This window comes from Clytia hemisphaerica, unplaced genomic scaffold, assembly GCF_902728285.1.
Source record: "Clytia hemisphaerica strain Z4C2 unplaced genomic scaffold, Clytia hemisphaerica genome assembly, whole genome shotgun sequence".
NCBI lineage: Eukaryota > Metazoa > Cnidaria > Hydrozoa > Leptothecata > Clytiidae > Clytia > Clytia hemisphaerica.
The window spans coordinates 194,473-266,561 of record NW_027103929.1 but is presented as its reverse complement, the minus strand read 5'-3'; the positions used below and the strand labels follow the sequence as shown (position 1 = coordinate 266,561).

At 34.9% G+C, this 72,089-nt stretch overlaps 2 protein-coding genes across 2 annotated transcripts; both read right to left on the bottom strand.

Annotated features, from left to right (window-relative positions):
- Positions 1-16,373: 16,373 nt before the first annotated feature.
- On the bottom strand, positions 16,374-19,846 carry LOC136809791 (micronuclear linker histone polyprotein-like). The gene is made up of 8 exons (XM_067066347.1): positions 19,519-19,846; positions 18,696-19,028; positions 18,246-18,332; positions 17,944-17,985; positions 17,721-17,795; positions 17,358-17,524; positions 16,748-17,029; positions 16,374-16,502 (listed from the first exon to the last, which is right to left on the bottom strand). The coding sequence occupies exons 1-7, from the start codon at positions 19,844-19,846 to the stop codon at positions 16,961-16,963; spliced, it is 1,101 nt and encodes a 366-aa protein (XP_066922448.1). The 3' UTR covers positions 16,374-16,502; positions 16,748-16,960.
- Positions 19,847-60,130: 40,284 nt separating this feature from the next.
- LOC136809790 (uncharacterized) lies at positions 60,131-68,025 on the bottom strand. The gene is made up of 3 exons (XM_067066346.1): positions 63,590-68,025; positions 60,574-60,582; positions 60,131-60,263 (listed from the first exon to the last, which is right to left on the bottom strand). The coding sequence occupies exons 1-3, from the start codon at positions 68,023-68,025 to the stop codon at positions 60,131-60,133; spliced, it is 4,578 nt and encodes a 1,525-aa protein (XP_066922447.1).
- Between the last annotated feature and the right edge of the window lie 4,064 nt (positions 68,026-72,089).

Sequence of the window (72,089 nt, the reverse complement as noted above, 5' to 3'; positions counted from 1 at the left end):
ATCGATTCTCTGTCTACGTTTTCTTTCTTGGAGGGCGTGGTAAAAACACGTTTAATGTGGATTTTAATTCCCTCTATTAGCCAAATTCTGGAGCCGCTCGCTGCGCTGCAGTTGATGTGCGTGTCGGGACAAAAATCGAGGCGGAAGCCATTTTGTTTACATTTTTGGCTGGGGAAGCACTGCAAAACAGTGCTTTTTGAGTAGATTTGGTGATTCTTGGGAAGAAAGAAGAAGAATACTACTTGGAACCAACATCAAATGTATTGGAATAGACTTCTATCATACATTGGAATAAAAGACAATACTTTTTGAACATAATGAATGTGTGAAACTTGCTTTTTTGTTTACAAACTTCACTCAAAAGTGGTTTCGTCGATTTCGCTGCTTTCGAAAGCTGTTGATGGAGACTACTAACTTGCAGAAGTAACTTTATATTGGTGCAAACAATGACTATAATAGCTTCACAAACATTCCCTATCATGGAATTCAGCTGAGAAAGATTTTTTTCGATCGCATTGAACAGTTTTGATATGAGAGAGATATCCAAGATATATGCTCATTCAAACATGGTTTCACCCATCCCTTTAGATAACAAAAATTTCATGATTCGTTTTATTCATCTCAAAAATGGCTGAAGAGACACTAACGGTCAGATCGGATTCATCACTGACTGCGCTGAGGGATAAACTTTACTTTAACTCTCAAAATTTTGTCGTTGAATCTTCCCAGCAGTCGTCAAAGACGAGTTATAATGTTATAAACGTGACTGATTTTGGGGTATGTTTTACGTGCAGGTTTTGATTGGATCCAGGACAAGAAAAGGATAAGCGTAACCCAATTTCGCAATTTCGTCAATTTTATTTTTAAAGTCTCAAAAATCGCAAAGTTTCCCAGGTCTTGAGCCGGTAATTCAGGTCTTGGGCCGCTAAATCAGGGCTTGGGCTGCTAAAACAGGGCTTGTGCTACTAAATCAGGGCTTGGGCCGCTTACGGAAAAAAATTTGCGGCGGGAACTAGGTTTGCTGGAAGACGGGCTGGCCCGCTCGATGTTTGGTAATCAGAAATTTGGAGGGCAAAACCGTAGAAACTAATCAGAAAATTTGGCAATTTAGCTCTTTTTCGTAACTCATTGGCGACTGAAATAAATTTTTTTCTGTTCGCATACCCGTACCATATATTTGCCTAGTCCCCTCCGTGTGTCGGTGTGTCTAGGTTATTCGAATTTGAAGTACGTTGTAAATATTTCACGTACTCTTAAAGTAACCTGTTTTGAATATTTCTCATATTGCACTGTCGATTCCCAATTCTATGTAATTCTTGTTAAATCTATCCAAAAGTTTGAGCTTATCAGCCTTTTTTTATATATAAGATCTAAGAAATAAACCGTACTTGGCGGCTGATCATGTGAGGTGACATCGTTACGTACAAAGTTGTGTAGGAGCGGGCGTCTGGGCATAGGCACAAAGTAAAGCTGCTTTTGGAAAGTGTGCAACTCACTCCTACCCAGGATGAAAACCTTGTGTTCTCTTGTTGTTTTAGTCTGCCAAACAGAGGTGCTTTATGATGTTTTCACAAGGAAAAACCTTAAGATTGCAGCCCAGTCCGCTACCTACGTTCCTACCCTCGATAATACAATTACTTGAGATAACAATAATATTATAATACAACGTTTAACCTAAATCGTATAAACATTTCGATAAACTTCTGCGAGAAAACATGGGTTTAGCTTTCTTTTTCTTTCGTATATAACGGAAGCTGCTCATAAAATTAAATTGTAAAATGACAACGGAAGAAGAATCCTTTTGAATACGATGAGTTGAGATCATCTTTGAAGTGCAATAGTCCTTGAGTGTTTTTAAGCGTGCAATATATCATAGGATAAATCCTTCCTGAAAGTGTTACAGCGTGTGATCAACAAGGAAAATGAAATAAAACGGGTTCATTCTAAAGGTGTCAAAACTTGACGCAGCACATCAATGGAAAGAACAGGCGATAGATTTGATATGGGTAGCCTGATATTTCTTGGTTGTGGCGATTCTCCGAATGTCCTCCGAAGGTTAGTTGACTTCAGCGTGAACTTCCAACATCATGGAAACAGACGAGACATGAAAGGAAAATATAAGATTATTAGGAAATGCTTAAGTATACACGATAACCAGATGAGCCGAGATGGTACCATCTTGGAACAGCGTGGCATTTATGCCACTGAGACTTTGCTCATGCGCACTGCACTGCCAGAATCCTAAAAGAAACTTTGTTTCCCGTATCTTCGAATCGGGAAACTCGTTATCAACATATAACCCCCAATAAATACACATATTTATTTCTGGGGCAAATTGGTATTTGGCGGCTGATCATGTTAGGCCAGCGAGACTAAAAAAGAGTAAAGTAGGTCTCTTAAGTTTGAATTAAGCAGTTACTGATAAATAAAAGAAACATGATTCACATGGAACCAAAAAATGAATACTTCAAACGGTAAGCCTGACGACGTGTGATTTCTATTCTGTTTTCAAGGTATTAGCTTTCTGTCTTACCCGTTAAGTGGATGAAGATATTTCTTTTCACAATCTAAAATCTTTGCCAGTAATATTTTAAAATCTTTCTCGTCATAAGTGCTTCCAACCGTAGAATTCTGTTTGTACCCGCAACGATCAGCCATGATTCAACTAAAAGCAAAAATTTGTATATTACACCCCTGTCTCAGTGCCCCGGTAGAACTTTTTCCCTCAGTGGGGATGAAAATTTCTATCAAAATGCCAATGGGGATAGAAAATCTATTGTTTCCAGCTCGAAAATTTCAGTGGGGATGGTTTTGGAGTGCAATTTTTTACATACAGTTTTCAATGGGGATAAAATCATAGAGCAATTTCGCAGTGGGGTTGAAATTGTAGGGTATTTTTCCCACCGGGGACGATTTTTTGGCCTATTTTTCCACCGGGGTGGGGGGTCCACCAGGTCTGTGACACAGGGGTGTTATATTCATCTTGATGTTTTGTACATTCATTATGATATTAGTAATACACAAACCAGATGGCAAATAATTATACACCCCTGTGTGACAGACCCGGTGGACACACTGGAAAGCTTAATAAAAGTTTCGTCCCCTTTAGCATAAAAGCCTTACAAATTCCAGCCGCACTTTCACTTTCATTTCGTCCCCATTCAAAATTCAATATCAGAAATTGCAAAAACCATTCCAACTGAATATTTAGTTTTGGACAGTTTATTTCTGTCCCATTTAGATTTCCGTAACAGACAAATATATAGACCGGAATCCCGTCTATCGCTTCACTGCGGAAATCTCGAAAAAAGTCGAATTCCTTGTTCAGCATTTTCTCTTTTGGATGTTGCAGGAAAAAAGAAAAAGGTTAGACAGTGTTTCCTGGCTAACAAATATAACGATCTCCGAGGGGTAAAGTCAAGTCAATTCACGTGTCCATTTTTTGAAATGTCAAAAATAATAAAAGGATGGAAAAAAATTTCGAAGAAAACGTAAGTGTTTACGTAAAAAGCCAAGATTAAGCTTTTTCACGTGCACGTAAAATTTTTCGTAAAGGCATTACGTCAATTAAACGTACATCTTCTTTGACAACGAGGAAAAACTCTACCAGAGGTGTTTTGTAATACTTTCAGTAGAATTTTACGTGTATGTGAAAAAAGCTGAAGCATGTAAAAAAATCAGGTGACCCTATTCTCAATCGATTTACCCCTCGTACGACGTAGACCGCGTTTCTTGGTGTTAAAAATCAACATTTGGTACTTATACCTAATCGCAAACAGCTATTCCATCAACCAACGAAAAACGTCTTTAAATAATTCGATTATAATGTTCAACACATTCTAACACACCCAAAAATTGATCTAGATATGACATTTTCTGCATTTTTTCAATCAGTACATTATCATTAGTTTGCAATGATATTTTCCATAGACAATTACTGTTACATCACAACAAGACTCCCTAGAGAGTTCCGCTAACATTAGTAGTCTTGCTATCATTGTTGAAATCATAACATAGTTTGTCGATTCTCTTGGGGTAACAAGGTTGTATTTTATAATTGCTTCTTCGCTAAAGCTACGAACACATTCTAATTTTGTGTTCTGTTTCCTAAAAATTTAAATATATTAATATCACAGATATCTAAGCCCGAAGGGCTAGATTTGCAACTTTAAGCTTTCTCCAGCAAAAAAAAGTGAAGCAAAAATTTGACTTTTTAAATTTCGTGCCGATGGATAGGATCTAGCATTTTAATTGTTTTCGGAGCGCGAGATCAAAAAACGTAGACGGCAAACGCTATTTCACATCTCTCAAACCGGTGAAATTGCATATTTTAGTCACGTGACTCTGGTAGGAAATCCTTCCAAAGATGAGCTTCACTTTTTGATTAAAGCCGCAAATCTAGCCCTTCGGGCTTTACAGATATCTGTGATTAATATGCACAATTTCTTTGATTATGTCATTTTTGCTTTTAATGAATTATAAACTGTGAAATTATTCCAATCAGCCAGCAATTCCTCACGGACTTCTTATTTTATTATTGACGTATACGCACAATCTAATTACAGAGTAAAATGTCACGTGATTCTTCATTTTGAGCGCTCGCGTTAGTATAGTAAGCTTTACTTTTTCTTATCTGTGAAATAAGGGGAAATCTTTTGAACAATATCTTGAGATTTATTAACTCGAGAAAAAAATCCAGCATAGAGAAGGTGTATTTTTAAATGCTTTATCTAATGAAACAGTTTTAAAATCAATCTTATGTTGGGATTTTTGCGCAGTCACTCGTAACTATGCCTGTGCACCTCGTTGCTATGGGTTTGCTATGAAATTAGGTGAAATCGAAAGTGAAAACACGAAAGCGTAGCTTTAATTCGCGTTTTCTGTAATACAAAAAAAAGCGATACTTGACCGTACTGCTGGGTGCTTTCCAAACCCGTCTTTGAAAGTCACCCACTGCAGTCTAACCGCAAGGGCAAACCACAAGGGCTTGATTAACTGGCTTACACCAGTATCAAAACGCTGATTTTTTGCTTGTGGTCCCCTCAAAAGCAATGCAACGACTTCAAAAGTGTTTTTCTTAACTTCCATCCCCTTTCAGACACATTGAAGAGTCATTTTGCTCTATTTCTCATCATTTTTCACTGAAATTTCATTTGCCTACAACCTTTTGTCCGGCATTGTACACCCCCCCGTAAATCNAAACCCATCAGCTGTTCAAAGTCTTTCAAAGTCTTTCAAAGTCTTTCAAAGTGTCAAAACGCTGATTTTTTGCTTTTGGTTCCCTCAAAAGCAATTCAAAAGCAATGTAACGACTTCAAAAGTGTTTTTCTTAACTTCCATCCCCTTTCTGACACATTGAAGAGTCATTTTGCTCTATTTCTCATAATTTTTCACTGAAATTTCATTTGTTTTTACAACCTTTTGTCCCGCATTGAGTTTTTGGCTTGGAACAACCGAAAGCACGACATCTGCCCTTTTGGACTTACAGAAGTGACGACATCTTAGTTATAATGGTGCAATTAGCGTGCCCTATTACATAAATACACAAAAAAAAGTATTAAATTTTCGAGGGGTGGAGGATTGAATCTCACAATCACCGTCGAAGCTCGGCTTAAAGTCACCGGTCGCATGGACCATCGACACGATGTCGGCACGATACTCACATGGAGCTTAGACCCTTCAAAACCTGCACTGCAGGACAGACCAAGGTTTTGCATGCTTCACAGACTATGGGTACCAAAACCGTAGATTTGGAAAAGTTGTAGAGTTCTTTTTTGTTTTGATATGATGAACCACCAACAGCAAGACTTGAAAATCAACTTTGCATCAAACGAATGCAAAGAAGCGTAAGAAGTTACAGAGTACCCCCCTGCTGGTTGCCCTGGCACCACATGTTTTAAAGGAAGTGGTGGGTGAAACTGTATAAAGTCAAATTTCAAAATATGGCTCGTAAGTTTAACGGTCGGGTGCCTTACGTGCACAGTCTTTCTTCTTTCGAGTCACTCAACAGAGACGAAATTGGTAGATAGAGTCGTGAGCCCAGTTGTTATCAATTAAGCAAATGAACAAATTCAAACCAACAAATAAATTGATGACAAATTTTTGCTTTCTTTATTTTAGGGCAAAAATTTCAAGCGTCAGTAACCTGACATCCTATGGGCGAAACAATTCCTTAGGCGTCAGCAACACATGAGGGGCGTGTTGGAGACTCCACCCGTAAGACTTACCAAGAGTGCAATAGATCTGAGATGGTGGACAATAACCAGAGACGTTATAACGTTTGGCAATCTTTTCCGTCGTGATTCCTTTCTTAGCTCATTTGGAAAATGTTTTCGAATAAATTTTAGATTTACTGCCCGCGACTTATATAACTCGTTTTAAGTCAAACCAAATGGCGTTATGGGCGAAGACTTGTTTTTTTTTTCACTTGTTATTTTTTCTACTGTTTTTGTATCATTGTAGATTTGTGTTTCAATCGTAGACAGACAATTGATCAATTTGGTCTAATTATTTGACCGACCACCGGCAGATACTTTTTGCGTATTAATAAAATGATGGGACAGTGGAAAGGAAGTCCGGTAGATATGTAGACAATCCCTTAGCAAATTTTTGATCAAAACCTCATTTCACCAGCACTGGCAAAACTTAAAAACCATGGTATTTAGAGCAAGTTAATCAATTGATATGGGAGTCTTTGATAATTGGACCGACCTCCTGGTATTTGTTGTAACTGATACAAGAACGTTTAAAACATCCTCTGCACTTAATTCAATGCTTTCTATGTAGGGCTAGCAGATCCCACTGCCTTCATCAGAAACAAATAATCTTAGTGTCCAAGACAAATTGTTTCATTTTTTAGCGTTATTAACAAACTTGGTTCATGCTAATGAAACTCAAAAGTATCAACCCCAGCGATTGGCTATCAATAAGATCTTTTCTATACTTCTGCCCCGTAAAATTTTCGGTAAAATTTCCAAAAATGATACATATCAAATAATGGATTTTTGATAATAAACCTGACAACATAAAAGTTTGAATACGCAGTACTTTTTTCTAGTAAAAAATCTTCTTCTTCTATGTACATTATAACTTGTAAAGACTATGTAAGGTGCAAACTCCATGTATAACCTACAGTATACGGATTATACAACGACTTAAGAATTGAAGGTTCCTGCTAGTTCCATTATAACAGAGGAACTAGGTCAGAATTTAATAAGTGATACATAACACCCTCCCTTTATTCTGCCTGTTAATAAAAGCTTTGCATACTAGAGTAAATGTATAATTTTTTGTAAAACAAGGGGAAAATGAGGTACTTTAGGCGTACAACTTTCGCGAGCAGAAATTTTGCGAGGACGAAAAATCGTGAAATCACGACTTTACTTTCCGCGAATTTAACGGAAAATTTTTCGTGAGCATAACTTGGCGAATCAAGACGTATATTGAAACTTCACATGAAAAAATGGCTTGAAGGGACAAATACTTTTTGGATTGGCTTGAAACATTTGTCCTTTGACTTATCAACCTTTTAGCAGGCTAAAATCTGTCATAAAAGGTACATTTTATTCAGAAGAAGAATTCCTAGAAGTTTTACAGATTTTCTATTTCGTCAAAAAAATTTCGCGAGCATAAACTTTCGCGAAATGCCCTTCCTAGAATTTTTAAAGACATTTACTTTAGCGAAAAGGGCCAAATTTCGCGAAAATCGTGAACGTTTCTGCTCGCGAAAGTTTGTACGCCTAAAGGACGAGCCAGTTTATTCAAAGAATTAATGATGGAGAAAGCAAATCCTGATGTTAAGCTTAAGCAAATTATATGATTACAAATATCTAGTTTTTGGGTTTTTGGGAGTAAGAGTAGTCTTCGAAAAGCCGGTCTCTCTGGCAAAATATCGACCGAGTTCGTGACGTATTGGAACGAGCGAAGCGAGGTCCAATACGAGCGAACGAGGTCGATATTTTGCAAGAGAGACAGGCTTCTGAGGTTAATAATCCATTTATAGCCCTGCAAAAATAAAGTAATAAAAGTAATTGACATTTTAATGATGTCAATTTCCTAACTGGTCAATATGGAGAAATATTGACCGGCAACGTGACATTAATCATCCAATCAGTTATCTTAAAAATGATTGACAGTTGTATTGCAGGGCTATAATAATCAGTATTGAAGATTCTAGCCTTTTAATATAGTAGGGGGAATTTTGTTCGATTTTTTGGAATCGCTCGAATGTTTTGTTAGAAGCACTTGTTATACATTTTTGGAAAGCTAAGGGGTAGGGGAATCAAAATTGCAATGTTTCCAATTANACATTTTTGGAAAGCTAAGGGGTAGGGGAATCGAAATTACTATGTTTCCTATTTTTTTTCGGACACTTTGGTGTGATTTTCGGACAAATATGACGGTCTCAGGCAAAATTCATAGGGTTAAAAATTGATGAAAATTTTAGCTCGAGAAAATGGAGATCTGTTGTATATTTTTGGGAAGCTCTCAAAAAATTAAGATTAGAGATATATTGCAAGTATAGGTGATTTCTGTACCTAACTCGAGATATTAACCCTTGAAAACCGTGTTTTTCAGCCAGAAACAGCTATTTTGTCCAGTTTTTGCGCTTTTTGAAGCTCAATATCTCGAGTAAGGTACTGAAATCAAAAAATTTCACGTGTACGCAAATTTTGGGTTCCCTAAATTAAGCCTGAAATTCCCCTGGAATCCATTAGGCAGAAATTCGTTCAAAAACATAACTTTTTGGTCAAAAAGGATCAACGGAGGAGATCAACTTTTGATTTTTTTCATCATTTTACATAATGGAGAATAACTTTTAGAGATACGAAGGCATTCAGTTTCCAAAATTAAGGGAATAGTTTGTAAAAGTCGAATTTTGGTTAAAAACGGCTAAAATCGATTTTTGTCAAAAAACACCAAAGAAGGAGAGCAAAAAGCCAAATAATTGTTTTTTGACAGCAGTTTTCGGTTTTTTGTCATGGTAAAATATAGTTCTTCCGTCAAAACCATTAAAAGGGTCATTTGAACCGAATTTCAGTTGCCAGCAGACTTGGTTTAGCAGTATATTTTTGTAAAAACGCTGATTTTTGCAAAAAACCTCCAAGAAGGAGTCATTTGAACCGAAGGAGTGCAAAAAATGTTTTTTTCAAAAATTTTGATTTTTTTGCTAAAAGGCAATTCTATTGGTAGCAATTTTCAAAAAAAATTAAATTCTAAAAACCTTTGCTTTGCTGACAGTCAGCATTTTTCTAAAACAGGTAAAATCGAAAAAACACCACGGAGGAGTGCAAACTCCAGCCTCGTTTTCAAAATCGTCCAGGATAGACTTTTTAAGACCTAGGTTTCCATAATCAGCATAAAATTTCCGTTCCAACGGTATATAACAACCCCATTCTTTTTTAGGGTTAAGCAAAAACGCTTCTAACTCGAGATATTGAATTCTGCTCCCCGACTATGACCAAAAATGCTAGAATTTTGACCATTTTTTGCACGAAAGGGATCGAAAATTTGGGGGAAAATGCACTCTAAGGGTATGATTTTCACTGATTTTTGCTGCACTGTAAGGGTGCAATTTTAAAAGCCAATTTTTGGCCCGCACATACCGTCAGTCCGCAAACCCAGTGCCCCCCCCCGGGATTATAACCCAGGAACATCTTGAAAACTAAGCAAGCTTTAGGGATAACTTGGACCCCCCAATATGGACCCCCCTAATATGGACCCCTAAAAAATACCACATGTTTAATTAACTGTGCTATTCATTGTTACTAAAAAAGGTAGCACATGGTAACAGGGAGTAACGAGGTGACAGGTGAAAATTTTAAGAATACACTCTTTTTATAAGAATAACGTTTATAAGCCTACTTAGGCTCAAATTCGGTAAAAAAAGCATAACGCTAAGTATCTAAACATATATATATAAAGCTGAAAATGAGATTTTGCTTTGTCAAGAAAATGACAGGTAGACTACTGCCTTTCGCGTGGAAGAAACACGTGTATCTCCTTCAAAACTTTTAAAGTTATGTAATGCTCTGTTCATATAAAAATAATAAAATAATAATAAAAGTACTACTATTTTCATATCTCTAAAACAGCTCTCTTGGAGCATTTAATGTTTTCATTGCATGACAATCTATATCTATTTGCACCGCCAGCATCCTATTGAGCATGAGAAAACATCTTGTTGTAAATTGGTGTATACACCTCATATTTTGTGATAATACCATTATTTACATAATTTAAGTGCCATTACATAAAATAACCTTGAAAATGCTTTCCCGCTAGTTTTGAGTCCATATTGGGTCCACAATGGGGTCCATATGGACATTCTGCTGTACATTTATCTTATTGGCGTTATTCTTTTGTTGCTGGCGTAATAAGGGCTGCGTAAAAATTAAAAACATTGAGCTGTGGCGTAAAATTCGCGAAAGTAAATGTCGTGATTTCACGATTTTTCAACCTCGCGAAAGTTTCTGCTCGCGAAAGTTTGTACGCCTAAAGTAATAAGGGCCGGCGTAAAAGGGGCCGATAAGGTGACTGTCTTTACAACCTTGGGGGGGGGGGAGCAGAATTAAATCAATTTTTAAAACCTAGTGGGACTAGGGTGACCAAAACTTTTGTACCCTTCATCCTCCATCCCCCAGAGTTGGGGTTGAGAGGTTTGTGAAGAGGAGCTATAAAGGAAAAAATTGATAAATTTTTGATTTAGACGGTGCTGGTTTCTTCTTCAAAAAAATATCAAAGGAAAGAATTCACGTCAATGTAAAAAGTAAAGAAAGCGGCTCCAGTCATAAACAAACATTATCAAAATTTGACATTTCTCAGGTGAGATTATCATGATTTTTCTTTGGAGAATTCGATAACTCATAGTATAAGAAAGCCGCGGCTGGAATATGTACTGCATTGTCTTTTTCAGCTGATTGCTGTTCTATCTCTGTCTTAGTTTTTGAAACTTTTCACTTATCTTCCTTCAAAAAAAAGTCTTTTTATCGCTAGAGCTTTGAATCTGTACCCAATAGAATACTTGAGCTAATTTTAGGGGTATTTTTTAAAATCGATAGACTAATTTCAATCAACAAAATTTGAGGCTTCTATATGTTGAATTGGCTAAAAATTTCTAATTTTGCTTTTTAGATACAAAAACTTGTCCCTAGACCCCCAAAATGAAATTATTTGCAACATGAAAATAACATATAAAGAATTTCACTAAAGGATCAAGTATGCAAAATTTCAAACAATCCAACCATTTTTGAAGTCTCTGGCCTGCCCCAAAGTTTTAGCCTGGTTTTGGCGAAATATTGTGACCACTGCCTTAAAAATGAAAATTTTCAAAAAATGAAAAGTAACCCCCCGATATTCACCCAAGGAACAAGTGTGCCAAATTTCAGCCAAATCCGACCATTTTTGAAGTCTCAAGTCTGCCCCAAAGTTTTCGGACAGACAGACTGATCAATAAATAGTCTTCAAATGCGACATAGATAGAGCAACAGAAATTCAGATGTTATCATTCCAGCTGCGGTTCTTATACTATGGCTAACTTAAGAAAGGAACTACAGGGTTGGCAATTTTTTGGGTTTTCCCAACCAATCTTTTTACAGTAAGGTATTTGTTATCCTTTATATTTCTATGCGTTTTTGTCTCATTTTTAGATTAAAGCACACGAAGTTTGTACAAAACAGATTACAGAGAAGTGGGAAAACAAGACTGCCTTGGCGATTTCGTCGGTAATTAAATCTGCTGCATCCGCTGCAGCTTCTATTGATGAAACCGATCGACATAAAGCCCTAGATAAAGCTACTGTAGAGAAAATTTCTGCGAAGAGTAGAGAAGTGGTGCTCCAGCAAGAAAGTGATTTGCAAAACAAGGTAAAAATAAATATGTTTCCTTCTTCTCTTAACTAGGAATCATCAAAATGATTCCAAGGAATAGGACGCTTCTTTCACCCTCCTGCGATGTTTTAACCAGTCAAGCAAAACACACGTTAAGTTATAAGAATAGCTTTTATAAGAATAAAATAAAATTTGGCCGAATCGTAAGAATATCTTTCAGCCGAATTTACACACGCCAACTTTGTCGGTCGATTTTTGAAACTCTCAAAGCAAACTCTCACGTTAATGAAATGATTTCTCCGACGGGAGCAGTTTAAACCATACCGTAAGAATACTTCCAGGGTAATTATTCCGTGTGTTTTATGTTTAAGGTAAATAATTTGGCGAGAGACAATGAACATCTGGTCAGAGTCACTTCTGAGAATTCTTTCTCAAAAACTTTACAATTAATCGAAGATAACGAAAGAAAAAGAGGTGCACAAGAAGCCAAGCAAAACTTGGAGAGAATATCAAAATCAGTTTCTAGAGATTGCGACTCTCAGCTATTGGCATTACATCAAACATTTATTGAGAATACGTGCAATTACATTCAATGTCGACTGACATATTACAATTCAATGATTTTACCCTTTTTTAAGTTTTCAGAAGTAAAATTTCCAACCCCCCGGCAATTAGGCCCCCCCCCCGTTTATTAAGATTTTGAAAATTTTCCAACCCCCATTTATTTGAACCCCCCCGTTTATTTGGCACCTAAGAGTAAATATTTTCAACGGATGATGGACTCTCCCGTTCATTTCGACGGTATACCTATATGAGGACCCTAGCGGACCCAAAATCCACGTAAAATATTTTCGTAATTCACGCATTCACGCAAGTTTTTCTCGAAATTCACACAAAAGGCCCGGGGTAAAAAAATTCTTCAATGGTTTTCAAGCTTAAAGAATCTCAACGTCAAATCAAAAGGGGTGCCAACTTTTCCCTTCACACTGTAAAGATTGTGATTAAAGTGGAACAAATAGCCCTTTGTCAGATTGAAAGTCCAAGCTTTTAAAACAAGAACGTGATTATACTGTATGTTAAATTGCTTTTTATCGTAAGAAACAGGTGGTCAAATCTTGTTAAAACATTGTTTGCTATGGTATTGGATTATGGCGGAAGAAAAGCGGTGGAGGTGTTGAAGGAACACATTGGAGGCCCGTCGTTAGCAACAATTTATCGCACAGCAAAACCAAACTATTCAATTTCTACAAAACTTTCTGCAGCCTCATTAACAAACGCATCAAAGTTTTACAAAGAATATTCTTACCCCGGGCCTTTTGCATTGGCTGTTGATGCAACGACAATAATTTCAGCATTACGAACTAGATGTAATAAAATTTTTGGATTTGCTACTCATGACGATTTAACTGTCTTCACGGCTGATGAGATCATAGATAAGCAAATCTCTTTTTACTCTCGCCGCTACGAATCGGTGCCCCCCTTGCATCATCTCTATTCAGCCAGCAACAAAAGGAGAAGATCACAAGACTGTAGAGGATTGGTTTGACGAAGTTAGGAAATTGGCTCTTGAGGAATCCTTGCATGTCATTGGATATGCTGCAGACGGAGATTCAAAGGTTTGGCATCATCATGGCATCATTAATTTAAATCTGTATCTTTTTGCCTTCCTTTAGATTTTTTTATTGTATCCTCTTCGAACTGCACCCGATGAGCCCCAAAACTACTCCACTACACGTTTTATTTTGTATGAGAACAAACTTTATAAGAACATAAGGCTTCGATGGGCAAAATGTTAAGAACAAGTTAAGAACATTTTAAGGCTTTGTGGACGCTAGAACACCGAATTTCACAGGAAAATGGACAAAAATACTTAAGGGCGAAGGCTCCAAAAATGTTGGATGTTTTTATAAAAATACGTGTCTACATGGTACTAAGTATTTAAATCATCATTTATATTATTGTTTTTATTATAAACAAGAATCGCAAAATTGCGACTAAATATTTCCTTAAAAATGAAGGTCATTATTGACATATATAAAAAAGGGATACTTAGCCTTAGTAAAAGAAAGGTGAGAGTTACAAGTTACGTGGTTCTAAAGGTTCCTCCAAGTTCTTGTTTACGACTATGAGAATCAAACAAATACAATTTTGAATGTATTAAGGGTTTTTTTTCTTTTAAAATCGAGATGTAATTGCCTTCAATAACAAGGAAGTTTTTATCAATAATGTCATCTTTGTCAGAAAGTATTTCAACAGAAAAATCAACTTGTTCAATGACAGTGATATCAAAGTAATTATTTTCAAAAATAATCCGAGGAAGCTCATCATTTAACAAAAATCTTTTAATTCTAGTATTTTTATAAAACTGGGTCTCCTTTGTGTAAAAAATAATCTAGATCATAATCTTTCCAAATATTAACACAACGAACTTTTGTCCAACATATTGAAAAAAGTGTGTTAGTAGCACACTGCTTACCCGCAGTCTCTCCAAACATTTTGTGTGCCTGATTAAAGTTACCTTGGATTGTTTTTTCAAAAGTCATTTTCAAAAATCTTAGCGTTTTATTAGCAAGAGCTTTCATCGTGAGAAAATAATATTTTAATCCACGACAGTGGTAAAAAATACTTAGAGAAAATGGTACTAAGAAAGCCCATTCTATACTCCTAAATGATAGTTGAAAGATCAGCAGTTGAGAGGGTTGATTAAAATAGAAATCAAAGCACACATAATAAAGTATACATATATATTTGTCCAGAAAGAACTGGCATATTGTTTGCTTTGTTTTGGTGTTTAAAAATATGTACTTATCAGTCCTAAAAAAAATACAAATTTGAATATAATGAGGGCAATAAGTCTGGTTAAATGTTACTTTATTCACAAGATTTAAGGATTACTGAAAAAATACTACCCCAGTGGGCACCAAGACATCCTAAAATACATATTACAGACGTCCTATTAGGACGTCTCAAAGATGGTATTGTTTTGAAAGACTTGTGAGACGACGGCATATGACGTCTCGCCAGACATTTCTCCAGGAGGTCCCACAAGGCCGCGAGTCTCAAGACGAGACGTCATAGATACGTCAACTAAGAAGTCATACTTAGCGCAGTCGTATGGGATTCTTTATTTCGCGACGGAGCAAATAATGGTTATTTTTACGAATGATTAATATTATTTTTGTTTATCTTCGGGTTAACAGTCTTGTAAAAAGGGATGAAAATTACCAGTGGGGCTAAGCTCTCATTAGCAAAAAGTTAAAATAAAGAAGTGAGATAAAATGTAGGAGTGTAGGAGTTTTATTTGAGTAATAAACAAATTTTCAAAGTGAGTTGAGAAAAAGATAAATGAAACAAATGATGTTAAATTTGCGTTTTGGTTTTTCTTTTTTTTAAAAGAGCTTACTGCTACATATACTTTAAAATATATCTCTATTTACAGTTTAGCGTCAAAGAACTTACTCCTATATATAGTGAAGATATGTAATATCTGTCATTTTAGAAAAAGAAAAGTATTGATATATAAATAACTCAAACTGATAAAAACGAAAAAAGTTAAGAATATTTTTGTTAATTGTGTGTATTTACGATTTTTTTGGTATTTTGTATTTTTTAATCATTCCGAAACAGAGGGTAATTTAGCAAAAAGTTAAAGGGAATTTAAATAGTGGTATGTGAAAGAAAAACCTAATCCAAATGAAGATAGAAGAAAAGTAATAGTGGAGAAACAATGAATTGCAAAAAACTTTTTTGATAAACACACTTCCGTAAGTTCATCAAAATACATACAAAATGGGGACAAATACAAAAGCAAACACATCAAATAAATCAAAAAAAAAAAAAAAAAAAAAAAAAAAAAAGGATACATAAACAAAACAAAACCCGAAGTCCCAGACTTGTGACTGGCATAGTGACTTTCCACGTGTTTAAGGGCCCACACTCAGTCGCCTTCGGAAAACATAGTAAAAAGGAACTGACCAGCAGCTTCCAAATAAATAACAGACAACAAACAGACACTACAACAAAATACAGTACAAAAGGGCAGAAAGACACACTGTACCAACTATCCCGTACACTACAGGTGAAACAAACATTTGTAACAAACACAATCTTACATAAAAATAGAAAAAATCACACAAAAACTGAAAAGAATAGAATCGTAAGTTGGCCGAGAACCCGGTTCGGCGTGCCGCGACGGGAGAACTGCACAGGGCAAAGAAAAGTAGGAAATGAATACCTCCGATGCTAATGCTAATTCTTTAGACAGAAAAAAAAAAAAAAAAAAAAAAAAAAAAAAAAAAAAAAAAAAAACATACACAAGAAACAATTTCACAATTTGAAAATATGTAAAAATTCTTCGACGGTTTTCCCATACTTCATAAAACAGTCAGGAAACCTGGAAAAACATTTGACAACTTGCTTCTTCAAGAAAGCGTTTGAAGCACCCTGGTTTCGCATTCGAATGAAAAGCTCAGTGACTCTAGGAGTCAGATCTTCAAACATGAGTGTGCTACGTGCTATACTTTAAAATATATCTCTATTTACAGTTTTAGCGTCCGCTTTTCTTACGCTCATACCTTGAACCTCCCTCACGATCAGGCGCGTCTTTTAAAATTCCTTGAATCGCCTTCTTCACATTGTCGTCTGTGGACCCTCGAAATTTGTTTAAGATGCATGCTGTGAAAAAGTGACATGTTTATAATCACTTACTGTAGACAGTTTTTATACGAAAATTTTGCTTCGTTAAAAGTGTAATGTAGAGAGAAAAATTTCCAGTTCAAAGAGTCACATTATAAACCAAGTTTTATTCAATAGTTTTCTATCAATGCCCTAGGCAATTTGAAAAAAAATTCGAAGAAAACATGAAGACCTTCGAAAAATAAGGTACGAGATAAAGGTGAGCAATAAAATGTTGTACTTACTTTCAATTGCTCGCAACAAATTGGGGAACGTACTAAATCCGGTCTTGCCCAACGTCCCTTCCCAGTTGAGCAAGGACATTACAGCATTGTCCGTAATCCTAAATGACAAAAAAGTTAAGTTTTATTAGTCGACTTGTTGATCTGTGTGCACTTAAGGAAAAGAATCAGGAAAACTGCACCACGTTTGTTTTCAGCCAACATAAATCTGAATACTTACATTAGAAGCATCTTTTTTATTGTTGGTCGTACGCCTGATGCTCCAATTGTGGATAACAAACTTTTCTGATGAAATAAGAAAACAAAGAAATACAGTATAAAGTAACACATATAAAGAATGAAAATTATCCAGTTCTATCCCCTGAAACATAAAAATGTCCTTACGATTCCTGATAACATTTCTGGATTTTAAGCTTAAAGAAACAACATCAATAATACATCCTGTGTACTTGTGCTTTGAGGAACCCTTTTGGATAAAGGTTAACAATTATTGAATTATAGAAGGAAATTAATTGGTCTTTAAGAATATTTTTTTTCAATTCAGCCAATTTCAAATTGTCATGTTATTCGAGTTTTTAATGTAAATGTAAATAAAAAAAGAAATTTAACTTACAAATTTGGCAAATTCTTCTTTGTCATTCAGACTTTTTTCAAAGTGTTGCATATCTTCGACCGTTTGAAGCTTTTCGAAGATGACTGAGCTGGATGAAGCGTCTCTGTTTGAGTCGGTGACAGCTGATTTGATCTCAAGGAGCAGCCTCAAAACTTTCCTTTGAAATTCTAAATTGAAGAAACAATGAAAAGTATTCGAATAGCACATAAAAGAAAACTTTGAACGTTTTATCAAATCGAAGTTTTTTAGTAAATTCTCCTTTTTGGATGTTTACAACGATCTTGTTGGCAAAAAGTAGTTTGAACTGGTTTGAAAGCCTTCTTCGACAGCAAACTTTTTACATTGTATACATTAAGTACATACCTGCTGTTTCTAAAGGGTAACGTGATTTGTTTTCGATGGCGGTGTTTTGATGGCGGTGTTTATCATTGGATTGATCTGAAAGTACAATTGAGTGATATACTTCGCAGAAACAAATACGTTAGCATGTCATTGAAAGGGATTGATAAAATGAAAAATGCATGACTATTACAGCCTTGAAGAAAATTTAATGACAAATTAGATAGCTAACAATATAACATCTTACCTTTCCTTTCTGGCGCGTAAGTCCTATTTGATGCCTTGGTAACTAAACGAAACATAAACCTTTTGTCAAAACAACTCAGACTTCTCTTAAATCCAGCTTAAATTTCATTGTGTAGACATGAAATGCAACTTTGTTTTAAAAAAAATGGTATATTTCCTTGCAATAATGCATGAATTTAAAATCAAAAGATCTAACAGTCAAATTCAACCGTTTTGTTGTAAGTTTGACTTTCAGTACTGTGACGGTTAGTGCGTCTTAAAAAGTAAAATTAGTCTCACCCGAAGGAAAATTGTTTGAATTACCTTGTGAAATGCTGCTATTGCTGCGCGATGATAAGTTCAACCTAGGTGAACGACGTACTGCTTCACCAATATTGATATCATCATCAACTAAAATTTAATCAAACATTACTGTTAGCTGCGGAGAGAAATCATCATCATCATTTTCAACATTGAGTAATTTAACAGGAAAATGGCTATCATGGCTACTGGGCATCTGACCAATTTAGTGACGTAGTGTGTTTTAATAATTGGTTTGAATAACTGGAATGTTCTTGCAAGTCCAGCGTTTTGAAGGAGCGATCCAGACCTCTGTAAAATATACACATATGTATATATATGAAATATATACATATATAAATCGTCAATCTGGCTTTAGTAAATGACATTGCATGGTTTAGATTTGTAAAACTTGATAAATACTTTTGCAATAAATAGAAGTCTCATGACTTCTTCAGTATACTAAGTATATACCTTGATTGCCATAAGCACAATGTTTTGGAATGCTGGATCGACTTTGATTCAATGCACCTCTTCTCTTTTTTGAAGGCGAAACATTGGAGCCAGCTCTTGATTTTGGTACCGGAGTAGGGCTACGGGATATGTCATCTCTTACTGGACAAGGACTTAATGAAAGCAGCCTACGGCAATGTGCGCCTTTTGTTGATTTCTGTACAGGGCTAGATCTACGGGAGCTTGAAGAATTGTCTGAGGTAGTATGGGATACATCTGGTCGTCTACGATTGGAGTTTGAAGAATTATTCTCTTTATGATGGCTGTCTCTTCTTTGTGATGGCAAAATTTCATCTACAATTAATGGGGAAATGAATGTATGTAATATAGCTACAAGGAATATTACATTTTCATGTTAAAGTATCACACATCCTATTTTGGTTACTGCTAGAAAGAAATCATTTCAGACAGTAGACTTTGGAACTAGGAGATGAACTTGGAAGGGAGGTTGATACTATGTTGGTATAGGAAAAGGCAGCTGATCAATTTTAAAGCCAGTAAGTATATCTTTTCATTATTCTGCTAGCTTATTCTGCTAGCTTATTCTGCAAAAACATTGCACAGCTCCATTTAAAACAGAACCCATTCCATTTCCTATTGGAGATTTTGAAGTCATAACATTGCAAAATATTCCATTGTTCAATAGAACAATTGAGTGGCATAGTGTGTTATAATGATTGGTTTGAGCCCAGTGTTTTGAAGGAGCAATTCAATCTACTATAAAGTATATGAAAGTGTACATACATGCAAAAAAATAAGTCTCTTCAGTAGAGTTAGTATATACCTTGATTGCCATAAGCACAATGTTTTGGAATGCTGGATCGACTTTGATTCAGTGTATCCCTTTTTTTTGAAGGCAAAACATTGGAACCAGCTCTTGATTTTGGTACAGGGCTAGGGCTACGGGATATGTCATCTCTCACTGGACTAGAACTTGATGAAATCAACCTTCGACGATGGCTGCCTTTTGTTGATTTCTGTTCAGGGCTTGAGCTACGGGAGCTTGAAGAATTGTCTGAGGTATGGGATATATCTGATCTGAGATTGGAGCTTGAAGAATTGTTCTTTGTTAGGTGGCTGTATCTTCTTTGTGATGGCGCACTGGGCAACATTTTATCTACAATTAATGGGAAAATGGATGTACAGTATGTAATAACTGAAAGGAATATTTTGTTTTCATGCAGAAGTATCACATAGTGTCCTCCCCCCTGGATTCAGGGGGGATGGGTTTTGAGGTCAAAAGGACGTGTAGGGGGGAAAGAATTTTTTTTGAAGCCAGGGGGGGGACGAGGGGGGAATGGAAAATTTTCATTCTAGGCATGGGGGGGGGGGACTCACCAAAATCAATTCAAAATTGAAAAACATCTGGTTTTATGAGATGATATAGCGTAATGCTTAGTTTTATTAATATTATGGTTTAAAGACAACCATCCTTTTCATATACTCTTGAATTAGAACTACCTTAGGGAAAACAATAAGCGTTAAGTTCATCAAATTACAGCTTTTTAATTTTATGCTTGAGGGGGGGAACAGAAAATTTTTTGGAGGCAGGGTGGGGAAAAATGAGGGGGGAATGGAAAATTTTCATTCTAGGCATGGGGGGGGGAGAGACCCTGAAGGACACTATGTATCACATATCCTATTTTGGTTACTGCTAGGAAGAAATTATTTCAGAGAGTAGACTTTGGAACTAGGAAGGAAGGTTGAGACTATGTAGCGTAGGTATAAGAAAAGTAGCCTGACTGCCCCACCCCGGGTAAAAACACATTCCAAATTGTAAGAGCAAGAACGTTGACAAATTAATTTTATCAACAGAAAGAAGGGTATTCTAACCTGGTGATCTATCATTATTTTCCAGAGGAGAAGTCTTTTCTGGTGAAGCCTCAGATGCTGTTGTCTCCACAGTATTTTGAACATCTTCACAAATCTGAAGATCTAAATAAAATTGAGTAAATCAGGATTTTGAGAGCCCCAGCTGTTGTTAGTGAAATTCATGTGCAACTTGGTTGGTAACTTGAGTGAATTCTTCTAAAGCAAGATTTAATTAACTGAAAATCAACTAACAAACCTGCTGTAATATAATGTTTCAGCTCCTTGTAGCATGGCCACGTATTTTCAATAGGATCGCAATTCCTGAATTGGCGTTTGGCATTTGTTGAATCACACCAGTAAACCAATCCATCTCTCCTCCAAACATCTGGAACAATCACTCTGGAAAAACCGCCATCTTTTTCATCAACTTTAACGTAGGAATAAGCCATTTTTCTCTTTAATTTTAAACTGAAAAAGTAAATAAATAAAAATAACTTAAAACCCATACCAAAATGAACCAAAAATATACCTCAAGGGAACTATTTTTTTGGAAGCTAGATTTTGCATATTTTTGCAAATTTGGCCTCAAACAGCAAAATTTAGTCACACAAAATTTTTCCTATACCAAAATAATTACTACTTTAATCGTAGAAATTTTAGCGAGACTAATTTTAGCGTTTTAGCGAGTCTTCCCTATTTTCGTTAAAATAAATCTCGTTAAAACACGCCAAATCGACAGATCGCTAAAATTTATCCGCGTGAAATTTTTGGATATATTGCCTTGATACATTTCTATCAATAGGAAGGGTTTCAGTGCAAAGAAATGCTAGAAAACGAATTCAATCAATAATGTAATAAGAGTATTTGCTAAAATCCATCCACGCAAAATTTTTTGAAATCGTGATTCGCTAAAATAAATCCAAAAAAAATCAAGATTTTCCTGACTCGCTAATATTCGCTAAAATTAGTCTCGCTAAAATTTCTACGATTAATGTAAGTAATAAACAGAAGAACAGAAATTAAGTTTCCACTAAAAAAAACAGTTCCCCTAAAGTATTGTATTTTGTTTTCAAAGAGGAGATAATTTTTATTACAAACAAGAAATATCATCAACGTTATCAATCAATTAACCAGTGAGAAATGGATAAAAATACACTACAAACGTCAAAAATTTTCTGCATAAAAAAAGTAAATTCAAAATTTGGCATCATTAAGCATTGAAACCAAGACAATCTTTTCATCAACAGGGAGAGCAGCTAACTTTCTTCTGAAACTGTCAAGACGGACAATTCTTTCTGTTCCATTGACTCTATTGCTCAAGCAATAAATTCCAACATCTCTTGACGGACAAGGATTTCGAAAAAAATCAGTCAAAACATTTTGTTGATAAATGTTACAAACAAAGCTTGTTTTAGAAAGTTCATTCTTTACAACAGCAATCTCATTTGTATGTAAAATGAACCAAGCATCACGATTTTTCTTAGAAACTTTAGTAGAAATAGTTTTCTGGCTAATTTTCAAACCAGCACTTTCCAGTTCAGATACTCTTTTAATGATTGACACAAGTGGGTTAGTTGCATTCCTAACAAATTTCTTTAAAATTCCAAGGAAGTTTTCAAAAGGAAATGATGAGATTGAATCCAGTCCTACATTGAACTTTTTCACATCGTCTACCAAGTGTATCAAGCTGTGTACATTGTATGCAACAAATTCTTCACCAAAAGAATGAGGGGCATGGTTTACAAAGTATTCAAGAAGCTGCTTAGCATAGTTAAGATTTCTTTCATTTCGAACAAGATCATTTTCATCTGACAGAATTCGAATAGCAACAACCAATGTCAAGTGGTGTTTATATGCAGAATCTCTTAATACATCTTTCAAAACAATGAATCCATAATATAATAAGAACGAGCGAAACTCAGTCGCCTTAAAACGTTTTAAATATTTCAACCCCCTTGGTTGTCTGGCAAATTCAGTAGGCATTTTGCCCTTAAATGATTCAAGCTTTTCAGTGATGGATCGAAGTTGATTTTGAGATAATTTACTGATCCTAGGGCCTTCTTTATAATAAAACAAAATTCGTTTGACAACCCCAAGACTAACAAGGTGCATTGAGTCTAAAGGAAACTCCTCAATACACTTGATACTAGTATCAGTCAAAGGGGTACCAAAATGTTGATGATGAGAGTATTCAACTTGATCAAACAATTCATCTGTTCTTTTCTGTTTGCTTGTTTGAAGGAAAACCATTTTGCCGTTAAGTTTCTTTCCTTTCACAATACAGCGCTCGCAACCATAGTAACCATTGTGCGCTTTGATACATTTTAGAAACTGACGAGCTGGAGCATCACATATCATACAATGAATTTTAACGTTATAAATCTGCCCATCAATCTCTAAACCATTTTGTTCAAGAAAATTATACTCCAATAAAAAGTCATTCAAAAACTCTTCAACACTGTCTGGCTTACTTTCGCCACAGAATACTGTAATCAAGAAAGGATGCAGTTTACATAACATTCCTAAAATAGGCCAAACTTGAAGGCCAGTTGACTTAAAAATTGGCAGTCCATCAACATTTATCTTAAGCTTTATCAAATTACCTTCAAAGTTTTCAAGTTGATTGAAACATCGAATTATTCCTTGCTTAATTCCAAGATAAATATATTTGCCACCTGCTTTTTCTGTTGTTTGAACTGTTTTAGGAGTCTTTCGAAGAGTTCTTGAGTCCTTAGGTAAGTTTGCATGACCATGGACACGTAGTATGGAGAGCAACTCATCGAATGCACTTCTGGTAGCCTTATTCTTACAGCCCCACCGTTGAAGTTCATCAGACAAGAGGTCTCCTTCATGATCAATGTCAACATTATCTTCTGAATCACTGCTAGAACTATCCCCTTCAAAGTAATCTTCATACTCCTCATCATTACCATTACTCTCATTCTCGTCTAAAGAATCAAATGATTCATTTGGACTGCCAGTGTTATTTTCATTATCTTCTAAAAAAGGCGTCATCAGCCTCACTCAAACTTGACACACTTGAGGTATCCAAATCATCATGGTAGTCCTTATCTAATAACTCTCCTTCTTGGTTGTTAAGATTGCGCCAATGCCTTTGGTAATCTGCTGTTGTCATTTCATTCTTACAATCAATTCAATAATATTAAAGATTTTTTGTTTTTATCAAGTCTGATTTTTTTTCCAATTTAAAACCTTAAGTGGATTAATAATTATTGTGAATTTTGATCAATTTGAAAACTTTTAATCCACGCAATAACCACTGTGATTTCTAAAAAAGTCAAAACATTTTTCCATGGTATTGTAAAAATTTAAGTTTCATAACCTTTTTGATCTATTGTGTAAAATATGTTTCATGGAATCTACGGAGAACTTTATTGAAAAGATTTGCAGTCTTAAATATCATCAAAACCTATGGGCCTCAATCAGGTGCTAATATCATTGGAAATACAGTCTGAACTTAGGTTTGCTTGTTCACACCGATAAAATAAATCCATGCAAAAATTTATCCACTCAAAGTAGTTCAAACAGTGAAAACTTAAATTTTTGTGCGAACTTATTTTCGCGAGGTGAATCTTTAATTTTGATAAGTTGGCAAAATATTAACTTTGACGAGAACCAATTTAAGTAGCCAATAAAAGTTCTGACCCTCTGACCAAAATAAGTTCAATAAATGTTATAGAAACCAATAAATAAGTTTGACTGATAGTTCTAAAGAATATCTTAAGTGAATAAATTTTGGTGGGGATAAATTTGATGAATTTTGACAAAATTTCTAAATCCCTTTCGCAGAATTAAATCCCTGCCAAAATTAAAGGAAAATCATGTTCTTTATCGAGAAATTTCAGAAAACTATTTTTATGCCATTTTTAAGCCTATCGTGTATTGACCGTATAACATTTTAACAAACTATTTTTACCTATATTACCAGATATAACTGATCTTATGTTACACGTATTATTTTTTCTATTTTGAGCTGTAAAAAAAAAACACCTTAATAAAAAACGCTGTAGTTGTCTTTCGGCAAATTAAATCTCCGCCAAATTTTGCAAAAATCGCCCATTCTCCTACTTATATCCCTGCCAAAATTTACAAAATTGAGCATTCCCCAAATTAAATTCACACCAAACTTTATCCACATAAGTTAAAAGCTAGGTATCTCCAAAATCTGATATTGGGGGGGGGGGGGGTTTCAGGGGGTACCCGATTCCGCAATTCTGCCAATTTTTCCTCCAATTTCCGTCAAACCGTCTTAAATTGAACCAAAATTCCTTTAAAATTCAATATTTTTGTCGAAAATTCTGCAAATTTTGAATATCTTTTACCAGTTCTGAAATTCCGCAAATTTTTTTGCTAACTTCTGTTTTTCCGCTCTAAAATTGTCTAATTTTCCGTCTCCGTCAGAGAACCCAATTTCTGTAATTCCGTCTAAATTTTCACCAAGTTCCGCCACTCCGTCCGAAAAAAGGGCCGATTCCGCTCTTCCGCCAACCATGAAACCCCCCCCGATATTGAATCGATAAAATAGTTTCCACAGCAAAATGTTTCAGTATTTCCTCGGGAGAAATCCGTGATTTTTTTCAAATTTGGGTGAAAAGAGGTAATTTGTGTGTAAAAAAACAAGGCAGATTCACGCATTCACGCAATCAAAAGTGGACTTTCACATTCATTTCAGCTTTTCTTAGATCACGCATTCACTCAACCTAAAAAGTCCTATCACGCATTCACCCAACCCGCTGGAGGTGCCCTTGTAACTAAGTAGATAAAAGTAAAATATGATTTCGCTGAGAATTTTACTATTTGAAGCAGGCACAATATAAGGCTTGAATCTTATGCAGCAGACGAGGAAAACTACTTTACCAACAAAGAGGGTTTTACTAAAAATCTGGTACAGCAGCTGCCTTACTGCTTACCTACCTGATAAAGACCAGAAAAATCTGTATTCTAGAACCAATGCATGTTTCCCCCCTCCAGTGATACCCTTTGTCACTGTACGAATGAGAAATTTTCTCCTGGGAGTGAAAAAGTACCCTGCCCTGGTCACCTAAATCCCCCAGGGTTGCCTGGTCAGCTGGTTGCAAACAGAACAAAATGGTCTTCCTGATTAAAAACACCTCATGTCACAGAAGGATTGAATTAAAAATTTGAAGTTGGCAGTGCAGTAGTTGCATTGATGTACCTAAACCATGCTCTTATGGTCTATTGTTTAAAGTAACTTAAATGTAATTTGAAGGGTTAATACCTGAGATGGTGACAACAAAACCGCAAAAGATAGAAAGACCACACACGAGGAAAGAGGTCAATTTATTTGACCTTTTTCACCTATTGAGCCTGGGGTGAGCGAAATAGAATCTGGAAACGAAATCGATGGTTGTTCAAACGCGGGTTACACGCGGGTGAAGACAATGGAAACGCGTTCAGATTTCCCGATTCTCCCGATTTTGACATCGAATCGGGATAAAGCGTAGAAGAAGAACTAAGAATTTCCAGAAAACCTTTCTTTCATCGTGTTTAAAATGGCGGACATAGTGAGATTATCAAAGTCACAAAAAGCCAATCTTAGAAGAAAAAAAAGACTGTTAGCAGCACGTCAGGCTGTTGAGATGGCAGACACAGACAAGCAGAAGATGATTAGAAGGTTAGTCAGCCTTCTTCCATCAATTGATAATGCTTCAAAGTCGCAAAAAGCCAATCTCAGAAGAAAAAGAAGACAGCTGGCAGCCTCCCTCTTGGTGAGTGTGGGTTTTTTACATTTATCGATGTTACATTTATTTATTTTTTTGGGTCCTGCTGGTCCTCTAAAACACAAAATCAAGTACTAGTGAAATATAAGAGCACTCGTGCCCCTCGTGTTGTGGTATTGGTGGCTATTAAGGTACTTACTTACTTTCAATGTGTTTTTTGAGTCTTTCAATCATTCAATCTGGAAATCTGATGATTCACCATTTCTTTTATATACACTGTTTGAATCCGCTCTCCTGTAGGGATAATAAAAACATTGTTGATCTTCCGCTTAGGCGACCATCGAAAACTTTTCTGTTCGCGTCGCTCGCAACAGGTGTTAAAAATGCGGGCGGACGGAAAAATTCCCAGGTTTTTTTAAATCACTTCTGCTGTAAGTCGGGAGCAGGTGGTGACACAAACAGAACAATTTTCTGATAGCCGCCAGAGCGATCATGAAAAAAGCTATATGTCAAAAGAACAATTTGCTTTTTCCGGATCTTTTCCCGCATCTCCGCACCAGAAAATCAGGGGAAAATATGATGCGGGCGGTTGATGCAAAAAGAACAATTTTTCTATGACCGCCTTACCGAACAGTTATCAAACTTTACTGAAAAATCTTCAGTTTGAGGTTAAGGCTCGATTACATATCACTGTTCGATCAGTGTTTGTGTAGTTCGAGCATTAAAGGCTAAGAAAAAAACACGAAACCACACCATATTTCACGATAGCTGCTTCCGAAACTATGCATTTATTTAAGATGGAAACAACAGTTTTTGCTCTTTTCTGCAAATGCTTTGAAAACAGCAATTTTTCTGGATGAATTGCGGAGTCAACAGAAATGAAAATTGCTGGGAGTTTTATAATAAAAAAGAAATAACCTAGTAAATTTATCTTTTGATTTATTTATTTTAGACGGAAATCAACTTACTTTCGAAAACAAAAAGTCTAGCTGAAATAGAAACTCGTCTTCAACAGCATTTGAACGTCAGATATGCATCAAGAGGCAATCAGGAATCAAGCGAGGTAATTCATTGCATCACATAGGTGCAAAATAGCATGAAAACTGCTCAGCAACTATATTGAGGCAATTTATTTTAGCAAGCAGTAGCAAGAACTTTTTTTGTAAGAAGACAAAGTCCTGGAAATTTTTAATTTTGATAGAGTTAATTTTTGTCAGCGCTATGTTTTGGGTTAACTTTGGGGTAAATACAGTTCACTCAATAGCTTTCCAATTATTATACCTTAACAAAGTTTGAATGGTTCGAAGCATTTGATATTTGAATCAATTATTACTTCTTTGTTTTACTTCTTTTGATATTTTCTAGATGGGCAAACCTGAAACAGAGTTAGAAGATGACTTGAATTCTGACAACCTTGAAGATGAACCAAAAGATGTATGTTTTACTTTTGTACGATAACTTTTATAATTTAAAATAACTTGACCGCAAAATTAAGCTCACAAAATGATAAAAAAATTACAGTTAATTCATATAACAATAAAAATTTTCTCAAAATTTGAAAATTTGCAAAATACACTGCACACATTAGTTCTCCCAAAAAAAGTTCCTGTAAGGTATTGCATATGACAGCTGGGCTAATAGTGCCTCATTTCACTGATGAATTAAAAAAGATTGTCCGCATGTGCAGGGGGAGGAGGTCCCTTATAGTTTCTGGACATAAGGGGCGTGGGTCAAAAATGGCCCAATTTGTGTGGATGTGGTTTATAAAAGGTCTCAGACTGAATTTTTTTTAAACAAATAGAAAAGAAATATAAAATAAACAAAAGTCTCCTCCTTATTGATTTAATTATTCTTTTTTTTGAATATTTTCAAAACAGTTTATTGTTTAGCTGGGTCAGAATGCTGTGTCCTTTATAAAGCTGTATACATTATTTAATTGCCAGGTTTAGAAAATACACTCCTGAAAAATCCTGTAATTTACTCACCCTTTTTTTCAGGAAAATTCCTCCAGATTCAACCATTTAACCGATCAAGAAACCGTTGACAAAGTAGAAATGGAGCTGTATGAAGCCATTTGCGACATCTTGGTGAAGGAAATCGGTCATGAAAATTTACGAAAACAGTTCAATCCAAGAACTTCTTTCATTAATCAGTTTTTGGTTGGCTCAGGTTTAGTGGGGTTTACTCATAACGATATTATCTATACTGATATCCGTATATTGTCTGATAAAGAGTTATCATTAAAAAACGGAATTGACTTCAAAAGTGGATCATTTTCAATACGTCGAGCAAAGATTGGATGTAGAGATGTGATGTTGAAAACACTTTTGTCAAAACGGCCTAAAGATTGTTACGTATTGTTGGGCTATGAATTGAAAACATTTTTGCACATTGGTTTCCATCAAAACATTGTCGCACCAATTGGTCTAACAAAAATCAATGATAACATTTACTCCGTTTACCAATTTGTTGATATGAGCATTACCCTAAATAACCACGTGGACTTGTTATCCTGTTTCTCCAATCATCACATCATTTGGTTTGCTAGGCCCCTGATATCTGCCTTAGATTTCATTCACGAAAGAGGAATAATTTTAAACAATCTAACTGGAAACACTGTCGTAATGAAAATGGTTGATGGACACAGGGAACCTATGATTGTTGACATGTCACTTTCATGTCACGTCAAGGGAGCTAAACCTCTAGCGTTGAGCACAGTTGAAAAAGTTTCTCGTTGGAAAAGTCTGCCTCAAAATGTTTTATGTAGAAAGTTGGCTCCATCCATTTCATCAGATAACTACAGTCTCAGTGTTCTGCTTTGGAGCTTTAGTAATCATTTATATGATGATGATGAGCGAGCTGTCCTCTCTAGGTTTACAAAATACATAATGGATATCAAAATCACGTCAATTTTAGAAATTTTTGATATGTTTTATACTTAATCTTTTTTAAATGTTTCTAATAATAACACACGTTTCACGACCACGACTTGAGGTACAAAATGTTTTGTCTGTTTATAGGTCAACCTATAACTGAACTTTGGGCCATTTATTATGAAAAATCAACATATTTTATGACTTGATGAACGACAAGGTTTTGTCTGTTTATAGGTCAACCTAAAACTGAATTTTTGGCCATTTATTATGAAAAATCAACGCATTTATTGACTTGATGAACGACAATGTTTTGTCTGTTTATAGGTCAACCTAAAACTGAATTAGTGGCCATTTATTATAAAAAATCAACGCATTTCTTGACTTGATGAACGACAAGGTTTTGTCTGTTTATAGGTCAATCTAAAACTGAATTTTTGGCCATTTATTATGAAAAATCAACGCATTTATGACTTGATGAACGACAATGTTTTGTCTGTTTATAGGTCAACCTAAAACTGAACTTTGGGCCATTTATTATGAAAAAGCAACATATTTTATGACTTGATGAACGACAAGGTTTTGTCTGTTTATAGGTCAACCTAAAACTGAACTTTGGGCCATTTATTATGAAAAATCAACACACTTCTGGACTTGATGAACGACAAGGTTTTGTCTGTTTATAGGTCAACCTAAAACTGAACTTTGGGCTATTTATTATGAAAAATCAACACATAATCCTGCTTCTTTTTTCGGTTAAGTTGAACTGGAATTTTTGTTGATGTTTTATGGAAATTTATACAAATGAAATGGAAGTATATAATATACAATATTGAAAATATATACAATTCTTCAAGAGTAATTATTTTCTTTGGTTTTGTCACGATTGTCAATTTATTGTTTTTAAAACGTTCGAAATTTAACATCTTCAAAATTTAACATTCGTTTTGATTATTTACTCCAGTTTGTTTTCGGCTTTCACAAGTACTTTTTATCTTCAAAAGCCAGAATTTTTAAACAAAAAACTTCCTTTAAGGTACTCTTCTAAAGGCCTTTGGGTTTTGTTTATAAATCTTTATTCTAGTCATCGCTGCGAGGTCGTCAAAATAGCAAACATGTCGACCGCCCTTATCAAGACGTCGCTTACGCTTTATGTTCACATGATGTCTAATATCACGACATCTTTGCGACGACTTCGAAAACATAGCGATTAATGACGTCAGATCAAGACGTCTCTGAGAAGTCTCAAGCGTCGACGAATCTTAAATATGACTCAATCCCCGACGTCGCGAAGACATCGGGTGCCCACTGGGACTGCAGATGAACTAAACTCAAAAACTAAAACTTTACAATAAATTTACATTACGACAAAGTAAAAATTTATCTTTAATAGCAACAAAAAAAAATATGCCTCAAAGTTTTAAAGCATTTAAATAGCTTTAAACAGAGCTAGTCATAGCTTCAATTCAGTTCAGTCAGTGTAGACCTAAAGCTCTAAACCAGCATCTAATAACATGAAAACCAGAATATGATTCTTCAATGGGAATCAAAACTATAAAGTGCACTTACAAACATCAATTTGTCAGATCTAACAAAATTAATAACCGCACTGTCATCATTGACAATAAAACAAACGATTTTCTGTCAAGAGCCTTGTAAACATTCCAACAACTTCCATCGAAATGATCTATCACAGCTCAGTCTACCATTTTTAGCGCAGTCCGAGGATTGAGCCGAGGACGCTCCGCGAACTCCTGCGCGGGTGAAAAACTTCAATCTGTCAATCATTTTCTCAAGCGAAGAGTACGCGAAGCTATTCTAGCTTTACGATAGTGCCGCGGGTCATCAATGGATAGTATTCAATTATCATTATCCCTTTATTTTCATTCCTAGAACTTTTGCAAAAAAAAGGAAAAATAGAAAAGTTGTATTTTTTACTGCTCTATTCACATACTGAATTTGAAATCTTCTATGTGGCGTTTGTTTGCAAACTGATTTTTGTCCCCCCTTTGCGGGACTTTGGCTTAAGTGCTTGAGTGCAGCATAGGGTACACAGTCCAAACATGCGTTTCCCGTAACTTTTGTGTGAAGAGTTAGGTCTACACTGTTAGTAGGTATAGAGAATTCAAGATTTGAAAACAGACACTGCATTGGTTTACAAGACTAGAGAAAGATGTCCATACGGTTCATGAAAAAAATAAAGTATTTATCAAAAAAAGGTTCTCTTTTTTTTGGTAATCGATTCCAACAAACAACAATCAAGATACCCTAACAGGATCCCACGGTGTAAACATTATCAACCAACAAAACCCACACCACCAAAATTGTAAAAATAAGTCAATATAATTTCTACGACAATTTCTCGTAAAATGTTTTTTTTCCAACATTCTGGTACCAATCATGACTGGAGTCATCATGTGTAGAGTGACTGTGTATAACAACAAAAGTTTATTGAAAATCATCCCACGGTCATGGTAAAGCTAAAGATTTATCAACCAAACAAAACTGACGCCGAGTCAAATCTGTCGATTAAAAATTTCCATGAAAATTACAATCGAAACTTATCTCATAAAATGCTTTTTTCAACATTCTGAAGGTGCTCAAAGTTAGAGGTATCATATGTAGAGCCAAGCAATATATAAAAAGTCATTTGCTATCCCATTTGCCATGAGATATATGAGTCAAGAAATCACATCGAATCGTGTTTATATGGGGTAACCAGAAAGTCAGTCCACAAGAACAGCCATCTTCCTTTATTATGGAGTGTTCCAAAACTATTGGTAGGTTGTTTGGAAGTAAAGAAACCCACACAGTTTCATTTATTTTAAAGATTTAACTTGAAAACAAAACAAACTGCATCTTTCTAGCAAAAACTCATGTTTCAACCTGCTACATAACAATTGCCAGTCGGGTCTGCTACTAACATGTAATAGTTTTATTATAACCGGGTTTGAGAATCCCTAAGGGAGTTGTAACATATATTATATATATAGTTTATCAGTCGACTTGAATCATGATACATTACTTAAATTTCACTGGATGCATTTTTCGCTGTGAAATTAAAAACGGGCGTCAGTCAGGGCGTACGGAAGGCGTTTTGACACGGGAAATTATTATTATGACGGAGAAAGCCAGTTTTAACAAATATTTCCCTTTTGGAAAACGGGAAATATTTAATTAGGTGAGAAAGTTCTATCAGCAAAGATACGCAATTGAAAACGTCGACGAAAGCAAAAGACTAACAGTAGAGGGGCTTCAATATTGCGCAAAGATTGACAGTTTAGCGCCGCCTGAATTACCATTTCCCGATTGGAAACATGGTAAGTTTATCAATGTAAAATTACCAACTCTGCCCGTTATTTTTGGTGACAACTTCAATTCAGTTTGGATATCCATTTGTATCTTTGATAAAGTTACATAAGTGAACTTAGCCATCTCACCCACTCAAGCTAAGCATATTTTTTCCCTCTTACTCTTTTTTGTTCTGTGTGTAACTTTTAGGACATATCTTCCCTACTATAAGTAGCTCTTTTTAATAGGGATTCGTGATGATGAGTACCCTCTATAACTTAAGGCTTTAGCACCGAAAAGAATTTCACTCACACACGCAGAAACGTAACTATAACTTTGTAACGATGTGACGGCATTATTAGATGGAAAATGGGAAACTGCAATTTAACATCCTTCCTCTCTTAAGCCGTCAAATCTTTCGAAATGGAAATTGCAGAATATCTTATACTCTTGTCTCCCGAATAGACGTCCCCTCCAGGGGCGTATGTAGGATTTTTAGGATACCCTGCAAAAAAGATTCAGCTATATCTAGTGATTCAGCTATATATAGTGTCTAAGGAGCCAGACGGGCCAGAAAATTTTTGAATTTCGACCCCCTAGATTGGCTAAAACAGCCACCTTTTTATGCCCAATGTACCATGAACCAGAGATAAAGAATTAAAATTCATTTCATTTAAACACAAAATGAAGCTGGTAAAACTAAGATAATTTTTTGGGATCACAAAATTTTCAATGTTATTTTTTTTCTCTTATTTCAAAATAAAACCATAATAGGTTGGTTGTCCCTTTGCCTCTTAAATTGCCACAAATTCATCTCCTGTCGTCAACCTTTCTTAGCAAGAGTAATTGGCCAAACAAACAGTAACTACGTACCCCGATTGATCAAATATCTCATAAATATTTCATGCTAGTGTAGGCAAGCTTTAGGATGATAGGACCAAGGCTATTTAATGCAATACTAAACAATTTGAGAAACCTCTTTCTCATTTGTTCCATAGATAAATTCAAACTGGCTGGCGAGCCTTGGCGTCTCCGTCTGACAGTCTGATGCCTGGGTACACAATAATGAGGCAGGCAGAATCCAACAGCATCATTCAACAATACATTGGTCCTCTCAGGATGGATGATTAGTTGTAAGAAACAATCAAAAGGTATCAAAAGGTAAGGTAAAGAGAGTTTTCTCAGATGGAATCATCAGCAGCAGCACCGCCATTTTTATTGTTTACATCCCTAGCCTGAAATAATTTTATTTTTTCTATTTTTTTCAGGCTATATTTGTCCAATCTCCAGACCAGATTTGCGATACCGTAATCCGAAAAATCCGACATGTGAACCGGCGACTTTTCTGATTGGTTTGTAAACCGCAATCGAGTTCTGAACCGACCCATTCAGGTTTGAAACTGACCGACTTTTAAAATTGACCAATCATGTTTAAAACTAACCCAATCGATATTTAAACTGATCAAGTTTCAAACTGACCCGGTCGGTATCTGAACCGACCCAATTACGTTTCAAACTGACCCGATCGGTATCTGAACCGATCCGATCACGTTTCAAACTGACCCGATCGAGTTCTGAACTGACCCGATCATGTTTCAAAGTGACCCAATCGGTTTCGAATCTCCGTCCAGTTTCTAAACTGGGTATTTTTGACACTGATACCGCTCCATACTCAGATCCGCCGCTGGTGCATCGTGAATCTACGATGGCCCTGAAGGCTCAAAATTTCTCTTGAAAAAACAACCAGAGTTTCCCAAAACCAAGCCAGAGCTTCCCAAGATATACAAGCCGTATATGTATAAAAGTTGCGAAGCGATCCAGAGCCTCCCTCAATTCGCAAGTTGCAAGCAAAACATTTTAGACACACAAACACTGTATATTCAACAACATTTTTGCAGTTTTCCTTTACATTCGCTCTAGTCTTTCCTATCATTTGCAAATTTTTTATAGTCCCTCTCTATAAAAATGACTTCTGTAGTCAGTGTAGTATTATCTCTCATTGATGAAAAATGAAGCTTCAACCGTTCTTTTTTTCATTTTCTAAAATAAATAGCAAAAAGTTTAAAGAAACAACAATATAAGAAGTAAGATGAAAACACTAACAAACTTAGGGCATTTTGAATTTAGAAAATAAAAACAAACTGTACCCTTATAATCATAAAGGTTGGTGAGTCCAGTCAAAACACAGATTTGATCTGTAGCGTCACGCTTCACCTTTACAAAAAGGAGGATATCATAAAAGGAACCAAGGAAAATTTCATAATTTTAAAAAAGAGTCATTTTGCATATAACTAATAATGTTAAATAAGGATATAATTTCCACAAATTGCAAGGAGGGAAAAAAATCTTTTGGGAAACATTTTTGTAATCTGAAAGAATGCCCAAAGGGAAAAAAAACGTACACGCTTTTTTTTTATAAAGATAGTGTACTTTGGTTGAGGGTAAGCATTATTCTTATTTTTCTATTGTTCTAAACAATAGGCCTATTGTTTCAAACCCGAAATCTCACCCTGATATTCTTATAGAAGTTATTCTTATAAAAGAAAAAGCGTGTATGCGGAATTTTAAATGGAGTTACTCAAATACACGAGCTGTAAAATTATATCAAATCAGTACAATGCAGTCAAAACATGTGATTACTCAAAAAAGTTCACGTGATTTTATTCCCATGTTAATTGCTTTACAACTTACAGCTGATAACTTTATTAGTGTCAATAAATTCGAACCAATCAGAAATAAATGTCATGTAACAAGCACATAAAATTTTCGAGTAAAAGCGTGATTTTTCTTCAGACTTTAATTTTGCAACCTGTGTATTTTTTAGAAACTCCAGTCTCAAATTTGGGAAACCTCAGCTTGATTTTGGGAAACTCCGTCTAAAATTAGGGAAACTCCGGCTTGTTTTTGAGAGACTCCGTTTAAAATTATTGGGAAACTCCGTCTAAAATTTGGGAAGCTCTGGCTTGGTTTGAGAAACTCTGTCCAAATTTTGGGAAGCTCTGGCTTGGTTTTGGGAAACTCCAGCTTGATTTTGGGAAACTCTGGTTGTTTTTTCAAGGGAAATTTTGAGCCTTCAGGGCCATCGTATGAATCGTTGGATCGCGCATCGTAAATTACAAAAACCGGTGTTTTTTAAATCAGTGGACACGGCACGCCGAACCGGGTTCTAGACCAACTTAAACTTTTAGATATTGCGTCTTTCTTTCCTAATCTCTTCTCTTCTACAATCCTTCAAGAAATATTTGAGACAAATGGGAAATTCCCCAGGAAGTTTTCAAACCACAATCGATTTGTAATAACCTGATAGCAGCTGTGGAGTTTTCTACGCGACACGCTAAAGCTCTAAAGATCGCTGAAAACTAACATCTGAGGAAAATGGCCCTATCTCTACAGAAATTTTGAGTCAACTTTTTGTTTAGTGCCGAAAACTTAAAAATTAAAATGGCGCTCCATGAAAAGTGCGTTTTATAGATAGGAATTAAAATTCTGTCCCACAATGCTTTGCGAGTGGAAAGGTTTCAAATTGGAGGCGGAAGGTGAAAATGGATGTTTGTTATTGTTTTGAAACTCAAGTTTTTTGGTCTTTATACTTTATAAACTTCATAAAAGTATTCAGTAATGGTTTGTATTCATTTTCTATAGCTTCAGTTTTCTACTACTGATAATATAAAGATGTTTGTTTATGATTTTCCTTTCTTTTTAAGTGATATTTGTGTATGATGTTATTATGCTTGTTTCTCTTGTGTGATTAGTTTAAAGCAGAAAAGATTCTTTTTTGAGCATATATTCATCCATTAAAGAACCTTGTCTGTGAAATACAATAATATTTAGCATGCTTCTTTTCCAAAAAAGTTCTGAATTTGCTTTGAGAGAACTTAACATATCTCCCAACCCAAAAGTTGTCGGCCATGACACCCTTCCCTGTCGACATTGCACTCGGACCTGTTCCTCTTAAATAAAATTCTACGCGGTCCGCGTACAGGCGCGCGACCATATTCTTCAGATTGTATATTTTCGCCCACGTCTTTAGAGCTTCAGCGTACTGGGCCAGAAAATACACAATCTGTTATCAGGTTAATTTGTAAGTGCTCTAAAGTAGGTTCGAAGGGTAGAGTTTTAACTCTGAGTTTTAACGCTAGACTTAAGGCTCCAGTAAGGCTCCGAATATAGCCTGGAAGTCTGCCTACCCGTCTCAAATTGAAATATTCGATTAAATTAAAGAGATAGCCCAAAATCAGCTTTTTCGCCCAAACTTTAAATCTCGAAAAACGTCAAAATAACCGGAATTCTCAATATATTTCTTGAAAGATTGTAGATTATGCCATAGATAGATAGATAGATAAATATATTTACCGCGGTAATAAGATATGCTCTAGAAAATGTACAGATAAAATGAATAAACTAGTGTATATGTATAAGAATTGCGAAGCGATCTAGGCAAGTCACTCGATTCGCAAGTTGCAAGCAAAATATTTATAGGGTCACGCACTAGAAATTGCGAGTAAAATACGAAAGCAGCCGGCGAGAAGACCTTTTTTTCTGATGTGTTCTGAGAGCATCTTTCAGCTAGAAATTTTGATCTGTTCTGATCAGATCTTCGAAAATGAATCAGTTAGAAATAATGATGTGTTCTGACGAGACAGTGGTATAATTCAGGTCATCCAACGTGTTCTTGTTGTCTAGGTAACCCTAGAAACCTTCAGAACACATCTTTTAAGGAGACAGAGGTATAATCAAGAGAATATTGATGTAATTTTGTTGCCTAGTAACCCTAGAAATTTTCAGAACACATCTTTCTTTCCTAATCTCTTCTCTTCTAGATTATGCCATAGTAGATAGATAGATAGATAAATATATTTACCGCGGTAATAAGATATGCTCTAAAATGTACAGATAAAATGAATAAAATATACTAATATGTACATGTCTTTTTTAACTAATATACTACCTATAGTTGTCAAGAAAAAAAATGCGTTATTTTATGAAATATATTATACATATATCAGGGGGGGGTCGGTAGTAAAATCTCAGACATAATGACGTTTACTACGGTGGTGGTGTGACGAAAAATCGAAAAAAAAATTTGCTACCCAGGGTAGTTAAATACTAAAAAGGGTGGTATCTATGTGTTGCATGTCGAAAAAAGTTTAGTACCTGGGTAGTTAAAACTGGTAAAATTAGCAAATTTTAGCTATTTTTGTAATTCATTTAATTTTTTTGAATGATTTTTGTGAAAAAATCTGAAAATTTTTATAATTTGAAAACATTTTCTATTAGAAAGTTGTTTGCTGCAAACAAAAAATTCTCCAAATTTTTTGTCAATATAAAAAAGACTGATTCTAAGGGCAAAACATAAATTTTTGCATGTGTCACAGAAATAATCATTTTTTAACTTTTTTTTTAAAATCAGTCCGAAAAGCAACCAAAAAATAGGTGGTCTCCATGACAAATTATCCCAAAAACTTTTACTACCAGGGTAGTAAAATGACTCTTCCAAGAGTCTGGGTGGTGTAAAAATTCGTAAAAATCCTTTTACTACTCATATATGTCTGAGATTTTACTATCGACACCCCTGCATATATGGTTGTTGTTCTAGTGTGTAACCATTAGTGGTTGGGAAAACGGAAGGGAGAACCCACAAGGAATAGTCCAAAGAACTAGTGTAACCAGGCTGATCTGAGGTATTGTTTTCACATGTGTGCGTAACTCAGATGCACAGAGGTAGCTAGATCCAGTAAAAATGACAAAGGTTAAGTAAGGGCAAAAATAAAAAACCAGAATGAGGATGAGGAAGGAAAACGTGACCCCTATAAATGTTGTATTAAAAACTAAAATTTTTAATAATTGAAAACTTATCGTTAGTGTTTTTCTTCCTGGCAATAAGTACAGCCGGGACCTTGTTCTGTTCCATGAGTGACTTACGCTCTTTTAAAGCAGAGTTTCTCCGTCTGTAGTGTCTTCTGAGAACTGTTGAGCGACATTTATGGCGTTTTTCTTGTCTTTCTTGTTGGTGTTGATTAAAGAGTTAAGAATATCTGAGGAATCTTTCCATGACATAAAACGTGCACTGATTGTAGGACTTTTCCCAGAGTCATTGTTACCTTTTTCGATGTTACGGTGACATCGTTCGATTGTATGCTTTACAAAATCAAAGGTGAAGTTTAGGCATTTCTTGGATATTTCTGAAGCCAGTACAACCATAGTCCGTATAAAAAATCCTGGTCTGGAAGCCTTTTGTTTCTTTTCATTGTTTCTTACTTGAACTTGCGTTTAAGAAATTAGTTTGTTTTGCTCACTTTTTGATCATGTGATTAAATCTTAAACCAATCCCAAGAGGAATAATTGGTAACGTGATCAAAAACTGAGCAAATCGATTTTTATCTTTTGATATTAACAAAGGAAAAAGCTAACAAAAAGTTAAAACAATAAGCTTCCAGACCAGAGTTTTTTATACGGACTATGGTACAACTTTGGTGTCTTCCCATGATGTTTCGGTGTTACTGTTAAACGGGATTTTTCTGAAGATCAGTGTAAATTTCATACTTCTGTCTTGTTGTTCATTTTGTTTGTCTTTGATGTGAGTAATTTCTTGCTTAAGGTTACCAATGAGGTTGGTAGTCTGAATCGCAGACCTCTACAAAACCCCGGGTAGTATAGGTCTGCTTAATGATCTACCAACCGCTTTCCGGTTCGCAAAGGAAATCTTTGCGAGTTAATAATTTGATTGACATTGACGTGTACGCAAAAACGATCGTTTCGAAGGTTTTCAATGGAATGTTTACATTCGAAATTCGAATCCCAGACCAGAAAAACAAAACAGAAAAAAGATTAAAAAACAATCTGATGCGCGCATTATGTACAGTCTGTAGATTTATTTTCGACTTTTGCTTTTATAAGATATCTGGTCTGTAAATTTATCAAAACTTTTCCATCAGCTATTCGGTCGAAGCTCAAAAAATACAAATATGAACACAAAAGTGAAAGAAAACAACCAGAAACACTCCAATTTTTTCAAAGAATTGAAGCTAAGTACCTGAAAAGATACAAAGGTCACACAGTACTAAAAAGTAAAATGGCAAAGCTGAAGAAAAGTTCTTTGTTTGTTTTAACATTTAAAGGCCCTTGTTAAAGGAACAACAACACTCCCTTTTGTAGAATCATGAAGAACTAATGTCAGAAATATTCAGTATGACCCCAAAATGTACTGTATATAAATAACTAGAATACCTTGAAATAATCTGCAACATATCTGTAGAACTGACAAAACAATTATCTGGAGCAAAAGTGATCAACGAATACAGTGTGGTAAAAAAATTATACACTCATACAAGTCCAAATTCAAGCATCAAAATGTAGTTTAATGAAGCAAAATTTTGTTGGTGCACACATAAGATACATCAGGGTACATAAATTCAATAAATCTAACTTCTCATCTTTTAAAAAATCTCCACATTAAACAAGAAAGGAGGAAGAAAAACAAGCAAACTTTCTTCCGCCTACTTTTTTTTCGAAATCCAAATATATTTTCCAATCTATGATTTGGTGCCTCACAGAAAATTTTAACATTACGTAATGTTATATTTGTAGACACTCGCCAGCTAAAAATGTCTTTAGCCGTATATCGGCTAAAGGCGGCAAATCTCTGGACAAAGGAAATATAGCTTATTAAGCATCCTCTAAAAGGAGCACGAATCCGTTAGTGGATGCCAGCAGCCTATGAGGTTGGCTGCTTCTTTTAATGCGATGTTAAAGGTACGAATTTGGTTCTGGTAATCAATCGGCTTTGGCGGTAGATAATTTCTTGTCAAAAGAAAAAGACAATTCTGAAATGATTTCATCCCTAATTTTGTTGTTGATATCTTGTTTGAGCCTGCTAAGTTTTTCTTCAAAGAGGACATCAAGTTCGTTGAACTTCTTCGTGATGAGATGATCAATGTCTGTGATCGAAGCCATTATAGATTATCGAGATTAAAAAATTAAGCGATTGATGAGATAAAGAAAGATTTGTGCAGATTTTAGTTGTAGAGATTTTGGGTTTTAGAGGTCAGCCATTTTCCCGTCCGCACTACTCGGCTACCATCTTGCGAAGAGACGGAAGAAGAATTCCATAGACTGGAAGCGAACAATAGGCCATTATTTTAACTCTTTCAATTTGTAAACACTCGGGCCCACACTTAGCCTGGATATCCAAGCTCAAAATTTTAGAAAAAATAAGTTTTACTCGTTTTTTTGACTCTGAGGTGAACGGACGTGTTAAAAATTGTTAAACTTATTTTTGCTTTGGTTATGGAATTTGAAGCAAGAAGTAGAAGCTTTACAGATTCAGACAGCATTAAACAGAGTGAGAATTTTATTGATGCTATGTTTATCGAAGGAACTGTGAAGAAATGCTTCGAGAAACTCTCCACAAACTTTCTAGAGAAAATGAAGGATTATGTTGATGAAGCAGTTCGTACCAAGAAACACTCTTTTGATGATGAGCTTCTATTTGGTGATACTGATACTCGTTTGATATCAAAGATGAACAGTGAAATCAGTTTTCTGAGGGATGAAATCAAAAACAAAAATAAGATTATCGAAATTTTGCTGTCAGACAGAAATCACACACACTCCTCTCAAACACAAGTATCGTCAAAACAAACAGATAAATCGGCGAAAATGTTCGATAACTGTTTGAATTCCCAAGCGATATGCTAACAGTCAATTACCGAAACAAAACAACTTCATACATCAAAATCAATTTGACGCGTTAATTCCTTTTCATGAGACATTAATGACGATGATCATAATGACAACAACGAATTGATAATGAACCCAACGATCAAACAAAAACACCAACCAAAGAAACACGGTGTCACTATTCATAAGAGAGGAAAGAAAAAATCCGATGAAAACAAAAACAATGAACCGAAAAGAGTTGTAGCTATTATTGGTGATTCAATAATTAAATATATTCAAGGTAGAAAACTTTCATCAGATAAACACTTTGTCGTTTCAAAACATTTTTCAGGAGCTAAGACTAAATGCATGCACCATTACGCATTGCCGACTATCGAAAGGAACCCAGACGAGCTAATCATCCACTGTGGTACTGATGATTTGAAATCCGATACTCCAGCCCATCAAAAAGCGTTGGATATTGTCAATCTATCACAGCTTGTTAATGTAGACACAGCAGTAGTCTTCTCCAGCTTGATCCACCGAAATGATGATCTTGATCCTAAAGTTAATGAGGTTAATGTTGAACTTGAGAAATTATGTCATGAACGGAATATTGGCTTTATCAATAACGACAACATTAAACCGGATATTCATCTCAACAACAGTCGTATCCATCTCAACAAACAAGGTACATCGTTACTCGCTAAAAATTTCCTTCATCATCTCAACTGCTGACAACCGGAACTATTTTCTACTACCCGAGGATGTAAGATACCATCCCATGAACTCGAATTAAAAGCACTGAAACTTGCCAACAAAGAGAGACTTGTAATATCCTATCTCAATATTAATTCGATCCGTAACAAGTTTAATAATGTTAAAAGTTTCTCAAGATTTATTGACGTACTCTGCATTAGTGAAACCAAGCTTGATCCATCTTACACAACTTCCACATTCAAACTTGACAATTTCAAAACGCCATACAGAAAGGATCTTACTGACACTAGTGGAGGTTTACTTGTCTATGTCAAAACCCATATTTCATCACGTGAATTAAAATGCCCGGATCTTCCAAGCGACATCGAATGTATTGCATTAGAACTCAACGTACGTACGACTAAATGGCTTGTCTTAAGTGTTTACCGTAACCCCAAAACCGGGCTCACCTACTTCCTTGATCAGATTCAAAACTTGACTGAAAGCTTCTCTAATAACGAAAACATCCTGATACTTGGCGATTTTAACCAAGAAACTACTAATACCCATGTTCGTCAGTTCATGGAAACCTCCTCTTTGAAAAATTTGATAAAAAGTCCAATTTGTTTTAAAACAGAGAAGGGTCGCTGCATCGACTTGATCCTCACAAATCGCTACAGATGCTTCCAACATAGCAAAGCCATCAAAAACGACGTAAGCGATCACCATACTTTTATTTGTACTGTTTTAAAAAAAACTGTGCCTAAACTCAAACCAAAAAATATTTCGTACCGGAGTCTTCGTAACTTTTCGCTCGACAACTTCAACAGAGACCTCCACGATACTTTGTCCAACGAAAATATCGAGCACTTTGAATATTTTCAAGCTGTTTTCGAAAAAGTTCTTGATAAACATGCTCCAAAGAAAATTAATCGTGTTCGAGGTAATCATAAACCTTACATAACTAAAGAAATACGTAAAGCAATCATGTTACGCAGCTTCTACAAGAACAAACGTAAAGAAACAAAAGACCCATACTGGTCAACTCTCTATAAACGCCAGAGAAATCTTGTCGTCTCATTAAATCGATCAACAAGAAAGAAGTTTTACGCTAAACTTGGTACTTCTCAACCAATGTGGTCAAACATGAAACCGTTCTTCTCTGACGCAGATATCGTCCACGAAAGAATCTCTTTACAGGAAGGCGATGAACTGATCGAAGACGACAGCCTCATTTCAACTTTATTCAACAATCACTTTGCTACTATAACCAAAAATCTCAACATCGGGCAGTGGAAACCTACTAACGATACTGGTGAAGCATATGATGAAGTAACAAATATTCTTTTGAAATACGAAAACCACCCAAGTGTACTAAAAATTAAACAAACCGTCGATTCTAACCACTTTCAATTCACCCCTGTCTCAGAGGATGACGTTGAAAAAGTTATCAAAAATCTAAACCCAAAGAAAAGTGTCCGTGGTAATATCCAAATAAAATTTGTTAAACTTGCAAGTTCTATTATCATACCCTGGTTGACAAAATTCGTGAATGCTATGATCATCAATGCAAGTTTTCCCTCGAGTCTTAAACTGGCTGAGGTCTCTCCAGTTTTTAAGAAAGATGATAAATTTGACAAAGCTAACTATCGACCTATTAGTCTTTTACCAGCATTTTCTAAAATTTTTGAACGAATAATCTATAATCAGCTGGAAGGACTTTTTCAAGATAGTTTTTCTGTGTTTTTGTGCGGTTTTCGATCAAAGCATAGTACACAGCATGCCCTTCTTGGTCTTCTTTCTGAGTGGAAAAAATCTCTTGACAACAGGGGAAAAGTTGGAACCATTTTAATCGATTTGTCCAAAGCTTTTGACACTCTAGATCACGACCTACTTATTGCTAAATTATCAGCTTATGGCTTAAATTTTCATAGTTTACGTCTTATAAAAAATTATCTTAGCGACAGACATCAAAGGACAAGAATTGAATCTTGTTATAGTGGCTGGCTAGAAATGTCTCTTGGAGTCCCACAAGGTTCTATTCTTGGCCCTCTTTTATTTAACATATTTATTAACGACCTTTTATTTTTACTTGCAAGCATCTGTAACTTTGCGGATGACAATACTCTCTTCTCATGTGACCCAAGCATGGATACCATTCTTTCTAACCTCACGTCTGATCTTGCCATCGTCTTAGAATGGTTTAAAAACAACATGCTTGTGGCAAATCCGAAAAAGTTTCAGATGATGCTACTAGGACATAACGTTGATCGGTCTATTGAAATAAAGATTGACTATTTTATTATCAAAAACTCTGATTCAGTTAAGCTGCTTGGTATTGTGTTTGACTCCAAGTTATCCTTTGAATCTCATATTTCTAGTCTTTGCCATTCAGCAAAACTACAATGTCATCAGATTCAACAGAATCAGAAAGTTAATCAGCTACAAACATCTATTTTATTATTTAATGCTTTTATATCATTTCAAAATTATGTATGCCCCTATTGTTTGGATGTTTTGTATGAAAACACTTTACCTAAAAATTCAGAAGGTTTTTGAGCGTGGAGCAAAAATTCTCAATTTAATCCCTCCTGAAACAGAGGATGTGCCTTTACGAAATCCCACGACTATTCATGAATTACACCTTCGCCAATTACTTTCTGAAGTCTTCAAATCTCAGAATCTTGGAAATCCTGTTTTCATGTCATGGCTGTTTCCGTCCCGGAAGATCGAACTTCACCTTCGTTCCAAAAATCTTCTTTCAGTCCGTAAAAAAGTCCTGACGGTACGCCATGGCTTTAACTCTTTCCCATTTCGAGCTAGTATCTTGTGGAATAAACTTTCGGATGACCTTAAGAATTCCAAAGATATTTCCACGTTTAAATCTAGTTTGCTTAAGCTTAAACTTTTAGATCTCTGTACTTGTAATATTTGCAAAATTTACTGAACTCTATTTTTTCAATTTTTTTTTTGTTGTTGGTGTAAATTAGATATTTATCTACGGTAAACTAACTTGAAATAAATGAAATAAATAAATAAATAATCAGCCAGACAAAGTTCTAAAATTATAGAGCTTGGTTCACCTAGAAATCAGGTGAACCCCTGTTGACAGATTTTCCTGCATGAATCCCATGGCTGCAAATAAATATATGCACATAATGACATGCATATTGCAAGATGGTACCCGCATGATAATTCGATTGAATGCAGCTTGACCATAAAATAGACAGTGTGTGGAAGTCTGTCACAAAGTGCAAAGTAATTTCGATAATTGTATTATTGGCAAACACCTTGCACCAACAAATAAGAATATGCAGCAGAAGGAAGAAGACAAAAGTCAAAAAAAGATAGCATGATTTTTTTTTTTTCAAAATCACAACCACAAAACAGCAATACAAAAATTGCAAGAAATCGAAAAAATTGAAAAGCAAAATAAAATATCCAGTTGTAGTTATCTTTATTCTAGTTCTTTACATTCATGCAAGTCATCATTAAGCAAATAATTAAAACAAAAAAGAGAATAATTAAGCAAGATAATTCTTGAAGAAAAAACAGTCCAGACTCTCCTAATCCCTGTGTGATCGTTCCCACTTCTTCCCTAGGATCGTTTGTCAGGCCAAACACCCAAGGGAGATAATTAAATATATTCTAATCGTTATTTGCTTCGAAGAAGAAAAGTCAGGGAGATTTGCAAAGCAGCGTATGCGCCTTGCTGATCGCCCGCGCGGTCCGCCTAAATATTTAGGCAAACACTTCAAGTCGGCTCGCATAATTTCTTATACGCACGCCACCATTCAGATCTCTGATTCGCTTGGACCAACCAATCAGAATATCCGCATAATTATCGTCAGATGAGAATGCAGACGATCTAGGTAAACCAGACCGTAAACATAAGGAATATCAAATCAAAAAAAAGTCTACGGTCTGGATATCCAGGCTAGCATAGACTTTATGAGGGGGAGCAGTTTTCAAATTGGCGGACATTTTTGCTTGAGAGGTCTTGTATTTTTATTACATTCTATCTCTAAATCATTGTTTTATCCTATAGAAAAGCTAATAAACAATTTGATGTTATGACTGGTTCAAGCTGTTCGATCGTGGGATGTACTACCCACAAAGATTGTTCTATCTTTCGCCTTCCAACTGGCAAGAAAAGTCCTCAAGCATTCCCCTATGAAACTGAATTATCTTTGGATTATAATTCACAGATAATTCGCAGCAAATCCAGTGATAATTCACAGATAATTCAAGGATCATCCAGAGCATAATCCAATGATAATCCAAACAGATACTCCAATGATAACTCAGAATTATCATTGGATTATCTGTTTGGATTATCATTGGATTATCAACTTTCGAAACCTAAATAACATAATCCAATGGATTATCTATCTCTCTATTATCATTGAATTATGCCAAAGTCAGGCAATTAGGTTTGATTTAGATAATCCATTGATAATCCAGAAACAATCCACTGTATTATCATAATTCAATGATAATCGAAGGATAATCCAAGGAATTACTTCCACCCATTCCCACCCTCTCATCATTCAGACATAATCCAATGCCACCCTTTCATCATTCAGACATAATCCAGTACCACCATTTCGCCATTCAGTCATTATAATCCAATGCCACATTTCATTCTAATCAGACATATTTTGTGAACTCATGCATTGTAAATAATTTTAAACATATTTAATTTAATTAATTTAATTCTAGCAGAACAAAGATAAAACATGCACTCACTTTTCTTCTGGTTATAACACTTTATCTTCTTTACTTGATACAAAAAAATGAAAATGACCAGCAACTTGTTCTTTACCAACAATATTGTATAATACTCAAGTAATTATTTAGTTATATTTATTTTTACACTAAAGTGAAATAGAAAGAATATTAGAATATGCAAATTTCATTATTCGCCATAATGTCACTTTGATTATTTAACTGTTTGTTGTATTGATTAATAGTATAATAATAATATTGATTAAACAATTTAAAATATTTACATGAAGACAGGTTTAGAACTGTATTTTTTAATTTCATTTTTATTAGTTCTTTCCATCCCAAAAAACCACTTGGTTAATAAGTAGAAATATACCTCTGAGCTATCTACACAGTTTTCCTTTTTTCCTAGTTAAAAAATAAATAAAAAAGTGAAAGTTTATGCTTGCGAAAATAATTTTTAAGTCTAATATATGCAAAAGTGTAACCTCGCTAAACTTTCTGCTTCATCCATTAGCCCAGGAGATATTAGAGTTCTAGTACCATAGTGTCAAGTTAATTGTGTCAAGATAGTAACAAATTAAATGTGATACAAAAGCAAAGAAATATGGAGCAGTGTAAAACTGTTGTTGCGAGCGAACCGCAATTATTTCAAGAAACATTATCTAGTATCTCCCGGACTCATGCATGGTTGGCAGACTTCTGCTCTTTTTCAGGTAGTTCCTTGCCATTTGAAAAGTCCTGGTGCAAAAGACCTTTAATCTTGGGAGTGTGCATTTTACCAATTGAGGTTGGATTCCCCCTTCTTTGTACGTTCCAACTTGTCTTGACAATTAACAAGACAAAATTCAAAAAAAAAATTTTTGGTTATTAAATTTTGTGAATGAGTTTAAATGCAGAAAATGTTACATACGTTAGGAAAACGAAACTTTTGCGAAATGTCCAATTTACGAAAGTTTTCTTTTGTGACATGCAAATATTTTGGGAAAGTTTTTTCCCACAAAAGTTTCTTCTCCTAAAGTACTTCAAAAATCATCTTGACGCGAAAGTGCCTTTTAGATACCAAGAAAATTTACAATAATTGCCAACAAACAAATGATTACCAAGAGTTAGTAGAGACAAAAAGCAACTTACGGAAAATAGCATGCTTAATATGAGGAGGAATTATGGTGTGAGTGTCGGTCTCCTCCTCCTCCACAGTCAGATGTGTCTGTGTTTGATGGGTAAAGAATCTTAAGATGAAAAAAGTAGACTGTTTCCGTAAAAAAGCAGTCACATTCCGTAAAAAAGCAGTCACATTCCAAACTGTATATAAAAATTATTATAAATTATTCCCAATGCAATTAAATGGCTTTAATGAGTAATCAAGAACATTTTTTAGCATTAGGCTTCAATTACAAAGATTTCTTAATTTAAAATCTGCAAGACTTTTTTATTGACAGAGTGTATAATCCATAAAGCAACCAGGAGAACATGCTTAATAGATCTAATTTAAGCAAAGTAAAGTAGTAACCTTCTAATGAAATAAGGAAGGCAATCATTTGCAAGACGCTTCAACAGAGCAACACAAAGGGTTTCAGGCATGACCATCACTCCAGTGCCTGAAGATAATTCAACCGTTTGTTGCTGTTGTGGCGGTTGCTGTTGTTGTTGTGGTTGCTGCTGTGGTTGTTGCTGTTGAAGTTGCTGAAGTTGTTGCTGTAGTCCTTGATTCTAAATTGACAATAGGTTTATAATAGCATATCCCATTCTAAATTAGAGGGGAATAAAAACAGTATGTAATATAAAACTTGTACAAAGCGTCCTACCCTTTTTTACTAGATGGTCTGGAGATTCCCACACAAAAATAGCTTTTACTCGTTATGGCAGATAAACATTGTCAATAACACCTTCAAGTTAATGTTAGTACAAAATTTATTTAATTTACATTGATCTTCTTTTTTATAAAGGTCATTCACATATCATAATTTTGTAAATTTTCTGATTCGCAAAGGGGTCTTTCCACGGAAGTTTCTTCCCTAAAGAAAAAAGTTTTAAATTTCTAAATGAAAAATATCCATACTGTTTGTTCTTTGGTTATCGTGTCTTTATCATTTACTTGTTGTTCATCTAAAGACAACAGAAATAATACACAGGTGCATATGTCTCATATTTGTTTTCATTGGTTTTAGAAAAGTTTACAGTTTAAAGGTGAATAATTCGCTAGCATATTTAAAACATTATACTGTGTAAACTAGCCATATAATTAAATGGCTGTAAATACTTTTTGATATTTCCACAGTGTTGCTTTACTTGATAAAATGTTTCAAAAAATGCAGTGTAAAATGTTTACTCACAATTTTGAAGAGTGTTCTTCAGCTTAAACATCTGAACATCCTTTTGCTCACAATCTACACACGAAGTAACACCAAGGCTCCTTGCAATGCCAAAACCAATACCAGAGAGTCTTGAGTTAGGTGAACCTAGAGATAAATGATAAAATTTGTTGTTGTTTTTATCAAGCTAAACATTGAGTATTATTCCTACTTTCATGGCGGCATTTCTTTCCCTTTTGTTTTTACATTTCTAAAATTAATCATTATAATTTCTTATTTTGGAAAGTATATCATACTTCAGCTAGACGTCTACTGAAAAAAAAAACAAGTTTGTCCTTAATTGTCCATCGCAAACAAAAATTACATGCTTCTAAAAAAAGTGTGTCTGTAACAGTCTGGAATTGTTTTTTGTTTCTTGTGCATATAAATAACAATACATTTTTTTGAATTCCAGACATAATGATCTTTTATTTTTGTGACGGACAAATTAAAAAACAAACTTGTTTTATTCAGTGAACACCCAGCTTTTGGTGGTCAACTGCCTAGAGTACTTTCTAGTTTATCTTTAGATTTCACGAGTAAAAAGCTACAGGTTTAGTGAGTAAATAATAACAAATTTTATTTCTTTAATGTGGAGATCTTGTAAGAACAAGCTATTACCTCCTGTTAGAGATGGTGGACTGCTAGCAGATAAGCTAGAATGGAGCGATTTACGTATAGTTGGACTGAAAAAGATACAGAGTAGTAACATCACTCAATCATAAGTAAAACAGGATTAACCAAATTAAATATAAAAGCAATACAAGTTGATAGAGAATTCAAAATTCCTTAAAGTTTTTATGTTACGAACTCAGACATCCTGCACATTTTATAACAATAATAAACAATACTTTTTATTATTATTAATGTATGATCCATCATTAGCATCATCGCAGTTGTTAATTCCTTTTTCTGTAAATAGTGTGTTAGTAAATACAAATTAGTTGATCAGTTTGATTTTGGATTCAAAATTTGAAAATGGGGGTTGCTTCATACTGTATGCTTTGATCCATTTTCTATATTAGCTCTCTTACGCAGAAGCTAGATTTCCACTGAAAGTGGACAAGCACAGAAAGATTAGTCAGATAACGCTGGACAAGCAATTGCATCTCTAATAATCAATAATCTTTTCTTAAAAATAAACAGGTTGTACCTGTTGTTGGAGTCTTTGGAATGGGTTGTAGTTCCATTAGTCGCGCGGCTGAGGTCGAAAAAAATTGGCTAGAAAATGATTTTCGTGATACACCTCTTAGATTCCACTTTTTTCGATGGAAACTCTCGAATTAGTATATGTAGATTCCAAAATCAAAAAGTTTCCACGATATTATCGTGCAAGTAACGAGTAAATGGCGATTTTTTGCGTTTCCAGGCAAAATTGCAAGGCCTGGAAATTCATGATTTTTGGGGGGTCTTCAAATTAAAAAAAGACCTATATCACATGATAGAGCTCTTCAAACTGAGCAAAAAAGTGTATTACACCAAAGTCCCAACTTCTCTAGATCAAAAGTTATGGGTCTATTTGTGGTCAAAAAGGTGTTTAATTTTGCATAAATTAATGCAGATTGTGGGGAAATTCCCTGTTTCCCATCAGTTTTTTACCACAAATAGGCCAATAAATTTTGATCTAGAGAAGCTGGGACTTTGGTGTAATACACTTTTTTGCTCAGTTTGAAGAGCTCTATCATGTGATATAGGTCTTTTTTTAATTTGAAGACCCCCCAAAAATCATGAATTTCCAGGCCTTGCAATTTTGCCTGGAAATGCAAAAAATCGCCAATTACTCGTTACTTGCACGATAACATCGTGGAAACTTTTTGATTTTGTAATCTACACATACTAATTCGCGAGTTTCCGTTGTTTTTTTGGAATCTAAAAGATGTATCACGAAATGAAACGTTTTTCGACCTCAGCCGCGCGACTACATAGCGTAAGATTGTTCTGAAATAAAACATTATTTTATCAGAGGCGTGTATTTCAAAAATATAATTACGTGTACGTGGCTTTATTTGCACCACAATAAAGAATATCTTATTATCCATTTGCAATGGTAAAATTTGAATAAATAAGGAATTACCTTTTGATGGCAAGTTTGTGGGGTATATTCTGAAAAATTAAAATGTATCATTCAATCATCATCCTTCATCAATCTTTATACAGAAATAGTCTTGCCAAACTTGCAGAACATTAAGTTCATTAAGTTCCTATCTAAATCCTACCTAAATTTATTGGACATGTTCCAGATTCATGCTCCAGACAGTCAACAACCGCAAAGTTCTACTTTTTATTTGATAGGCCAGGGGAGGCTATTCTTCCTTTAGGTTACGCTGTAAATGTTTTGATTTGTATTTCTTACCTGTTTAATTCCACAAGTTTGTGGTTGACTTGGGCCTCTTTCTTGGCCTGCTCATCTTGCTTTTTCCTTTTTTTTATCTCACTTTCTTCGGTATCTGAAAAAAGTATAAATATATCTAATCGTTCTCGGGTAAGTTATGGCATGTCTTAAAATTACCATAATTTTTAGATCGCATTAGTCGACAGAAAATGACCAAACAAATGACTGAACATGAAGGGTACTATGATGTAGTTTCTAACCTGATGTGTAACCTAAATGTTTTATCGCTGATTTTCGCGAAAAACCGCAAAAACTGATTATTACGTAATAATCGATGACGTCACTGAAACTAAAAATTGAATTTGTCAAGAATGGTTTATCCAATTAACTTCAAACTTTCACCAAAGATGTATCTTACTAAAGTCAATCATTTGAAAGAAAAATGTTTTTCGAAATTTTGATGACGTCAGCAGAAATTAGCAAAAAACGAAAAATCTCATTTTCTGCTGACGTCATCAAGCTTTATAGTAAGAGGAAATTTGTAAAATCGTGCGACTTTTTTAGTCAAAGCACTCGTTATACATTTTTGGAAAGCTAATGGGTAGGGGAATCAAAATAGCATGAACATTCACACCGACAATTAAGAGTCCACATATTTTACATACGGACCTATGCTTTGTCTCTCCACTCTTGTACCTTTACTTGGCCATGATTTTTGATGAATTTTAATCATCGAGGAAAAACGATTTCATTTTATTGAAACGTTTTGCCTTCGGATGGAACGTTTTTCTATTTCAAAGAACGATCTATATAAACCTAAAACGATTTTGAGAACACCAAAACGATTTTAGGAGAATGGCATCAAAGGACCATCTTGTTTATTGATTTTACCAGAGTTCAGTATTTGTGATGGAGCAGTACCTGATTATATGCATGGTATTTTACTTGGTGTCACCAAATCTTTATTATCATTATAGTTCGATACATCAGAGCACAAGAAATTTTATAAAGAATTTAAAACATACCCTGCTTACCACATCAGTCACTTGGTAAGTAGAAAATTTAGAAAACAACTGACAAAGTAGCCCTTAATCTATTAAAAATAAGGTAAATACAATTCCACATTTGAGTTACATGGTGTATTTATAAACTTTCCGTTTCAATTCTGACGTTAAGCTACAAATTTTAAATGAGGCTTTCAGACGTTGAAATATTAAGCCTTTGGATGTAATTTCAAGAAGACCAATCTTGGACACCTGAAAGGTTTTACCTGACTCTTTTGCTTGTACCAATTTAACTTTCAATTTTTGGGACAGTATTCTTGGAAATGTGTTTAATTTCTTTATATACTATTGATGTTTTTGGTAGCACTCAGCTAACTTCAATCCCTAGAATGAAGCCTTCACTAAACTAGTCATAGCTTGCACTAAAGGCCACCGAAATTAATATCCATGACGAAAAATTTATGACTAATTCAATAAGCTAATGAAACGTTAACCAGTTATAAAAGGAAAAATAAGCAGGATATAACGTGCATAGAACGGCTTTTTGATTCACATTTTCGAACATCTTAAAATTTATACTTGTTTTCAATTTAGGCTACGGAAATCACTTGGATAAGACAGCGTTTTTTTCAAAGTTTTATTTTATAAACCAAGTAAGAATGCCATATTTATTACATTTGTGATATTCAAAACGTAGAAAAATCTAATATTTTTGAATGATACCATTTAAAGTGTTTAGATTGAAATTAGTAATTCAAAACTCAAGCGTGAATTATTTGTTCAGTAATATTGTGATCGATGGAAAAGTTTTTTTTGAAATTAAAAGTCAAAGTAGACAGTTTTTTTTTTACTAAATCAAAATATCAAAAGATGAATTAAATAAACTATGTAATGTAAAAACTTTTTATGTTTTATAATAAATATTTTCTGTTTTTGTTTTTTTAAAACCTTTGTACAAGTCATAAAAGTAAAATATCAAGTTGAGAGTGTAAAATCTAAAACTTTGTCAAAATTGTGTAATCTAATATTTTTTTTGTCATGATAGAATTTGTTACTAATCACTGCGATCTTTAGAGTAATGTTTAAAAATCGGGGAAATCGAAAGTCTATTTTTGTAAAAAGTGCTGTAAAAGTTCTTAAAAGGACCCCATTCTTTGGGTGAATGAAGCCCTAGTATGTACAATTTTAACCCAAAACTTTTTTTTTTAAGATTGTTGTTCAAAATCGGATAATTTTGGAAATGTTTACTTTCAGCTCCCTCAATATCCCACCACATCCCGCGTGAGCTCCCTCAAAATCGGAATTGGAATTATTTCGGACTGGAAAGGAGTAGAACTTTGAAATTTTCACTGTAAATTCGCTTTTTAGTTCTTCTACGGATAAAGGGAAAATTATCTCTTTAGACATCATCGATTTTTCTTTATGGCCAAAATTGAACATTTTTGAATCCGATTTAAGATCGCCGTGAATAAAAATCAAAGATCCAGCCAAGAGGCGAAAAGTTGTTTCATATTTGAAGGTAGCAAGATAAAGAACATCTTTTCTTTTCCTCTTTTCAAATTTTCTTTTCGATTAAAATATTATTCTTTAGTACAATTTCCGATACAGTGTATTTAAAAATAAACCGAATAGAAATTGGGATGTACAATATTCTATTAGCTTTTTTATGGACACAATGTACATCTTTGTCGAGTTAAATTAGCATATAATAGCATGAAACAGATTATACAACATGGCTAAAATTAGCGAAAACAAAAGAATATAGAGTTCATAAAATCAAACTATGCTAAAAAGCAACACTAAGTGAAAAGAACAAAATAAAATGTTTATGTTTTAATTAGTTCATTGATATAATTCAATGTTTGTGACTTCTTTTTTAGCTTCGGAATACGTGATTTTTACTTTGCTTTTTGTTAGATCCATAACCTTGTTTTCTAAAGATTGTTTATTTCTAAATACTGCAGTAAAAAATCCTTACCAAACAATGGTTCCAACACATTCGGATGGAAGGTCAATTCGACGTCGTCGTTTTCATTTTCGATTTCAATGGTACCATTAAACCCAACACTGAGATAAGCATCGTCTAATCTTCGTCCGCATTGGCATGAGAATCTTTCTTCACCTTCTGGAGGCGTGATTTTGCGACGGCATTTTCTATTGGTGCACTGAGGGTATATGTCAATAGTGCAACCAATAATAACAGCATTATTGATTGTAGGAAATGATTTTTTGTTCTCCTCGTCTTCAATTTTCTTCCAGTCAACTGATTCTATCGATTTCATATCAATTTGAAAATGATCTTTCGTAACAACTATGACGGTACCTTTGGTTGTTGTCAATTTCAGAATACCATAGTAGAATTTGACTTGGAGATGAGTAAATATATGTACTTTTCCGTCGTTAATGGAATCAATCGACTTCCCCCAGATCGCTATAGGAACGCTATTCCCACTTTCATCTACAATATTTCCTTCTCTAAGTCGCCCATTCGAGCCATCTTTTTTCGTTTTCGTTTCCTCATCCGACGACCACTTTATTTTTCCTTTCACGTCGTAAAACTGTTTTTCTTTGTTCTTTGCCTCTTGCAAGGAAGAGACTTGATAATCTTCAATAGAAAAAGAGAGGTTAAATTCTTCATAGAACGATCCCCGGTATTTGTTGAAAAAATAAGCATCCCCCACTTTTAGAGACATTTCCAAAAAGGTCTTTACGGTGATATTAAAATAGGCATTTCCGCTTGCGCCAATAATTTCTTCGGAAACATTAATAACGTAACCATAAAGATCTAAAAATGAAAACAAATAAATACATTAAAATTCAAGTATGCCAGAAAAATTGAATGATATAATGCAGTGGTGCAATTGGATTTTTGTTTATGTATACTATGGCACTAGTGGTAACAACGTCATGGGACCAACAAAATCATTCTATTTTCAAAGTGTGATTGATAAACATGCTCTCTTAAAAATCAAAATAACAAGCCGTATATGTATAAAAGTTGCGAAGCGTTCCAGAGCCTCCTCGATTCGCAAGTTGCAAGCAAAATATTTTATTCAACGACGCGGCATTTGTGCAGTTTTCCTCTACATTTGCTGCAGTCTTTCCGGATATCCTATCATTTGCAAATTTTTTATAGTCCCTCTCTGTAAAAATGACATCTGTAGATTATCTCTCATTGAGAAAAATGAAGCTTCAACCGTTCTATTTTTCATTTTCTAGAATAAATAGCAAATAAGTTTAAAGAAACAACAATATAAGAAGATGAAAACACTAAACACACTCAGGGCATTTTGAACTTAGAAAATAAAAACAAACTGTACCCTTATAATTATAAAGGTTGGTGAGTCCAGTCAAAACACAGATTTGATCTGTAGCATCACGCTTCACCTTTACAAAAAGGAGGATATCATAAAATGAACCAAGGAAAATTTCATAATTTCAAAAAAGTCATTTTGCATTATCATACAGTAATATAACTAATAATGTTAAAAAAAAAGAAACAAAATAGGACAAAGCAATTCCAAATTCATAATTTCCAACAGATTGCAAGGAGGGAAAAATATCTTATGGGAAACATTTTTGTAATCTGCCCAAAGTGAAAGAAAACTTCAAGTTGCCAACTAAAGTTTTCCATATTAGACGTCAAACGTGGAAGAAATTTTCCAAATTGACAAAAAAAGCTTTCCACATTTAAAACACAAATACCAAGTTCAAGACAGAAGTTTCCACATTTGAAAAAGAATGCCAACAAAAATGAGAAAAGAGACTTTTTAATCTAATGTTTCCAGACCATCTAAAAAAGAAAGAAAAATAACTATTAAAAAGCAACAAAATGAAGAACGACAAACCCTAACTACCATAAGTTGGTCTAATGTCGACATCGGTCTTCTAATTTCGATAGGATAGGAATATATAATAAGAAGGTCGAAATCATTGATAGACTAAAGATTTTTCCTCTCATCGCGCTAATCAAAGTCAATCAGCGATTCCGACCTTCCTCAGTTTCTATTGTTCCTATCTCTCAAGAAGGGTGTCGAAATTAGAAGACGGATTTCGACATTAGACCAACTTACTGTATCAAAGAACGACATATCACACATCGCCATCCACAACCCCGACAGAAAGTGACTGTACCACACAGATTCATTATTCATCATTGTTTATCACGGGAATTAAGTACCGTTAGATTGGGTAACTTGCTTGCATCAGTGGAGGATAACATGCATAGCCCTCAAATGAAAGACCTGGCTGGTCATTAAAATACAAAGGGCCATTCCAGAAAATTTTTGTTACCCCCCGTCGGACGACGTGCATTTTTAATTTTTTTCTAGCCTCGGAAATAATTTTTCTTTTCCAGTGGTGGTTGGAAATTCCGATGAAAATCCATGTATTTTTGCAAAATGCTTCGGAAATTCCACTCTTTTTTGCCTTTTTTAATTCAATTGCCTTGGAAATTCATACATTTTCTTCTCTCACCTTGGAAATTTCGAATTTTGGTGAAAACTTTTGCCCTCGGAAATCCTGTGTCGTCCGCCCCCTGTTACAGATAAATTCTGATATGGCCCAAAGTTAAATCGAAACAAAAATTGTAGAGTAAAGATGCGCGAGCGGAGCTGCGTAGTTGTATTTTAAAGACCAGTTCAGATCATTCATTTGAGGGCTATGCATGTTAGCCTCCACTGATGCAAGTTACCCAATCTGACGGTACATGTGGTTTAAAAGAACGCAAAACTTTGTATGCGTATAAGTCTCTTTTAGGGTGAGCTGTAAAGATTAAATGAATTAACTCTCATATAAGCAACAAAAGCTTTTCACATTTTAAACAGATAAATGTGGAGGAAAATTTTTATAGTTGACAACAAAAATTTTTTCATGTTTTAAAGGCTTGGAGACTGTTCATCTAACGTTTCCAGATCGTCTAAAAAGAACGACAAATAACTATTAAAAAGCGACAAAAAGAACGACAAATTTTTAAAGAACGACAAATTTCATATTTCGCCATCCACAACCCCGACCGAAAGTGACTGTTCCACCCCTAGAGATTCATTCCTCTTTGATTGTCACGGGAAATAACTGCTTGTGGTTGAAAAGAACGGCAAATTACGCATGCGTATAGTGTCTATTTGGGTGATCTGGAAACATTACATGAACTAACTCCTTGTCAAAAGTGTGTTGACAACAAAGGTTTTCCACGTTCAAAATGCACAAAGAAAATTTCAAAGTACTGTAAGAAGTTGTGCAGAAGGGTTCTGGGTTCACCACGATTCAGCCGGTTTACCAGATGAGTTCACCTCCGTTCTTCTTGGTTCTCCTGGTTCACCTTTTTCTAATTCAGTTAAGTCAATATTGCAGAAGAAGAAGATTTTGATCTGAGGTTGAGTGAAAACTAACCTAAGTCAGTGAAAATTACAAAATTGTCCTATTTTTGCAAGAAATTGGCATCTCTCATTCCAACCGTCAAAATGGAAACAAAACATTCGATTCAGAAAAGAATGATAAGTACACTACAACATAAGCCATTTCTTGTGACAATCATAAAAAAATCTTGATCCAATTCAACTCATTAATAGCATGAACACCAAAGACAACAAAGTAAAAGAGAATAGCAACAACCTTCCATGTTTGTTTTGATTTTTGAAAAAGCATAATGGCATCACTTTCGCTTTGCAATAAATTCAAATAATATCAATTTACTATAACGGAGGTAATTTGTTTTATCATTTCCCGGGATGTTCTTCGTGTTTGTTATCTCCTAAACATTGGCGTCACGGGTTACGGAGAGTTTACTCGTTCTTCGTATCATTCTGACGTATACGTCAAATTTGATATAACGGAGGTAATTTGAGTTACCATTTCGCTGAATATCCTTTGTATTTTATCTCCTTTATATTTTGGTATCGCGCAACTCGGAGATTCGAAACGTTTTTCCCATCTCCTGCCTTATAGAGAGTTGAAAGGAATGGATAGTTAAAGGTACGCACACACGATAGCAAAACTGCTTCGCTCATGTACATTCGCTTCGCAAAAATACCAGTGGCTCACCAAGGTCATGGTTTGAATACTTCGTTGGTGTGTTGTAGGTTAGTGATTGTGTTGTTGGCGAAAAAAAATATTTTCTTTTCGGTGTTGTTGAAGTTGTTGTTAAATATTTTGCAAAGTTTAGATTTCGAAAAGCTTCGATTGAAAAATTGAAAAGTATAAATTTTTGGGGAAAGGAAAATCAATATAAAAGGGGTTGCGCGCGCTCCAGAACGCCCACGCTCCTCCACTCTGTTTGCATTGCAAAGAGTTCATTAGTTGCTGTACAGGTTACAGGAATTAAATATCTTGCTAGGAGAGTTCGTACTTTTACGGTGTGACAGTATCGGGCCTTTTTTAGTACGGAATTTGACGAAGAAAGAGACGGGGAAGAATATTTCAAAATCAGACGGTGACGGTGATTAGCCTTATTTCTACATTCAGGTATTTTAACCCCTACAAATCAGTGTGACGATTTTATCTTTTTTTTAAATCTTCGCAATTCCGGGATTCCAAATCCCCACCGAAATATTTTGGCATTTTTGGGTATTTTAACCATAGTCATTATGAAAAATAACGTTTGTTTTAACATTTATCCGAATTTGAAGCTCGGGCGAGAATTGCGACTTTGGTACCCTCACTTTGTTTCATTGGGTCTTTTTATTTGGTAGGGGTTGAGTGACTTTCAGGCTATATTCTCAGCCTTTTTGAGCTTTTAGATCCTGAGATCGTAAGGTTGTTCACCTTATCTTTCCAACCGTACTTTAAAGCACCTAAAATTCACTTGCGGTTTTCAAACTTCGAGGGAATTCCCCTTTTATGCCAAATATGATGGTGGGGATTGCAGCCAAAATTTTGATTTACCCCCCCCCCTTTGTTACGTTCTAAATTAGAATATCAATAAGAAAACATTCCTCGAGATGGAATATACGGCCTACATGTCTTTCTGGTGGTATTCTTTAAAAATCTGTCTCAATTTCAACAGGTAAGAAAGAAACACAGTAAAGGTTTTGAATTTTTCAAATTTGATATAATTTCGTAGGATTAATCACAAACAATGATAATCACAAACAAATGATAAATAAACAAATAAATAAACAATGATAATTCAATAACTATCTTAATATTATATAATGATATATCTACAATATCTATTTTAATTGTCATAAATAAGCGCTAAGATATATTAAGTATAGAGACTAGAGACTACATAAAGATTAAGAATAGAGACTAGAGACTAAATATATCAAGTTAGTAACGTTATGTTGTTTACCGAATTACTTAGAATTGATTAATAACAAATAACGAATAATTTTATGGACAAAGTCCATAACATCTGTTTTAAGCCAAACATAAAAGCACGAAATATTTGGAAAGTACCTTATCGGGAAAAAATTTCGTCGGGGAAAAATTCGTCACTTGCTGGTAGTTGTTAAACGCATTAAGGCCGGGGAAAATTTTCGTCGGGAAAAATATTCGTCACTTGTCCAAAATTTCGTCACTTTTCCCCGACTAAGTTTTCCCCGATAAGGTATAAATTATTTTGAAGACCCTCGAAGATCGAACGATTATTTTACAAAGTGATGTAGATAAACTACTAAAATAAAATGCTATCATAAAAAGTAACATATCTATTTCTTCCAGCAACAACGAAGCAAAGTAAGAATACAGATGTTTTTCTTTTGAAGTCTTAAAATATTTTATAGCTAGTTAGAAATGAATATTATTACTTTCTATGGTAGCATTGGCGATTGCGGCGCCGACATTCCGAACACGTGCGTGACCTGGACCGTGACCGGGATCGGGAGCTTGAGCGCGAACGATTTCGTGATCTTGATCTGGTCCGTTCACGCCCAACTCGACCACCATCTCGACCACCACCTCGCCCATCACCACGACTGCCTCTCCCACGGCCACGATCATTATTAAAACGCCTTTCCGGCTTTGTGCGTGGGGGTAACATCCCGTCTCCATTCACCCAATAACCAAGCCCAGCATCGCTTGTGTCGGCGTTGGCCACCGATTGCGCCCGGTGGACGAATAATTGTCTCGTGAAAGCTGAAAAAACAGATTTGAAGGGGTGATGTAAATGAAAGAAACATTATAAGTAATTGATCTTGTGAACAACCAAAATGAACATAGCGTTTGTGACCTGTATGATCAGGTAAAAGGGTTATAAGATTAAATGCGGTCATAAATTTGTTAACAGGGATTTAAATCACTAAGAAAAAATTGACGAAATTGGTTCAACGTGATGTATGTAATTTTTTCCAAATCACATAATTTTATTTTCAAATTTAAAGTTAAGTGATTTACTTACTGACTTGATTGACAGGAACGCCCGGTGGAATCGAATCCAACGATTTACCTGTCCCATCTGAAAAAAGGTTAATAAACTTACAAGTTGGAAAGGCATGAAGGTAAATCGCTGTTTCTATTTTTCTTCTTCATATGTGTTGGGCAACTTACAAAGTCTCCCTCCCTTATCAAATTAACCCCTAAAACAATGTACAACCCTAAAGATTTCCAGTTATAATCGAATATACCTACCAAATCCAGAGATCCTGCTCTGCAGATTGTTTAACTGTTCAGCAGCTAAAGAATATAAAAAGGAATCATTTTCAGTATCAGACTTTTAGCCGAAAGCTGGTGGTCCGTCTGGGCGATCTTTGTATTATGTCAATGTATTATTGGGTTTGAGTAATATGTCAAACGATATTGGTAGAAAGTGAGGACAATGAGTAGTAGGAAAATCTCAAGGCAATAATTCAAAATTAGTAGGGGATACTAAGAAGTGAGCTGTTAGCATCAAGCACAACCTTCGATAAATATGTGAACAATTAAGAATTTCTGTCTAACTATATAATTTCACTCAGGAGATTTGGGTGGCATCGCCTATATAAATATAACTGACAAATCAACCGAATATAGAATATTATATACCACCGTTGATTATTGTCTGCAACTGAGACATTAAACTGATCATTTGCGGGTCGGTAACTTGTGTTGACATTTTTTTACTACAAATATATTAGAACTGAAAAAAGAAAAGAAAACGGAAATTCTTTTATTATAAAACTGGGACTGAATTTGTAAGTTGTTTCTGACTTCCTGCACGTCCAACGTCTACCTGCGTCTACTCAAAGAACACATAAGACACATAAGCTGATTTTTAGTATTTTATAAAAACTAGATATACTGTATCCGCCAACGTAATTTAAATTTTAAATAAAGTAAACATTTGGACATTTCAGAACAGTTAAGAAAAGTAATAGTCTCTATTAAAATAATGGTCTCAATTATAAATCATTTTTTCAAATAGTATAGAAAACAGAAAAGTCAACCAAACATTCTGTTTGAAAGATATGATAGATATCTATTTCCCGGGAATATCGAAGATAACAAGTAATCGTATCAGGTGGAATTTTATTGGAAAAAATTAAATCAAACTATTCTTAGCTAACAAATTGAAATACTTATAAACTGCACTATACTTGTCTTGTCTTTTAAATTCTCCGATACTAGTCACCTGAATAATGGAAAAAAATAGATTTTTAAACTGGATGATTTTCAAAATATAAAACATCAGGGTAAAGGAACTGTAAAAAAGATTACAAAGAATATCAAGGAAATTACCTATTTCATAATTCTTGGATTCAATCGTTGGTTGTTGGTGAAACAGTTTCGATTTTCTCAGGACATCATATTGAATCTAATTGAATTAGAAAAACAGAGCAGAAATCAGGCTAACTTTTAAAACGTAATATATAATCTCAAAGAAAAGTGGGTTCAGAGAAACATTAGAAACTGCAACGACTTTAAACCGGTCACTTTTATTGCATTTGTTTTTTATTTTGCGAGAAGATTGAAGGACATACCGAAAAAAGTAAAACATGTAATAACTAAGACTTACCGTTTCTTACTTCTTACAACTACTTTTTCAAACCTGAAGTCAAATAGAGGGATGATATCCAGAATTTAATGTCCAAATCAGTCCAAAACTGTCATTTTTAATATGTATCGTCTTATTGCGATGTATGGTCTGCTAACATACAGATAATCAATCGTCTTATTGCGATTTATAGTCTGCCACCCTTCCACCCTTGTTCAGACTTTAGCATTTGATGATGCCCAACTCCGGCTAGCTGGCAGTTTATTTTTAATACGTATCGTCTTATTGCGATGTATAGTATGCCAACATATACTTTTATATCTATCGTCTTATTGCGATATAGTCTGCCATCCGTCCCGACTCCAGCTAGCTGTAATTTGATAAGTATCGTCTTATTGCGATATAAGTGGCCAGTCAACATCCAGATAATTTATATTTATCGTCTTATTGCGATCTTTTCTACCAATATTCGTTTCAATAAGCCATGAAGTCATATCCAATTTTGGATTGCTGCTTTGTTTATTACTAAAGTCCTTTCCCTTATGTGAGCACTAATCTTAGCTTTTTAATTTCAGCTATGCCAAAATAATTGTACCTCTGAAATCAGGAGGCTTCAAAGTAATTCTTCTTCATTTTCTAAATTTTTCGAATTATTTTTCTTAGAAAATATAGTGTTCTAGTTACGGTCGAAAAATGGCAAGCAAATCAAAGATTAGTGCACACTTAAAGCGAATGAATTTTAATATCTAATGCTTTACTACAAAAATTAAAAATGTATACTAGGACTTGACATTCATTATATATTAATTCCGAAGGTCCAAAGTCGAAACGGTTTATAAAAGTAGGCGTTAAAGTGGGGGTAAAAAAGTTTATCTCAAAGTATTAGCTTATTATGCAGGGAGGATGATATGAAATCTGAAAACCAAATTTCATTTACATTAGGTTGTTTTGATAAAATAGCTAAAAAGAAATACTAGGAATGTCAAGTACTAGGAACATTCAATTATTGTGCATTAAAATTGCATCCTTAAGGCGTACAAACTTTTGCGAACAGAAACTTTTGTGGCTTATGCATGTAATTGTTAAAGATAAAAATAAATTTTAATTCAAATTCAAATCATATTTGTAGCCTTTTACATCTTAGTTAAAAATATTGTTTTATCCAATTCAAGGAATAATTGTCACTAACTCGATTTCCTTTGAGAGTCTTGTTTTAATGAAATGATTCACAAAAGTAAAATGGCGTGATTTTATATTTATTTGACCTTGCCAAAGCAAAGTTTCTGTTCGCTAAATCTGTACGTCCAAAGTATTTTGAATCGGTCCATCTTTGCTTTCAATACGGTTGACAGATTATTTCAAGGAGCAATATACACAGGTACAAGCTGCATTTCCACTGGTACATACACTGGTAATGATACCATCGTTGCAAAGTGCATCAAATTCATTTAGCAGCTGAAGATACTTTGATTTATTTAAAAGATGCGAGTACCTGGCAATAGTATTAGCAGACAGTTCATTTAGTCGCTTTTCTTCTTGACGGCGATTCTGCATTTGTGGATGGTTGTTTATGTAATGAAGCCGGTCTTGTGGTATTTTATCAATTAAACACCATCTATCCTCGCTTTCAGCTCTGGATAAAGCAGTATAAGTTATTCCCAAACTTTGCTGTTCCATGTACTTACCTTCTTGTATACTCACCCTCATGAATTCAGCAGGTTGATTGCTTCCAACAGTGATACCTTGGGCCTTAGCTATTGGGAGGGAATAACCTGGCATCAATGGTAAACCAGTTCGACTACAGCATTCACTTTCACATTTTGAGCGGACTGCAGTAATCGGGATAAATTTGGGATTGTTAATATCCCAAGCTGGTCCAGTATACCTCGGGAAATAAACAATGACTGCTGTAGGTAATTTTGGAGGTGATGTGCCTTTTTCATATAAAATTGCTTTCACAATACCAACAGCACCATTATGTAAGCCATAGGGGGTAAACGCTCTTTGGTTTTTTGTCAATATAACTTTTGAATTAACTGCGATTGTGGCTTTAGGTGGTATTTGACCAACTTGTTTATCTCCATTCTTGTGATGATAACCTCGACCTGTAGATGGTATTGTGGCAACAGGAACATTTAAGTTGGCTAAATTCTTTCGGTGTTCTTTATTCACCTCACGCCAAGTTTCATGCAATGTTATTGTTATTTCAGCATTGCAGTAATTCATCTTTTCAGCCTCGGGAAGCTCTTTTTCGTATCTGGCATTTACAGCAAGCCAGTCTTGTTGTGTGATTCTACCACCTCTAATTCTTAGTAACCTTTCAAGAAACACTTTTTCACACTCTTTCTGTCGCATTGTCTGATTAAGAACAATGACGTCCTGAAAGTTTCGGTAAATGGCAAACCCGGCAAGCTCATCAGGTGAAGCATTCTTTGCAGGGCGGAGATGAAGATCTAACTTTTTGACTGGCCCAAGCTGGCCAAGATCACCAAAAAAGTTCACAACTGGAATCGCTCCGAAGGTATTGTCACAATTATTTGTGGCTTGGGAAAATCTTTCACTTGTCCATCCAAGGAGTCCTTTTGAAAACATGCTACGTTCATCCATATTTAAAACAGCCAATTCAAGTTCTTTATTTTTATAACCAATAGTCTCACAAAGCTTTTTCAAAGCCTTTCCCTTTAATGGGTAATCACTCATTTGGGCTGACTTGAGATCATTTGTTTTAGATTTCGAAAGAGGAGGTGTGGTGGAGTGAACTGTCCGACCACCAGGGAGAAGCAAACTTGCTGTTCCAGTAGGAGCCAGGTTCAACACTGCATTATTTCTTTGACGTAATCTTCTTGCTATAAAACTAATTGAATTTATGACAAAAGTTTTACCTGTACCTGCAGTCCCCTGTACTAATAATCGTAACGGTTCATAGTTCTCCCCTTTCTTGAGTAAAATCATACGTTCTAGATTTATTGATATTATTAGTCTTTGCAACTCGTTGGCTAAAAGTAGATTAATTCTTGGCAAGTCACATCTACCATACGAATTGACAGTTTGTTTCTCAACTTCAGCATCCATATCATCCAACCAAGTGCCAACATTATCTGGCCAAGCTTGTCCTAAGCATTGCATTGCATACCCATGCCAATCAAAGTCTGGTCCTCCATCAAGTAATGGAACCTCAAGTTCCTCATCAACAGCATTCGAGGGATTAGCATCGTGAAGCTCATTCAACAATTCATGAGCTACATTAACTTCCCTCATTTGAGAATCTTGTGAAAAGGTACTGGACGAAAAGGAGTATTGAGAATCAGCTTGTGACTCTTGATTTGCATTATCATTGTGCTGTTCATTTAGCTTGTGCCTTCTTTTACGTTCTCTCTCCATTTTTTCGTCATATCTCTTTTTCGCTGATTTCACATTATCTTTAACAACACGTGGGCATTGATCTGTATCAAGAAAGCGTGCAAAAGCTTCACCAAAAGTTTCTTCTTCTAGCTTCAAATCTTCAGGTTTTGTCCATACTCCAGGTGAAAACATCATGAGCTTACCTTTACAGTAGTCTTCTGAGAGTGGCCAGACAGGATTCACTTGGATACCTGTGAAAACTGGGCAGTGATCAGCAGCGCATTTGGTTCTGCAAGAACATTCTGTCACCCAATCATATAAGGTCATTGTAGGATTCTTTTCTCTACGCTCATTACTTAGAAACTTATCGATAGCAATTTTTTGAGTGAAGTTTTCACCATCAGGCTTACTGCTAAGAGGTCTATAACCACTCAAACCAACAGATTGAAACTTTCTAGTACAATGCCACAGTTTGCCACCAGAATTGATAAAGTCACAACAAGCAGCAGGTGTATCAATTTTACCAAGTATCCTATTAAGCAATCTTAATACGATACTTTTAACTGAAGCATTGGGATCTGCACTGTCTAAAAGGTGACCATAGATAGTGACCAAATCCTGTGTTGCGGCAGCACCTTTGCACGCGTAAGAAGTGATATATTTTTGTAAATTTAACAAATCTTGATCAACCAGAGCCTGAGTATCGCAGTTGGCCAACCAGGATAATAAATGAGCTTTTACATTCATTATCATCCTGCAATGGTCTCTGGGGCCCTCATACCTTGGATGCTTATCTCCAGTTATAATTGGGTCGAAAGGATGTAGTTCTTTTCCTGGTGTTTTTTTAGATATGGGATCTTCTTTTCCAAAATGTACCCTACAATATCGTGTATCAGAGTCAACTCTTTTTCTTTTCAGACAATAGTCATTACAATTATGTAATGCTACTCGATTCACAAGATAAAGATACAATTCTCTAACTTTTTCTGGGGTGGTGCAATATTCTGTCATTATAAGATTCAGTGGGTCAATTTCAGGAGGCTCTTGGGTACCCTCTGGTTTTGCCCATTTTTCCTTATTTGGAATCCAGACTTTAGAGCCATCTTGGCCATTCTCTTGAGAGCCACCTGCAGGGTGCATACTAACAAAGCCTGGTGAAAATATGGTATCTGTGTCTTCTTCATGTGTTTGAAGCCATTTATATAAGGTCTCAGCTTTTTCTTGGTCACTGGATAAACCATCTATATCAAGAGCTTGCTCGATATTTTTGGCTTGAGTTTCAGAAAATATGAGTCCATGGCTGTGAATTTGTCCTCTTGATTTGGCAAATTCGAAGCGAAACCAATAATCAGTTAAGTTAAACAACTCTTTGGCTACAGTGTTATAGTAATTTATTGTCCTTGTCTCAAAATATAAAGTGGCAATGTGCAGATTTTGTAAAACTGTTCTTCTGAGATAATGCATATCTGTATTCAATTTATTTAAAATATTATCATAAGTGATCTCACATGTAGAACTAATGTATTTAGCCAAAAATTGTTTAAGTGGAGCCCAGTGGAGTTCTGCCATACTATTAGTATGAAAGTAACTTGGTAAATCCCCTATTGAGTATCTTCTAAAGAAAAGTAAAGCATCCAATTCTCTTTTGCATCTGTTCCAATATGGGTCAGAATTGACAAGATTGGAGCCCATCCTGATAACTTTTCTAGCAATTGAATCGTCATTATTGTTAAAACGCTCTTTCAGTTCATCAATGCTAATGTGACTGTCGGTTAGCTGTTGCGCTACTAAAAAGTTGCCATTGTTTAAAGCTTTTTTACGTAGTGATAGATTGTACAGAAAAAATTTTAAAAATGGATGTTTAGAGACACGGTTATCCTTTTGAAAATAAATATGCTTTATCCATTCATCCAAACTGACTGTCACCAAAGGATTATGGGTAAAGTCACAGGTAGCTGCTGTGAAGATGGATGGAAAGGCTTGCGCAAAAAAGCCGGGAGTTTTTAATTCAGATAAAGGTTCAGCATCTGCATATTTCCATTCTGCTAGTGCAAACTTGTTGGCAATATCTTCACTTCCTGTCACATTTTTAACAATCGTTTTAATTTCTTCACTAACATCTTTGGGTTCAGCAGGTAATATGATACTTGATGTTGTATAGCTTTCATCGTCAGGCGAGAAGGGTACTTCAAACTGGGCAGGTGCCGGGCCTAGCTCAGTTTCAGGTACATTGTTTTCCGTAAACACAGTTTTTAATCCGGAATATTCCTCCCTTTCTGCTGGTAGAGCACTCAATCTTTCAAACATTATATCAACATCAAAATAATAAGGGTTTGGAAAATGCTCAAAATATTTGTTAGTCAATGTTCTATTTTTATGGTCTGGTCCGCAGTATTTTTTTGTATTAGCTCTAAGCGTGTCATAACCACCGTTTGGTATTCCAAAGCATAAGCATTTCAATGCAATTTCAACTGCTTGTCTTTGTACAGTGAAATGTCTGACTTTCTGTTGCTTTTGACCTCTGCGTTTTAAAACAACAATACCTACCTGCTCAGGAAGTTTAGGTAACTGGGTGGCTATTGACATCCTCTGAGGGATGCTTATAGAATGGCCCTTAGATGACATCATGCCATACCTCAGCATGTGAACACGCATACAGACAGTTATTTTAGATATGAGTGCCAATTCAACAGTTGTAAGATTTTTGAAACATTCTGGAATTGGACCAAAGTGCATGTTATTATGCCTAATTATGTCTTGTTTTGGACCAAGATCACTTTCAGGACTATCAATACCGGACCACTTTGCAGCTCTAAGCTCTTGATTTATTTTATTATTGGATTTATTTTTCTCAGTACATTTGACATCTTGCGGTCTTTTTTGGTTTGCGCTTTCTACTGTCTGTGACACATTTTGGACAGATATTTTTTTTATTGAGTTTTATATTATTTAAATTGACTAAGCGATTATCTTTGTTTTCAAAAGATGTGTGGAATTGAGGATGTATTTCCATACATATATCGCATTTCAAAAATGTGTGACTCATTTCCCCATTTTCAAACTTTTTGATTGATTCATACACTTTAGGATTCTTATGAATGGCTGAGGAGACGTTAGAAGTGACACCTGAGGATATTTCATTGTCCTCTTGGACGACCGGCTGTTCTGTTTCTGGTATTGAGCTCAAAAGTTCAATGTTTTGCCTTTGACTTGAGCGTGACTGAGAAAGTGTCTTTTGAACATAATAATTGTTATTTTCAATACTCTTTTTATACTTTTTATTATTTTGAAAAAAAATTTACTTTTTAGAATGCCTTTTTGTTTTATTTTTATATTTTTCACTTTCAATTTCTCTTTGATGGCTTTTGGACTCTTTGCAGGACTGTCTGTTTTTACCTCACTTTTAACTTGATTTGGGTATGTTATTTTTATTATTGGCTTATCAAGTGAAACTTTTTTCAAGGGAAAGGTACATATAGCTTTGCCATAATACTTAGGATTACTCTTGTTTGAAACAGAATTGATAGAAGTGATTGAAAAATCAAATGTGGTTTGTCAATTTGAGGTTGATTAGGAGGTATATTTGAATTGTTGATCAGATGGAAAATTGTTTTTTTAAGACTGGTGTTTTTTCATCTATAGGGCATGCTTTACAGTCAAAGTCTTCTTTTTGGTTTTCAGGACATTTTTTTTTATGTTTAATTTCATCACGCATTGCTTTTCTCCGTTTCCTTATGGCAGTGGTTGTTTCATTTTCATTTGGCTGTAAAAATGTAATCCCATATAAGTCACATTCTTTCTGTAGAATTTGATCAGCTTTGTTTTTGCGGTTGTTGTTAACTTTATTAGGTGTAGTTGTTGTCACCGTTGGTTTTGTGGGAAGGATATCAGAGGGAAATTTGTTTTTGTATGATTGAGCAAAAGATGTAACAACATTTGATTTTTTTATACATTAATAAATAGGGCACAATATGGTCATTCACTTTACAGTTAAAATTAGGGTTGTGGATAGGATTCACTATGGCATCGTCCACAGAAAACCACTGTTCACCATATTTTACAGCTGATGTGTAATGGCCGCTATTTGCAGTTTCGCCATGGTGAAAGATGACTGCTTGTAATTCTAAAGTTCCTAAATAGAATATTGTCAATTCGATTCTCAATTGTAATTTCTGGAATAACTTTTCTACAAGTATTTGTTGCTTGATCAAAACGAAATACACCCAAGGAAATAATCAGATAATCAGAAACATGGAGCAGTGTTGTTGATTTTAATGCCATCGTACGCGTTGGACAATTAGAACACACATATGGCTCATCAAGCAGCTCTGCATTTTGAGCATTTATCAGTTTCAAAAGTTCTTTTTCAATGGAATTGTTATATAAGTTAGAAAATTTAATACAGGATATAGAATCATACATATTTTTCTCTGATACTTTCTGACAATTTTTACAAAGCAATTCCTCTAGCATTGCGATTTTAAAAATTGAAGCGTCTGACACAGTATTATCTGGATTTGACGGATAAATAATTTCCAATATATGTAAAAGACATTCTTGAGCATCAAACTGCTCAAATCTGGAATGGTCGTATCCCCCATTTCAAAGAAAGCAATTAGTTGATATGTTTCTATTGGAACAGCCGAAGAACTCATTGATGTAAATAATTCATTGATCGCTATTGTTTTACTTGGGGTACCGACATCAATTTCAAACTGACAAACACGTTCCCGAAGACTTTTAATTGAATACAATGCTTGGACAAGTGAATTAAAGAAACAAACATTTTTATATTTCCATACATATATCGCAGTTCAAATGTTGGATCATTTCCCATTTTCAAACTTTTTGATTGATTCCTACACTTAGGCTTCTATGAATGGCTGAGGAGACGTTAGAAGTGACACCTGAGGATATTTCATTGTCCTCTTGGACGACCGGCTGTTCTGTTTCTGGTATTGAGCTCAAAAGTTCAATGTTTTGCCTTTGACTTGAGCGTGACTGAGAAAGTGTCTTTTGAACATAATAATTGTTATTTTCAATACTCTTTTTATACTTTTTATTATTTTGAAAAAAAAATTTACTTTTTAGAATGCCTTTTTGTTTTATTTTTATATTTTTCACTTTCAATTTCTCTTTGATGGCTTTTGGACTCTTTGCAGGACTGTCTGTTTTTACCTCACTTTTAACTTGATTTGGGTATGTTATTTTTATTATTGGCTTATCAAGTGAAACTTTTTTCAAGGGAAAGGTACATATAGCTTTGCCATAATACTTAGGATTACTCTTGTTTGAAACAGAATTGATAGAAGTGATTGAAAAATCAAATGTTGGTTTGTCAATTTGAGGTTGATTAGGAAGTATATTTGAATTGTTGATCAGATTGGAAAATTGTTTTTTTAAGACTGGTGTTTTTTCATCTATAGGGCATGCTTTACAGTCAAAGTCTTCTTTTTGGTTTTCAGGACATTTTTTTTTATGTTTAATTTCATCACGCATTGCTTTTCTCCGTTTCCTTATGGCAGTGGTTGTTTCATTTTCATTTGGCTGTAAAAATGTAATCCCATATAAGTCACATTCTTTCTGTAGAATTTGATCAGCTTTGTTTTTGCGGTTGTTGTTAACTTTATTAGGTGTAGTTGTTGTCACCGTTGGTTTTGTGGGAAAGGATATCAGAGGGAAATTTGTTTTTGTATGATTAGCAAAAGATGTAACAACATTTGATTCTTTATATATTAATAAATAAGGCACAATATGGTCATTCACTTTACAGTTAAAATTAGGGTTGTGGATAGGATTCACTATGGCATCGTCCACAGAAAACCACTGTTCACCATATTTTACAGCTGATGTGTAATGGCCGCTATTTGCAGTTTCGCCATGGTGAAAGATGACTGCTTGTAATTCTAAAGTTCCTAATAGAATATTGTCAATTCGATTCTCAATTGTAATTTCTGGAATAACTTTTCTACAAGTATTTGTTGCTTGATCAAAACGAAATACACCCAAGGAAATAATCAGATAATCAGAAACATGGAGCAGTGTTGTTGATTTTAATGCCATCGTACGCGTTGGACAATTAGAACACACATATGGCTCATCAAGCAGCTCTGCATTTTGAGCATTTATCAGTTTCAAAAGTTCTTTTTCAATGGAATTGTTATATAAGTTAGAAAATTTAATACAGGATATAGAATCATACATATTTTTCTCTGATACTTTCTGACAATTTTTACAAAGCAATTCCTCTAGCATTGCGATTTTAAAAATTGAAGCGTCTGACACAGTATTATCTGGATTTGACGGATAAATAATTTCCAATATATGTAAAAGACATTCTTGAGCATCAAACTGCTCAAATCTGGAATGGTCGTATCCCCCAATTTCAAAGAAAGCAATTAGTTGATATGTTTCTATTGGAACAGCCGAAGAACTCATTGATGTAAATAATTCATTGATCGCTATTTTTTACTTTGGGGTACCGACATCAATTTCAAACTGACAAACACGTTCCCGAAGACTTTTAATTGAATACAATGCTTGGACAAGTGAATTAAAGAAACAAACATTTTGACCAAGATTTTTGAGGCCTAAAGGTGCTGTCCTTGATTGCAAAATATCCATCTTTTCAGGACAATGTAAAGTGACAA

Excerpts from the sequence above, each read along its gene's own strand:
- LOC136809791 (XM_067066347.1), bottom strand. The coding sequence starts at position 19,846 with ATGTTGCCCAGTGCGCCATCACAAAGAAGATACAGCCACCTAACAAAG. Across the intron at positions 19,029-19,518 it reads TTGTGCTTATGGCAATCAAG|ATGAAATTTTGCCATCACAA; the intron begins GTATATACTAAC and ends CATTAATTGTAG. Across the intron at positions 17,030-17,357 it reads AAGAAGAATTTGCCAAATTT|AAAAGTTTGTTATCCACAAT; the intron begins GTAAGTTAAATT and ends TTATTTCATCAG.
- LOC136809790 (XM_067066346.1), bottom strand. The coding sequence starts at position 68,025 with ATGTCAATAGCCACCCAGTTACCTAAACTTCCTGAGCAGGTAGGTATT.